Source organism: Paramisgurnus dabryanus, chromosome 3 (genome assembly GCF_030506205.2).
Source record: "Paramisgurnus dabryanus chromosome 3, PD_genome_1.1, whole genome shotgun sequence".
In the NCBI taxonomy this organism is placed as follows: domain Eukaryota; kingdom Metazoa; phylum Chordata; class Actinopteri; order Cypriniformes; family Cobitidae; genus Paramisgurnus; species Paramisgurnus dabryanus.
In genome coordinates, this window is record NC_133339.1 from 35,638,507 (window position 1) to 35,710,595 (window position 72,089).

The 72,089-nt window shown below is 37.7% G+C and overlaps 3 protein-coding genes across 5 annotated transcripts in view; all 3 read left to right on the forward strand.

The window, feature by feature from the left end:
- The first annotated feature begins 3,005 nt into the window (after window positions 1-3,005).
- Window positions 3,006-39,656, forward strand: ints1 (integrator complex subunit 1). Of its 2 annotated transcripts, none has more exons than XM_065260322.2 (48): window positions 3,006-3,084; window positions 3,480-3,567; window positions 3,665-3,952; window positions 5,256-5,452; window positions 5,601-5,738; window positions 5,820-5,979; window positions 6,052-6,157; window positions 6,244-6,430; window positions 7,418-7,563; window positions 7,674-7,815; window positions 7,933-8,109; window positions 9,061-9,169; window positions 9,256-9,376; window positions 10,994-11,071; window positions 11,475-11,632; window positions 12,226-12,322; window positions 12,540-12,631; window positions 12,714-12,774; window positions 12,846-13,043; window positions 13,137-13,266; window positions 13,350-13,529; window positions 13,647-13,796; window positions 14,224-14,403; window positions 14,486-14,590; window positions 14,711-14,878; window positions 14,959-15,070; window positions 15,151-15,309; window positions 15,442-15,588; window positions 15,990-16,088; window positions 16,206-16,330; window positions 16,423-16,677; window positions 16,758-16,917; window positions 17,065-17,196; window positions 18,085-18,265; window positions 25,823-25,946; window positions 26,322-26,452; window positions 26,538-26,625; window positions 27,732-27,979; window positions 31,651-31,780; window positions 31,870-32,003; window positions 35,503-35,695; window positions 35,985-36,106; window positions 36,207-36,316; window positions 36,568-36,681; window positions 37,622-37,692; window positions 37,769-37,860; window positions 37,961-38,070; window positions 39,284-39,656. In XM_065260322.2, exons 2-48 carry the CDS (start codon window positions 3,513-3,515, stop codon window positions 39,397-39,399), a joined length of 6,576 nt encoding a protein of 2,191 aa, XP_065116394.1. In that variant the 5' UTR covers window positions 3,006-3,084; window positions 3,480-3,512; the 3' UTR covers window positions 39,400-39,656. The 2 variants fall into 2 exon arrangements, with proteins under 2 accessions (XP_065116394.1, XP_065116312.1); XM_065260240.2 differs by having other exon boundaries at window positions 3,007-3,084; window positions 36,565-36,681.
- A 137-nt stretch (window positions 39,657-39,793) lies between these two features.
- LOC135741673 (uncharacterized) lies at window positions 39,794-53,215 on the forward strand. Its single transcript, XM_065260441.2, has 3 exons — window positions 39,794-49,181; window positions 49,979-50,136; window positions 51,894-53,215. Exons 1-3 carry the CDS (start codon window positions 48,956-48,958, stop codon window positions 52,317-52,319), a joined length of 810 nt encoding a protein of 269 aa, XP_065116513.1. The 5' UTR covers window positions 39,794-48,955; the 3' UTR covers window positions 52,320-53,215.
- A 1,771-nt stretch (window positions 53,216-54,986) lies between these two features.
- Window positions 54,987-72,089, forward strand: part of micall2a (mical-like 2a) — a 19,290-nt gene continuing 2,187 nt past the window's right edge. The window contains exons 1-14 of one of the 2 annotated variants that reach the window (XM_065260087.2): window positions 54,987-55,313; window positions 56,235-56,283; window positions 58,457-58,598; window positions 59,612-59,940; window positions 62,139-62,269; window positions 62,781-63,272; window positions 64,066-64,271; window positions 66,241-66,316; window positions 66,844-67,022; window positions 67,099-67,203; window positions 67,283-67,390; window positions 70,724-70,785; window positions 70,882-71,005; window positions 71,914-72,016. In XM_065260087.2, the coding sequence (XP_065116159.1) occupies window positions 55,171-55,313; window positions 56,235-56,283; window positions 58,457-58,598; window positions 59,612-59,940; window positions 62,139-62,269; window positions 62,781-63,272; window positions 64,066-64,271; window positions 66,241-66,316; window positions 66,844-67,022; window positions 67,099-67,203; window positions 67,283-67,390; window positions 70,724-70,785; window positions 70,882-71,005; window positions 71,914-72,016 (2,249 nt within the window). In that variant the 5' untranslated portion in view covers window positions 54,987-55,170. The remainder of the gene's footprint in view (window positions 55,314-56,234; window positions 56,284-58,456; window positions 58,599-59,611; window positions 59,941-62,138; window positions 62,270-62,780; window positions 63,273-64,065; window positions 64,272-66,240; window positions 66,317-66,843; window positions 67,023-67,098; window positions 67,204-67,282; window positions 67,391-70,723; window positions 70,786-70,881; window positions 71,006-71,913; window positions 72,017-72,089) is intronic. The other variant, XM_065260157.2, reaches the window with a different exon arrangement.

The window sequence follows — 72,089 nt, forward strand, 5'->3', positions numbered from 1 at the left end:
ATGCCAAGTTTTGGGTGGCTTTTTATTAAATTTCCAGATCTGTATCACCGAGTGAGTGCAACCGAGAGCAGGCTATTATATGACATCTGAAAACATCATGCTTTTTGTTTATATGGAATCTTTATAGACACTTGCATGTGTGTATGCATTTTGAAGTTTTTATAAAAGTTGAACAATATCATATTACTAAAAACCACACCTGATCTTTGGACCTTTCTTAAAGCATGCTAAGCATCACAACCATTCACACACACCTAAACACACACACACACACACACACACAAAAATCAAGCTCAAATGACACATAAAGGTGGCATTCTGCTTTTCATGGGATCCCGTGGGACTTGTGGGAAACAACCGTGTGGAAGTATAAAAAGAAAAATCTTTATAAGTGGAAACACATCCCCATTTTCTCAAGATCAGCTTGTCAGCTAAAACAAAACTTTAGACAGACCTGCTCTATTCTTTCTGACACCTTTAAATACTTTAATCCCAGTTTTTCATGTATAATTTTTATCATTAAAATATATCTAGTTTTTGCTGAATAAAATTCCACAATGGCAGAATTTAATATCAGGGTTTTGGGAAAGATTCTTTCTAATTTGAACATCACTTTAATTAACCGCATCTGCAAAATGAATAAGCATAAATGTAAAATACTTCTGCAGGTTTCAAATCCTCTGTGACAATACATTTATATTTGGAGCAGTGACTATAAGCATACGACTGACATCATCAAAATATGTTTAATATGAAAAACACTTTAGGGCGGTTTCCTGGACAGGGATAAGACTAGTCCTAGACTAAAATAAATGTAAGAGCTCTCCAAACTGATAACAACTTGCACTGACATATCTTAAAATACATCAGTGCTCTTTGTATTGCCTCAAAATGCACGCCAGTGATGTTTTCAGAAAAGGCATGTTTGTTAGTTATATTTCCATTTATACTAAGGCCAATCCTTGCTTAAGCTAATTCCTGTCTGGGAAACCACCCCAAAATGTAACAAGTGGGTAGTTTTGTGTGGCGAACAAATAGTAAATCCTGCTTGCTGGCTTGGGTAAAATTGATGAGCTAAGGATAGCTATGGATAAAATCTACTAAAATACCTACTAAAGACCAACTAAAATATTTAGTAAATCTGTATTGCACACACACTAAGTTGGTGGTGACATATTTTGTTCCATTTACAGCATTTTAGGAGAGGCATTCATTTTTTATAGAAAAACTGGATGGCTTTCAGAAGTAGCTAGTTCACTGTCAGAGGAATACATTTTTAACAATATACAGCAACTGTAACCAGGCACATATGCGTATTTTCTCTGAAGAGGTTAGATTACAAGCACATGTTGTTTTTGCTGAGTACCATACAGTGTGTGCTCTGTGGTTTTCTTTTCTGGGTGAAAGTTGTGTTTTCTTTTGGCTGACTGACTGGCAGAGTAATGTCTGTCTCCGTGTCTGACATCATTCACAAAGTGAGGATTCTTGGAAACTTTGATTCTTCTGCTCCCCATAGGCTGCAAAGAAACAGTGCCACCCATGGACATCTAATAACCGTGAGTATGTGTTTGTAAGCCAAAGGAGATTTTCAGACAATTGGGAGATTGTTTACATGCCAAGGTGTAATCTTAAAATTGTATGGGTCAGTATGGCTTAAACATGAAAAAGATTTATAAATAGCTTGGGTATCAAGATGGCCATGATAAAAAACAATAAATAAATAAAAAATGCATGTTAATTCCAATATTTCCTAATACATATATCACCTGAAGTAGTTGTCCATATTATTAAATGTACAACTAACATGAATGACCAATAAACAATACGTTTTTAACTAAATTAAACAAATGTTAATAAATAGTACAAAATATACGTTGTTCGTGTTGGCTGCATTAGCTAATAATAAATTGTAAAGTGTTGCCATGATGATAGTTCACCCAAAAATAAAAAATCTGTCATCATTCACCAACTCTCATGTTGTTCCAAACCTGTATAAATTTCTTTGTTCTGATGACCACAAAGGAAGATATTTTAAGAAATGTTTTATTTGTGGTTTTATTCAAATTATTCGTGGACCCCATTTACTTCTATTGTTTTTTCTACTATGGAAATGAATGGGGTCCCCGAATGGTTTAATTACAAACATTTCTGAAAATATCTTCTTTCGTGTTTATCAGAACAAAGAAATTTATGTAGGTTTGTAATAATGTAAGAGTGAATAAATGATGACAGATTTTTTTTGGGGGGGGGGGGTGAACTATCCCTTTAAAGAAATCATGGCAACACTTTATACTGTTCAATTTATTATTAGCTAATGCAGCCAACACGGACAACGTATATTTTGCAGCATTTCTTTACATTTGTTTTAATACGGACAACTACTTCAGCTGATATATGTATTAGGAAATATTGGAATTAACATGCACTAAGATTATTAAATAGGCTAGGGTAGTGGTTCCCAAACTGGGGGCCCTATGATGGTGCCAGGGTAGCCCAGTTTAATGACTTTTTATAAAATACAATTATAACCTAATTAAACCTCAGAAAAATAAGGCTACTAACCAACAACACTACATTGTATAATATTATATGTTTTATTTAATAAAAAAGTTTTGGAAATGCTTATGTTTCTTTGTGGGGGGGGGGGGGCACGAAGGGATGCACGGTACACAGGGTTTGAGAACCACTGGGCTAGGCTACCATAAAAGTATTGTTGATTTTGTGTAAAAAAAAATTAAGTTATCAAATTCTGAAAAAACAGTCAACATAACTTATTTCTTAAATATTACCACGAATTCCCAATAACATACAATTTATGCTTAAATGAAAATTAATCGGATGCACTTTTGAAAGTAAAAAGTTCCAGGTCCATTTGTTATCCTAAAACTTTTGTTACCCTGTTATCCTAACCCCGTGTAAGTTAACCTTTTCTTGTGTGTTTGTGTGTGTGCGTGCGTGCGTGCGTGCGTGCGTGGGAGAGAGAGAGAGAGTCCAATGCTGCAGGGGGCGCAGTGGAGCGCAGGAAGTCTCAATGCAGCTGAAGAAGAAACACAGTACACGGCTAATCATGTAGCAGAGACTGAGGTAAAAAAATTTATTTTTAAAAATTGTCTGTATATTTCACGGGTATAGCGTTGTTTTGTGTGTATTATAGTGATATTCTCCGCATCAGAAGGGGTTTTTAAAGATAAAAAGTTATTTCATTAATGTTTTATTGTTGTCTCGATAAAACATTAGCTGCTAAGATGGTTTAAAGACCATCTATTTACACATGCGCTTAAATATCTAGATAATTAAATTTAAGTAAGTACGTTAGACGGCCATAAATCCGTTAACATTTAGTTTTATGATCATTAATTGATAAAGTCATTGCTGTGGAATCCAAATCTCAGTATGAACACAAGATGTAGCTTTGATCGTGTACTTGAATACATTGCATTTTAATGCAATAATTATATCACTGTGTTTTTGTCTTACAGTTTCACTAAACTAGAACTTAAAATTGTGTCACAATGAATAGACCGAAACCAACAAGCATCAGGCGCCCCAGTAGTGCCAAAACATCAGGTAAGTGTTTGAACTCTGATTGTGTAAAAGGCATAGTAAGTAAAATAACCTTGCACACCGTTCTGATATGCCGTCATTGCCTTGTGATGTTCCTCAGGCCACCCACCACCTGGCGATTTTATTGCCCTTGGGGCGAAGAGTCAAGGTGGTGAGCCTAAAGCAAACCCAGCTCTCCTAAAACCAGCATCTACAGGTTTGCCTCCGGACCGCAAGAGAGAGGCACCCTCATCTCTGCCTTCATCCTCTGGTCTATCCAGCCTATCCAAACGACCAAAGCACTCTACAACTCCACCCAGTGCCCTCTCTCGCCTTGCTGAGGTGGCTGCTGTTGACAAAAGATCAATATCACCTTCTATCAAAGAGCCATCTGTAGTTCCCATTGAGGGTGAGAATAATGCAGAACTGTGTTTTTACTTTTTTTTCACCCATCTAGTTCACTATACAAAATATTTAGAAGTGAAACTTTTCAATTCTTGTTCTAGTTTAACAAGAACAAGCCTATTCTTGTCCAAATATCACATCACAAGTCTGTTATTAAAAAAGTAAAATATATATTTTATTATAATAGCACTAACCTTTATTAATTTCCCAAATAAATAATAAATTAGTTGTTTATTAAAGATTTAGATAAACAATAGAATCATACAATAGAATACATGGTATTATATAGTCCATTATATATTTTTGATATAATTTTTTTTATTCTATATATATTCTAGCTTATATATTTTATTCACATTTTTCCAATCAGAGTTACAAAACAAGAGACAACCTATTGTTTCAGCATATTAAACAATAAATAAATAAAATCAAAATGAGGTTAAATAAAAATACTTCTTTCTCTCTTATTCAGTTATAAAAACAATAATTAAATAAAAGAAACAAAAAGGAGAAGAAAAAAGGGTGATAAGTACGCCACAGAATTCACAAGTCAGATATAATGCAATATATTCTTGCTTCATATATAAAAACCAATATAACATCCTATATAAACAATAATTGTCACTTGGGGAAAATAATAACTAATAATTTTTTTCCTATTTTGCGCTTTATTTCTTGATCAGGAATAACAGGGAACTGCAAATAGTGAATACAGAGAGGGAGGGGTTACCTATAAATTTAAGCTGAAAAAAGGTTATAATTAATCAAGAAAGGTTGCAAAATTGTGTTAAATATTTTCTGTTCTACCAAACTTTGTAAATCTATTTTTTTCTATTTGAATAAACTGTAACAGGTCATGCATCCAATGATAATAATTAGGTGGCGAGGGATTTTTCCAGTTTGTTGGTATAACTCTCTTAGCAATTATAACAAAAAGCATATGCATTCAACTGTAATAATTTCAAGGATACATTTATGGGATTAAGACCAAATAGTGCTACTAGGGGACTTGGTTCAATATCTAAAATAAAAACATCAGAAATTGACTTAAAAATTAACGTCCAGAAAGAAATCAATGCTGGGCACAGCCAAAAAGTATGATAAAGAGCAACCGGTGCTTGTCGACATCTGTCACAAGAAGGATCATTATTTGGACAATTTTGCTTTGGTTCAGTAAATTCTGTAAAGTATTTAAATTGTATTAGTAAATTATGAAAGTATGTACACGATTTTATTCTACATATTTAATAAATTATAAAAGAAAAAAACACGTACGTTTTATTCAGACATGTCTGCTTGTGTTGCAGTATCCCCTGCTGTACTCCTGGATGAGATTGAGGCAGCAGAGGCTGAGGGTAACGATGACCGCATTGAGGGCGTGCTGTGTGGGGCGGTCAAACAACTTAAAATGAACCGGGCCAAACCTGACATGACGCTCTACCTCAGCCTTATGTTCCTGGCCAAAATCAAGCCCAATGTTTTTGCCACTGAGGGTGTCATAGAGGTATAAAGCATTTCATCTCCTCTTAAATTACTGTTCTGATGAACTAACCTTTTGTGTCCCTGTGTAATTTGACTAGGGTGCTATTTAAATTGCCTTGGATTAAATCATCTGTCAGTTCCATAACTGAATTTTTTATGTTTCTATTCAGGCTCTCTGCAGTTTGCTCCGCCGTGATGCCTCCATTAACTTCAAGGCTAAGGGAAACAACCTGGTGTCCGTTCTGGCCTGCAACCTGTTAATGGCCGCTTACGAGGAGGATGAAAACTGGCCCGAGATATTTGTCAAGGTGAGGGTCAATGCTTGGTTTGAGATACATTGATAAACAATAATCATGAAATATATTTACTTTCAATGTGTTGTTTTCCAGGTCTACATTGAGGACTCTCTCGGCGAGCGTATCTGGGTGGACAGTTCACACTGTAAAACCTTTGTTGACAACATCCAGACCGCCTTCACAACCAAGATGCCTCCTAAGAGTATGCTACTCCAGACAGAAACGGGGAGATCTGGCGGAGACCTCAGTGCAGGTTGGTGACTTGGGACCTGTGTCTTTGTCCAAGAAAGAAAAATGTTTTACTAACATACGTTCTGGATTTTAGGAAACAGCCCTCATCCTTCCACACCAGATGAAGATGAAGGTCAAACTGAGCTTTTGATTGCGGAGGAAAAACTCAGCCCAGAGGATGATGGACAGGTCATGCCCAGGTATATTTAAGTTACTAAGAGTAAAGTAACATTTTTTTGGATCCAGAGCTGGTGTTTGAGGATTGTTGTTTTTTTTTTTGCTGCAGGTACGATGAGCTGGCTGAAAGTGTGGAGGAGTATGTGTTGGAAGTTTTGAGGGACCAGCTGAACCGCCGACAGCCTATGGACAACGTGTCCAGGAATCTCTTGCGCCTTTTGACCGCCACCTGTGGCTATAAAGAGGTTCGACTGATGGCCGTGCAGAGACTTGAAATGTGGCTGCAAAATCCAAAGGTACAATAACATGCTAAACTTCTCTTTTCTAATGTTATTTATAATAAGAGATATCTGTCCATTTTGAGCATATTGACATCACTTGATTTTTATTCATGCTTGGTCAAGTTTTGAAATCTATCTGTAGATTTGATTGGTTTAAGTATCATCATTGGCTAGTTTATTTGTGCTGGGTACACGCCATAAGATTTTTGACATCTTATAAGATTTTACAAATATGATAGACCACAAACATGAGGATAAAAAATCTTGGATTTTACAGTTTTGCTCATATAGTGTGTGGTGTGCCATGATGTGTCAAAGACAGCAAACTGCACATGAACAGATTTCCTGTGTCTCGACTGTGAACACAGAAAATCTAGCAAAATCTCGCGAGACTTCAGAATAAGCATGGCGGACGATATGAAGGAAGAAATTTCAATGATAGTGTTTGGAATGATTTTCACCGAAAATTCAAGGGAAAAAGAAAAGAGTTTTAAGTGAAGTCGTGGAGACAGCGGGAACATGGTCCATCTCTGCTGTCCACATCAACTTCACTTTGTGCTGCGCAATTACTGCTTCCATCTTCCATCATCTCGCTTTCTGATTAGATATTGTTTAGTTTCACGTGATAATCTCAAGAGCATGCGCGCGTTTGACCTTGATGACAATGACAATTTATTTATATTGCACAATTTAAAACAACAGCTGTTGACCAATGTGCTTTCCACATCAGGATTTCTGATCTTAAATATTTACGATTTGCGATCAGGGCAGCTCTGTCGTTCTTCCGATAAGGTTTGAACTCTCTTAACAGACCTCACACACCAAGGGAAAATTTGATAAGATAATCTATAAAACCATCAAGATAATCTGGACATAGCTAGATTTGTTGGAACAGGGGATATCGGCCCAAAATCAGCCCGATTATCTTTTGGTGTGTCCCAGCATTAGTCTAATTTGCATACCACAGATCTCATGGTTTTGTTTGATGTTGTGTTTGTTCAGCTGACTCGGCCAGCACAGGATCTTCTCATGTCTCTGTGTATGAACTGTAACACACATGGCTCAGATGATATGGAGGTCATCTCAAACCTCATCAAGATCCGCCTTAAACCCAAAGTTCTCCTTAACCACTACATGCTGTGTGTCAGGTAAATACATAACTTTCTCACTTCTGTGTCACTAAGAAGCTTTTAGACCACAAAAGTGTACTTTTTATTTTTTTATTTAAATCGTATTTACTATTTCTTTCACTCTACAGGGATCTTCTGAATGCTCATAGAGATAATCTGGGCACCATGGTGAAGTTTGTGATCTTTAATGAGCTGTCAAATGCCAGAAACCCTAATAATATGCAAGTGCTTCATACAGTTCTGCAGCACAGCCCGGAGCAGGCACCCAAGGTACCTTAATGTCTTTCTGCAAATAGATTTTTTAAAATAGTTTGACAGTTTGACTTACAGCTTCTTCCCATATTGACTTATTATGCATTATAACATTGCTTCGTTTTTGCCTTCTAGTTTCTGGCCATGGTATTTCAGGACCTGTTGACCAATAAAGACGATTACCTGCGGGCATCTCGGGCCCTGCTCAGGGAAATCATTAAGCAAACCAAACACGAGATCAACTTCCAGTCTTTCTGTCTGGGCCTCATGCAGGAGAGGAAGGAGGCCACTTACACGGACATGGAGTTTAAAGTGAGGACTCTTCTTCTGCGCTTTATCAGTGTTTCCCATATATTCATTTATCTGTGGCGGGCCGTTAATTCCCATTAACATTTTAATTTTACTATTTAGAAAGGCTTAATTCATTGCAGCGAGCGCTCAGCGCGCTTCCATCCTCCCTCTCTCGTTGTGCAGCGCCAACAGCGCGCGCCTCTGGCCCCCTCCCCTCTCTTTGCTACGCGCCTGCGCCTCGATCACATAACAGTGAAAGTATTTAACTCCGTGTTCCTCCGTGTTCTTTCTCTTTTTCGATTAAACGTCAACAGTCACGGATGTTACGGCTGATCAAGTTCATCATGAGAGTAACTTAACAAAAGGTTAGCAGTAGTGTTTCCCACACATACCCGTTCTGATGTGAGTCTGTGTCCGAGCTCTCTCCCTAACGCGGCATGTCCATGCACATGTTCTGTAGTAACAGCAACCGTGTATTCTCTCATATTTCTGAATTTGCAACAAATTGTTTGCGCTATACGCGATATACAATAAAACTACCACTCGTATTTCAAATAAAAAAGCGCTCATAACACAACAACACTGATGAGAAGAGCAACATCGGTACAGCCTCAATGTAAATGTATGATGATTTTTTTCAGACAATGTCGCGTTTTTAGCAGCAGTTAAAGAAAGAGCTGATTGGATTCAACAAAGAGTTACTGAGTCGTGGGTCGTTACTGGGTCCTGTTTAGTCACTATTTTATAGACAACAGAATAGAAACTATGTAAAAATAGCATTCAGTTGTGCTAAAATGCAATATAATGTGACGGATCAAAGAGTAAAACACGACGCAATGACGTCACCTATATGCTAATCAGCGTGTGACGTCATCACCGCCACAATATCTCAAAATCATGTGGGAAACACTGCGCTTTATGATAATATTATTTATTCAGACAATGACGTTCACTGTTTATTTGTTTTCATAGGAGCGCTTTGTTATCCAAGTGACAGATCTTTTGACGGTTTCCATGATGTTGGGGATCACAGCTCAGGTGAAAGAGGCTGGCATCGCATGGGACAAAGGAGAGAAGAAGAGTATGATCTCTTATCCTCATCACTTCATGTTCTGATCTATTTAATGTGTTGATGGTAACAAGGATCCATATGTGTCTGTGTTTTAGACCTGGAGTCTCTGAGGGCCTTTCAGAACCAGATTGCTGCCATCCAGAGAGATGCTGTGTGGTGGCTGCACTCTGTGGTTCCTACCATCAGTAAAGTAGGACCTAAAGACTATGTGCACTGGTATGTGCCAATTGTATTGGCTGGTAGTAGGTGTGCACTAGTGTTGGGCGATATGCCCCATTTTGAGATCGTCCTATCGTCAGCCTGTGAGATCGGCGATACACGATAGTATCGGGGGGCGGGGCAGTAGTTTACTCATTTATTTATTTGTTCATTTATGACAAGACTTGATTGGTGGAAAAAAGAACAAGAGCAACACCGTCATGAATGCATCTTTCTTAAAACTAATGCCATTAATCTGAGTGCGTCATTAAAGCCCAGACGCTCTTTGCGTGCCAGAGAGCGAGAACAGGACACGCGCTGGTTTTAACCCTCTGCGCGCTAACAACCTCTCTAGTGCAAGGAAATGTCAGAGATAGGGCTGCTCAATTATGGGAAAAATCATAATCCTGATTTTTAACACGATTACTTAATGACTGTAAAAACATGCACCTGCGCAGACACACGCAGCGCACATAAAAATAATTAAATGCATTTGTTTAGTGCTGTTGCAGAAGGTTACACGTGTCAAGCAGTGGTGCTCTCAGAGGTGCCTTTTTAAACACACTGGTCCAGCGGAACACAATCATATTTTAAACACGAGGGATGTATTGCTAAAACTCCTTGAAAAGCATATCATAAACAGGATTACTATCTGACTTCAAGTTCAGACAGAGCGCAGCTCTGTGCAGCGGGTTATATTTTAAACAAAAGGAATAGTTTGCCTCAGCTCGCATGAAACGCATTAAACCGCACAAATACATAAGGATTACTACTTCAGTTTATGTTTAGACTTCGGACAGATGCGAGAGCGCGTGCATGTGAGACAGAGGGAAGCGTAGCTGCTCATCCACGCGCTGGATTTAGGTGCTAGAACGAGTCCGAGACGCGCGCATTAAGTGCATCTGCGTGCAAGAAGGAACTCTCTCTCTACAAGCTCTCCGCGTAAAGTGAAGCACAAACCCTCATGCGAGGAAAAGCATGCAAAACTATGATGATGATGATAATAACAACCATTCGCCAACTATCGTCATGACTATCGCCATGAAAGCCTGCCATTGGCGATATGTCGGACGATCGTCGATACACGATACTATCGTCTATCGGCACAACACTAGTGTGCACCGATAAATGCCGATATACACTAATAATACGTGGCCAATAACTATTCTGAATCGCTCATGCGATATTATTCACAGCTGTTTCATGTACTATTATTGATCTGAAATCACTGTTAGTTTGACTCATTTATAACAAGCATTTGAAAAAGCAACACTCGTCCAACATAATCATTATACATATTCTTTATTATCCTGAAAATACCTGAAAAGGGTTGAAGAACAACAGTATAAATATATCCTTTAGCTGCGTGTCAAAGCTACGTGTGTATGGTTCTTCGTCTACAGCACGTATTGAGTTTCTGCACGAGAGCGCCCCCTGGCTTTTGGATGTAGCGGCATTTCACCGTAATTCTTTGAGAAGCATAGCAAGCATCATCGGCCGATATATCGGTGCACGGTAGCATTGCACATTACCCAACAACATTATGGGTGTAGATTTTTACTGTCTGAGCTGGTAATAGAAACGTTGTAGGTTGGAACCTAGCACAGCATTGCATTCATTTTTTTGTCTTAACAGCCTCCACAAGGTGCTTTTCACGGAGCAGCCTGAGACGTATTACAAGTGGGATAACTGGCCACCTGAGAGTGACAGAAAGTAAGACATCATCTTCTGCTTTACTGTACTTAGGAAAGAGTAATATTTAGTAAATAGTAAAATGTATACACACGTGGCTGTTGAATGCTTTATTTTGATTGGTTGAGAAAAGTTCCACTGGTATGAATGATTTTTCAATAAATACACACATGACCTGCCAAATGTCTTAAAATAAGCACCCGAGCAACATCTGTGGTAACCGTGGTATAAGCAGAATAATTGACTCCAGTCCTTTGAATTATTAGAAAATTATGCACACCAGCGGTGTAACAGCACCAACAGTGCTGCATTACCCACTTGGGTATGCATTATTTTTTAAATAATTTAACAGCCTGTTGTCAGTTATTCCTTATGTATACAGTATGTCTAAGATCTAAGCTCAGATGTTTTCTTTCTTTGTTAGTTTTTTTCTCCGGCTGTGCTCCGAGGTTCCTCTGTTGGAGGACACACTGATGCGTATCTTGGTGATTGGTCTGTCACGAGATTTGCCTCTGGGCCCTGCTGATGCCATGGAGCTGGCTGATCACCTGGTAAAGAGGGCTGCTGGAGTTCAGTCTGATGGTGAGATAACACTCCTGAGTATGGGACACATATAACAGAATCCAACAGAACAGCATATTGCTAATAGGGGAGAGCATGGATTAAAGTTCTCCGTCGCTAGACGGATTTCCGTCAATTGCAAAATTATTAAATACACTTTTCATAAAAACGACATGTATTCAGCTTTTAAAGTGGGATGTGATCAAAGCCTGGAGTGGAGCCAAATCACGTTCCTCTCTCCACTGTAAAAGCATTCTGTAATCACTACGAACCAGATCCACTTCCGGTTTTCTGGCTGTAGCGTGTAAGATGAGTTAAAACTTTATTTCAGCTAGCCTGAAGTAAGAGAAAAAGACCAAAAGCCCAGATTGCTCAGCCCTGTAAAAATATGTAAAGTAGCTGCGTTACAATTAACCCCGCGTTAGTTGTGCCCCACTTGATTGTTCAGTTGCTTTTGCAGTGTGTCAAATGCCATACTTTTTTAGAAATGCAATGCCCATGGTGCAAAACGCTTAGTAACATAAGTCTGTATTAATAGCTGCTTTGTTTGTACATAAGAATTTGAAAAAAAAAACAACAAGGTGTCGCTTGGTAATTTTTATCTTCAAATGCAGACCTACAGGTTTTGCGGGTGGAGAGGATCCAACTCATCGACGCTGTTCTGAACCTCTGTACGTACCATCACCCAGAGAACATCCAGCTGCCAGCAGGGTATGACCTTTACCTTTCACCCACTTTATGCTTCTGTTTCTCATTTGTGTTTCATTGTGCAGTGATTCAACAGCTTTATATTGCCAAATAATTACTGGGTGTCATGGATGGTTAGCATTGACAGTTATGGTTGGACTGATCTTGGCGCCCCTTACTCTGTTTGGCTGGGCTATCTTCATCTCAGGGGTGGTGTAATAACTTTCATGTTTAATGTTAGGTATCAACCTCCAAATCTGGCCATATCGACACTTTACTGGAAGGCCTGGCTCCTGCTACTTGTAGTGGCAGCCTTCAACCCACAGAAAATCGGTAAGGTCGGATATAATGTCATTTTTGCATTTTATAATAGCACTGCAAAGCAGCAATATTGATGTTATCACGGATTGTTCAGGTTTGGCCGCCTGGGATGGTTACCCCACCCTGAAAATGCTCATGGAAATGGTTATGACAAAGTAAGTGTTCACCACATTATCCGCTAGACATGTGTTTTTTTTTTGAGTAACCTGGCTTTTTTGTTTTTTAGTAACTACTCATTCCCTCCATGCACGGTGGCTGACGAGGAGACCAAAACGGAGATGATCAACCGGGAGCTGCAGATCTCTCAGAAGGAGAGGCAGGAGATCCTGGCGTTTGAAAGCCACTTGGCTGCCGCCTCCACCAAGCAGACCATTACAGAGAGCAACAGTCTACTGCTGTCTCAGCTCACCAGCCTCGATCCAAAGTATGACTTCCTGTTTTCTCTTAAAGCGATTCACACTGACGTGTGTTTATACAGAGCCTGACCCAATCTGGTTTGGTTGTCTTTAATGTTCAGGGGACCTCCACGTAGACCACCTCCTCTCATACTGGAGCAGGTGAAGACCCTAAACCAGTCTTTAAGACTGGGCCATCTGTTGTGTCGTAGCCGCAGCCCAGACTTCCTGCTCAATATCATCCAGAGACAAGTAAAGAGACACATACTAAGACACTCACTTGCAGGGTTACTCTTTATGTACAGCTGTGACTAACTGGTTAACACTTATTTTAGGCGTCATCTCAGTCTATGCCATGGCTTGCTGATCTCGTCCAGTCCAGTGAGGGGTCTTTGGATGTGTTGCCCGTTCAGTGCCTGTGTGAATTTCTCCTCCATGACGCGGCTGATGATGCTGCTTCTGCTGATGATGAGGAGGAAGGAGAAAGCAAAGAGCAGAGAGTGAAGAAAAGACAAGTAAAGCTTAACCTGAGTTTCTGAAGGACCCGTTTCACAAATTGTCACTGGGAAGGAAGATCATCTTTATACAGTATGTTGCTTAGAAAATTAATATTGGGGTTTTCTGTTTTACAGAGACAGCAGAAGCAGAGGCAGCTGCTCGGGCGTCTGCAGGACCTGCTGCTAGGTCCTAAAGCTGATGAACAGACCACATGTGAGGTTCTGGACTATTTCCTGCGCCGTCTCAGTTCTACTCAGGTGGCCTCCAGAGTACTGGCCATGAAGGTATTTAAAAAGTCGAACTAATTTAGCATTCACCACTGTTTAGTTTAGGGGTGCGAATAAACGATTAATCGCGATTAATCTATAGCAGAATAATAACTTTGTATAGATAAATGCACACACATGCATGTATATATTTAAGAAATGTTTACATGTGTATATACATTTGTATATTTATGTATAATTTTGATTATATATATAAATATAAACACTTAATATATAAATATATATTTTTTCTTAAAATTGTACATGCATGTGTGCATATTTTAATATACATAATTATTATACACATTCACAAACATATATGATGTAAGCAAAAACTTTTATTCTGCTATAGATTAATCGCGATTAATCGTTATGCATCCCTAGTTTAGTTCATTTACATTTGTAAGGTGCGTGATAAGTAACAAGTCCGTAATGTTTGTATCAGGGTTTGTCTCTGGTGCTGACGGAGGGAGGGTTGAAGGATGGAGATGACAGAGATCAGCCCATGGAGGAAGACTCTAGAGATGCTGAGTTACTGCCCGCCTACCAATGGCTCCTTCAGGACCTCCCCAGACTACCCCTGTTTGACAGCGTAAGAGGCTTCACCGCTAATGCCTTGCAACAGGTCAGTCTACCTACCGCCAATACGTGTCAGAGTAAAAAGCAGTGGGTGTTCATTTGCAGATCTCATACTTGGTTTTTTACAGGCCATACATGTGGAAACAGATCCTCAAACCATCAGTGCATATCTGATATACCTTTCCCAGCATGCACCTGTGGAGGAGCAGTCACACCACAATGACCTCGCCTTGGTGAGCGCGTTTGGTTTTGACACTGCAAGAATGGCCAGTGTGTTTGTAACACTGGTCCTGATATAAAATGGCTTCTTGTCTGACCTCATGTTTTCTGTCGTCCCCCCGCATGTCTCACAGGATGTTGCCCGTTTGATAGTAGAGCGCTCCACCATAATGAACAGCCTGTTTTCCAAGCACTCCTGCAGGCCTGAGGCCGACGCTGTTCTCTCTGCTCTGATCTCCATCTTCTCTACCTACATCCGACGTATGAGGAAGACCAAAGATGGAGAGGACCTCTACAGCTGGGTAGGGAAAATATACATAAGTGAGATGGACTGATTCCTTTTTTTGTATTTAAAAGATGTGATTTTTTTGAAACCCAACAGTCAGAGTCTCAAGACCAAGTGTTCTTGCGATGGACTTCAGGAGAAACGGCCACTATGCACATTCTGGTGGTCCATGCCATGGTCATCCTGCTCACATTGGGCCCCCCGAAAGGTCGGTATTATACCTCTGTACTGGTAGAGTGATGGATTATTAGATGTGTAGTGAAAGTTGTGCCGTTTTTTTTTTTTTAGGAGAGAGTGAGTTTTACACTCTGTTGGATATCTGGTTTCCTGATAAAAAGCCCCTTCCTACCGCTTTCCTGGTTGACACATCCGAGGAGGCTCTTCTATTGCCTGATTGGCTCAAATTGAGAATGATTCGATCTGAAGTGTCCCGATTAGTTGATGCAGGTATGGAGGATGATAATGTTTGGGTACCAAGCTGGTTAGAGCTGTGCAATTTCATTTATCTGTGTCGTTTTGGTATTGATTTGGTATTCGTAACACGTGTAACTCCATTGGTTTTTCTGACTCTCTCTGCAGCCCTGCAGGATCTTGAGCCTCAACAATTGCTGTTGTTCGTCCAGTCTTTCGGTATCCCCGTCTCCAGCATGAGCAAACTGTTGCAGTATCTTGACCAGGCAGTGTCCCATGATCCTCAGTCACTGGAGCAGAACATTATGGACAAAAGTGAGGACTTCTTTTTATACTTTGTGCCTCCACTATCCCATCATTAAATGTATAGTATAGTTCCTAGCCATATCGGTCTAAAAAATTGCAACTTTAAATTTTCCATCGGTCTTAGTACACAATGTAACTACAGAAGAGTCAAGTTTTAAATAAGAAAAATATCGAAACTCTTTGGTTATTTTTGAGCGTGATGCTAATGGTCTAATCAGATTTAATGGATTATGCTAAGCTATGCTAAAAGTGGTACCGCCAGACCCAGAGATCGGCTGAATGGATTCCAAAACTGTAAAAATCAAATGTTTAACTCTAGGGGAGCTGGAAAATGAGCATATTTTCAAAAAAAGTGTAGTGTCCCTTTAATGCGTCATGAATGTGTTTACATATCTGTGCCTCTTCTGTAGACTACATGGCTCATCTGGTGGAGGTTCAGCATGAGAGAGGAGCAACAGGAGGTCACACTTTTCATAGTTTACTCAGTGCTTCAATTCCTCAACGCAGAGGTCAGTATCTAACCCCTTTAGATTCAGTATTAATCTGTTTTACTTTGCTTATACCACACAGGGAGATCAGTTTACGTACTAATGATGTCTTTGATCATCTATTTTTATTTGTTACAGACAGTTCAGAGTTAAACAAGGCTAAGGTAACTGTTGAAACACCCCATGGCTCCGTAAAGATGAGAGTGGTGAGCCAGGTCCCCGTCATTGGCCCAGATGATGATCTCGCTGGGATCCTGTTACAGGTATGGCATTTTGCACTTGTCTGCTTATTCCTCATCCTTTTCCATGATGTGTAGGTGTGTAGGTTTAAATTGCTGCAATCTCTCTCTTTAAGCTTTTTCCGCTGAAAGTGGATCCACGTTGGCCCCCACCTCCGGTCCGGCCGCTGGCATTGGCTCTGCAGCAAGCTCTGGCCCAAGAGGTGCTGCGTGCACGAAAGGGTCACATCCAGCAGGGCGGTGCTGCTGGACGACTCCTACAAGCTGTAGCAGCCCTTCTGAGTTCTGCCCACGCCGGTGCTCTGGTCCTGGCAATGCATCACAGCCACACGATCTCGTGCCCTCTACTGCGCCAGCTACATCTCTACCAGGTACGACACCTACATATTCACTACATATTACAGATTCTTTCATTTTCTCTCTGGCTCACTCTCACACATCTCTACTGTAGAGGTTGGTTTCTCAAGACGTCGGCTTCTGCACGCTGTTCTTTAACGCTGTCGTGCAGATGTTGACCTGGCTGGAGAACTCGTCAGTCGAAACAGGGCCACTCCACAGTCTGCTGAAATCTCTGGCCGCCCAGTACTCTCACAAACATCGCATCACAGATGGTGAGTAGATCCTGATTTCTAAACAGTCAGGTTGGTCTTTATTGCCTTTATTATTAGATTAACCAAAGTAATCTGCATTATAACATCTTAATCTAGCAGCAAAGAACTAACAGATTTAAGTTGACTCTGACCTTTGTGTGTCTTAAGTTCGTACAGGGTTTCGGCATTTGGCTGAAGCTTTGGCATACAGACGTGACTCTGAGGTAGCGGTCAGGGGCATCATTGCATCACTGAAAGCTGGAGAGAGATGCAACGCTGAACCTGAACTCATAACAAAAGGTATTTGCCCTAGTTTTCATTTAAAGGCTCTGTGCAGCCTATGGTTAAGTCTTTCTAAAGATAAGACTTAACCATAAGAAATTTAGGTGAAGTCCACCAAAGGTGTTCCTGGATGTGCTTGTGGCACGTGAACCTAAATATGTTATACAAGCGGATCCTAGCATTGGAAATGAGTAGTTGAAGTTAACAAAGCGTAGAATCATTTTCTCACATGAGCTGTATGAAACAGCCCTGAGATGGTGGAAAATGCTCATAAAAAGCAACATTTATGACTGTTTTGGCACAAGACAAATGGACTTTATGGAAAAAAGAATAATAGCTAATACATATTCTGCCCCATAAAATGCATTATGTAGCAATAGTGGCGTTATTAACTTTAATAATAGCTCCTCTTAGAACCACACGGTGCAGATTCATCGATAACCTGTGCCAAGAAAATTTTGGGGTTTGTTGGTGAAATATCTATCTGACAGGCGAGAAGAGAATTGGTAAGATACCCAGAGGTAGTTAAACTTTGCATGTCAGTGCCGGAGCGGTTGCCAGGATTAGTCAGTCTCTCCGGAAGCATGCGTGTTTGACTCATGGCCGGCATCGTCGGTGCTGAATGTGTTTCTCTTTATATTCCGCCCTTAAATCTTACTCAAAACAAAAACAACCACACGCAGCAGGTCCACTCATCCCCTCCAGAGCTCGTTTACATCTAGTAATGGCTCTAATGACCACAGTGATATTGAAAGATATAGTACACCCTTCAGAACGTAACTGTGGTGGAGCTGGGGGCCTAGAAGATGATTTATCAGGAACAAGGCATGGGGTGTTTCACTTTTCACAATGTGGGATTGGCTGCAACAGGTCGTTTTTTTATTCTTGGATGTGTGTGTGTGTTAGTGTTACAGGGGCTGATGGAGATAAAGTCCCCTTATCTAGAAGAGCTGTTGTCCCTGCTTATGACCGTTGGTACGGAGAGCGGAGCCCCAGGAAGCGCAGCTGGCCCCGTCGCCATGGTGATCTCCCTGCTGCTGCAGGAAACAGAGGAGCGAGGGGTGAAAATAGAGGTGGATTCCAAAATGTGAGTGTGATGAGTCACTGTTCTCTGTGTGCACTCTCATCACGGTACCACTTTATGGACTTCCTTACTGTGTGCCGATGATACTGTTTCTAGGTGGGGAAGGAACATAGTTAAAATCAGTTAATGTTTATTCGCTCACACGTCCAATAGCACAAGTTACCATAGTAAGGCCATGTATACACAAATATACACGTTAGTGTTCCAATGTAAAATATTGTTACTGAAGCAGGGGAACTCCATGTCCACCCCACAGCTCCTAATAATTGGTCTTAACTACACTTTGACAACAAAAAATATCTGAACATTTAGTTACACTTTATATTATATAAGTAATGAGTAATAATTATTACATGGCTCGTTGGAATGCTTGAGTCTTATTTGCCAGTCGCAACATTTGCAGATTTGTTATTGCCAGATAAAAAACGCTCAAAACTAAGAACACACGGTAACCTGGATGCTGCAAATCATTTTGATGGGTACAGTTTAATTTTACACAAAAAATGTATCTAAATATGTCTTTTTAATAACATATATGAAATTACATTTACCAATGATTAAACCAAATGATTAGTGTGTACGTGACATTTGAACGCCTCATTTTAAAACCAAAAGTAAACAGGTAATGTACAGGCCACTTATTTCTGCTATAACAACCGGCTGCCTAAACATTATCACTTACTTAAAGGAATAGTCTACTCATTTTCAATATTAAACTATGTTATTACCTTAACTAAGAAGAGTTGATACATCCCTCTATCATCTGTGTGCGTGCACGTAAGCGCAGGAGGGCGCTGCGACACTTCGATAGCATTTAGCTTAGCCCCATTCATTCAATTGTAAAACAGAGATAAAGTTAGAAGTGACCAAACACATCAACGTTTTTCTTATTTAAGACGAGTAGTTATACAAGCAAGTTTTGTGGTACAAAATAAAACGTAGCGCTTTTCTAAGCGGATTTAAAAGAGGAACTATATTGTATGGCGTAATAGCGCTTATGGGAGTACTTCGACTCGGCGCAGTAACACCCTCCCTCTCCCATTATGAGAGGGAGAAGGGGAACGGACTTTTCAGGCGAGTCGAAGTACTCCCAAAAGTGCTATTACGCCATAAAATGTAGTTCCTCTTTTAAATCTTTTAATAAAGATTTGGCTCTTTGGATAGAATCGTCTGCCAAATGTGTAAATGTAATGTTACTGTTAGATGCTGTTTTAAAGGAATTAAAAAGTTGTCATTATTTCTCGTGTAACAAATTTGCACATTAATAATGTTACATTTATTTGGTTTTATCCTTTTTATAATGCCCCGTCCACATTACAAGTGACACACAGTGACAAAGCAATACGATTCTGTTAATTTTAATGGAGAGCAGGTGGTTTCCAGCAAAACAAGCAACGTGACAGTTTGCAACTGAATTGGGAGAGTCCAGTGAAGCAGCAAAGTTGAAAAACGTTAAACTTTATGCAAATGATGAGTGACTTTTAGGAGCGACTACCAATGGGAGTGAAGCATGGAACAAACGTCATCTGTCTCTCATCAGTTACTGCGGTGGATAATTACTAGTTTGATTATAATTGTTATTAGCACAACAATAATTAGGAACTGCCCTTAACTCGATGGTAGTGTGCATGCAGCGTAACTAGTTGTCACATGTGCGTTTTGTCACACAAGAATCAATGAGATTGAAAGTTATCGACATGCCATAATTTTTGACATCAGAGCATTGATCGCTGTTGTTATGAATATGGGACATACTTTTGCTAAAAAGCTCAAAATATTCATAGTTTTTCTCAAAAACAATTCAGAAAACTTTTATAACTGATTGGAGTCTTTTGGGTTACTTTAGTGATGGACGTATGAGCTTCCTGGAGCCTTGCCTTGTTTGAATGCGGATGCAATTGGAGACCATTTTTACTCAGTGCAAGCATTATTACAACTCGTTGCATTTGTGCAAGATGCAAATTTAAATTTCTCTTTCAGCCTTTACAGATATGTGTATTTTTTTGTGAGGGCTTGCTTCGGTTCGCGCAAAGCGTCTTCACATCTCCATCAAACAGCGTATACAACACATATCAATCGCGGACATTGCACCTTCATGTCGAAAGTTAATTATTTGCATGCGCTTTAAAGTTTTTACTGTTTAAACTTTTTATTTTACCCGACGCGTGCTCAAACAGATAGCCTGTCATTAGCACATGTTTACAGAGCGATCTTTCTCATGTCTTAAAGCTACAGTAACCTAATTCATCTCTCAATAAAATCACTCTCTGCTCTTCACTGAATAACTGTTGTACTTTATACAAATATGTGTATATTTAATTCATACACTTATTTTTTTTAGTACTTTTAACAGATATAATCTTTTTTAAAGGCATATTAAATTGCTATTTTTAGAAGGAATATTTGTTGTGCTCACGCCCGCCGACAGGGGGGGACAAACGGGTCTGTTGTCCCGGGCCCAGGGTGGGGTGGGGCCCAGAGGGGGGCCCAGAACTGGAACCTATGGAATAATTGATAAAAAATAAAGAAAATATTTGATTCATTTGATTTGAAGTTCAGTACGCTCAAAATGTCCTGTCAGACTCAGCACAAGTCCGGTGCTCAGAAAAGAAAAGAAAAGAAGAAAATATAGGCCTTATAGAGGAAAATAGAATTCCTATATCCCCATTAGGAATCTGTGACCGCAGATATAGTCACTGAATCGCGTGTGTTTAGAAGTCTGTGCTGTTTGCTGTGAGGTTTTTATGAGAGAAAGCACAAACTATTTAATATTTAATGTGTAAAACTTGAATTTGAAATAAAACTTACCGCGGAGAAGATAATGAATTCGCTATCGTCTCTATTGCTAAGTGATGCGAAAATTATTGATTATTTCAAATCCGTTTACAAGATAAATATACATTGTGTTGTTAAACAGATGAAATTATCTTGATATAGCTACATTAATTATGAGAAGCCTTTTCTTTTTAATGTTACACTGTAGACAGTAATATATGTAATTTATATTAAACTCTATGGTCGTGACAGCACATTGTCCATTATCTGTTGGTTCATGTTGGTCCAGTTTAATTCAGGGTAATCCTTTAATAAAATGTAATTATAAAATATTTTATTGTTTTGTAATATTCACAGCGCACATTCTCTCAGATCGTTTTAAAACCTTTTTAATTATTCTGCAAAATTCCGCATAGATTTTGCAAAAGAAATCCGCAGAAATAGAAAAAATAACTCCTTACACAGATTCCTTACACAGCTCTTGCAGCAATTAAAGCAGTTCAGATTTGTTTTAAATGGCAAAATAGTTATATTTCTTTTTTTATTTACATTTTAGAGTATTTTTGTTTGTTCCAACAAGCGGTTCGCAGCCGACAGCAAGTTGACAAAATGTTTGCTGAATTGAACTCTCAGATCAACACTTCACTTGCCTATAATAACAACTATATAAAATATATATTTTCAGCATATCACAGTGTTAGTTTAAACGTTTATTATCAACACACACTATTTTTAAAAAGCGGAGGCAGGTTGCTCTGCTGCTCGCAGCTGCAACGGGTGCAGAAATAAATAAATGAAAAGGGCTATAGCTACAAAACGAAACGAAATAAACATGAAACGAATAAACATGCAACCTGCCTTATCTTACAACTTCGCTATGCATATATATGTATTATAGATTATGTCTTGGATGCTGTTTGCATAGATTATGCGCAGTATCCAAGGTTTTAATCTAGTCCTCCATTAATATTTTTCCCGGTGCGCTGAAGGTCCTGCTGTTAAATAAGCAAAAGCTGCATTGTAAATGTGTGTCTGGCTGTGCTTATAGCGGACTCGTGCTATAGGTTAAAAGTCTTACTACGTTTGTTTTGCAATCATCGTCTGTCAAAATGTTATTTTAATTAAATTGAAAAATATAAAAAGATGGAGAAGCCTAAATAAGCCCTGGTCCGCCCGCGTATCAGCTGTGACGTTAAAATTGGCCGAAACCCGACCTGAGGGGTGTAAAAAGGTCGGGTCGGGCTTGGGCTGAAATGCAGGGCTCTACCCTCAGTCGCATTCATTGAGAAAAATCTAATGCATGCTCATCATGAAAGCTCTTTACAAAATAATATCCCTCTGGACTTTTGGTTCAAAGGCGTGCATGTTTGGAGAAATATTGATTGAGTTTATATGTTTACTTCAAATTTCTGAAGAGAGGAGTAATATTTATTCAATATTTAGTCCAAACACAGCATAATATTAGCTGAAGTTGTTTTACTGATATTTCCAATAGTCTGTTCATAATTCATACGTGATTATGATATTTTGTTTCAGTATACAGCGTCAGTACACTGAAACAAAATGATTAATTGAATTTAATCCGTTTTTTTTTTTAAGGTAAGTGGTTGCAATCAATTTATTTAAGCTACATTTAAACAAAAGTTTTATATTTTATTTTACTTTACTAATCTTTTTGTTTAAATGTAGCTTAAATAAATTGATTGCAACCACTTACCTTAAAAAATGTATTAAATTCAATGAATATTTTTTTCAGTGTACTACATTTAAAGGTGCAGTGTGTAAATTTTAGAAGCATCTAGGCTCAATCCACTGCTCCCCCCTCGCTTTTGAAACGCATAGATAAGCTACAGTAAAACATGTCATCGTCAGAGACAACTTAGTAAAAAAAGTTTGTCCGTTAAACGTTTCTGTAGAAACATGGCAGCACAAAATGGCGACCTCCACGTAAGGGGACCCTCTGTGTATGTAGATAAAAACGTCTCATTCTAATGTAATAAAAACATAACGGTTCATTATAAAAAGGTCTTTATACACCCCTGATAATATAGTTTAGTATATTATTTTGCATTTCTGTCAAGAGATCCTTCTAAAAATTACGAAAAGCACCTTTAACTAAATGTTTTATACAATGTATAATATGCAATATTCGTGGGTCCTGAATCTGATAATGCCATATGTCTTGTTACCAGTAAAAAGTAAGGGGTGGGGGGCCCTCTAAGATTATCTTGTCCCGGGCCCAGGCAAGACTGTCAGCTGGCCTGGTTGTGCTTATTTATTTAATTCTCCATTTAAAACAATTATATAGGCTACCAAATTACTGTGAGTAATATAACAAAGGCAACATCTCTAGTATTACTTTATCTAGAAAAATTACAGGCATTAAAAAGATTGCATATTAGCTTGAACAATCAGTATCAGGGATTGGAATCGGCAGTTCATGAAGACAACAAATCGGTACTCGGTATCGGCTGCAAAAATCCTGATCGGAGCATCCCTACACTGTAAAAAATAAATTGTTGGCTCAATGAATTATTTTTTAGTAACTAGTTCCACAGAAATTTTACGTTCACTCAATTTCTGACTCCAAAGTGTTACCTGGATTGATGTTTTTTAGTTGGCCAAACTTGACTCAAATATAAAAAAGTATGTTTGCTCAACTAGCTTTATAGTTCATTCAACTAAAATGTTTTAATCAGTTGAATCTTTAAAAACTTACAGCAAAGACTCTGTCAATTAAAATTTAAGTATTTACTCAATGTTTTATGTGTTACATCAATTAATATTTATTATTTGGAAATGTTTAATAAACTTTTTAAAATTATTTATCAAATAATTTATGCTGGTGTTGTTAACAAATAATTAACTTCAGTCACATAAAAACAAAAGCTTTATTCACTATCATACAGACTGAACATACAGAATTAAGTCTTCTCAAAATAGAGGGCATAAAACAGTCCAAAAGCACTCCAAAGTCAGTCAGAACATCTGCAGGGCCATTTAGGAGAACTTCTTTCACCATGTATCCTTCTGGTCTGCCTCTCTCCACATCATCACCGCTCTGGTTTGATAAACAGAGGAATATAAATACATACATAAAAACATGTTTAATATAGTAAAGCTTGACGGTGAAAGACTTTATACCCTAAAATTGCCAAATTTCCCTCAGACATCACACGTAATTGAATTAAACACTATTGGGCGGTTTTCTCGAACAGGGCTTATCACTGACTAAAATACTGACATCTCTTAACATATGAGTGCTATTCTTTTGTCTCAAAATGCACGCCAGTGTTGTATTTTATAAGGTTTGTTTGTAAAAATGTCCCAATTATAATTAAGATGGAGTTATAAACCCTGTCCGGTAATCTTAACTAAAATAGCTCCACTTTAACTTGGACACATAATATAACACACCTTTATATAACTTATATCTTTACAAAAACGTTGAGTATTTGCGCCTTTGCCAATTTAATATAGTCTAAAATTAACATTTATTTACAAACACTTACCTGACGTGAACATGAGGAAACGGCTGATGACTTGTGTCCTTGTGTAAAACAGTGAGTGATTCCAGCTGTTAGGTGCGGATTGATCTCAGATGAAATGACCTGTGTTCCAGATCCTTCCGAGTTAAGACATTTTAAATTAAAAACTCATGCACATACTGTACATACACACACGCGCACGCGCGCGCACACGGGTACGCACACGGGTATATTTAGCAGTTTTATTTAAGATTGATATTGGGACTATTTCTCCACCCGCTCCTTCAGCTCTGAAGTTCAAATTCGCATGCAGTCCGGTTATAACAAATGTAAAAGATATGAAACATCACTCAACAGCGATATCAATTAAGTGCAATCCTAAAATATGTTTTAAAACCTAGCCCTTTCATTGTTAAGTATGAGAAATTTAAATGAATTAAATCACGTTTAAACGCCACAGAGATATCAGAGCCAGCAGTCGATTTCTGATGCGCTTGCCGAGGCGAGGCTGCGCGGGGCGGGGTGTGAGCGCTTAAGCGCCGGTGATTTTCTGGAGCTCATATGGAGCTCATCTCCGTCCGAAAGTGTCCGAGCAAACTTTTAAATAGACGCTATCTTTATTAACCGTCCGCATATTTAAACTAAAAGCACATACATTCACGCCTGAACAACTCTTACAACTACATTTTGTGACCAAATAACAGTAATATTAGGAGCATTTTGTTGTCAGGAAACAAAGCTGTCATAACTCCACATATTTACCTGATTTGTCTTAATTAGTTCAGTCAACACTAGCGATTCTGAATGTTGACTGGATTTGAAAATAACCATTCATTTAATGTTTTAAACACAGATTTATCTAGACTTAAAATAATATGTCTTCTCAACTAGCTCAAACAAAAAAATTGGTTTAACTTAAATATTTTTGCCCATCCAACATTTCATTAATTGGATTTTTTACAGTGTACCTTTTTGTAATTGTGTACTATATTTTGCTGACATTTGTGACCCTGTCTGTGAAAGTCTTATAGTCTAATTTGGATATTAACAACAAAGTTTGATTGCAGTCATTGATTTCACATTTATTTCAATCTTTGACAAATATATCAAGGTAATATTTTCAAAGAAGAATGTACAATGTGAAGAATGTATATCCTATACAATGTGAAGAATGCTCTTCACATTGTATAGGATAATTTTTTGTAGTAAATCACGAAAGCTGGACTTTCACAGACTGAGTCACATTAAATAAGAATGTAGTGTGTTATATGAGCTGAGTGTGTGTCGTCTCTAACAGCTCTGAGTCAAAGAAGCCTGGCTCGTGTTCAGGACTCTTGGTGGATTGGCTGGAACTGCTCGACCCTGAAGTGACATCTGTGTGCTCAGATCTTCAGCACAAACTGCTTTTTGCTCAAAACAAGGTACATAATGACATTCCTAAATTGTGAGAATGCAAGTGGGTGCGGGCGAAGTAGTGTGTTTTACCATAGGACCACACACTGACAGTTTGCTGACCCCCTGATGCATGTTGAGCATGAAAATCGCTCCAAGCTCCAAACTGAGTCATGTTTTCAGAGCACAGAGAATGAATCGGTTGTTGGCTTTGCCAAAGTTTGCTATATTTGTGCCATTTAATCTTGTTTCTCGAACCAGTACAAACTTGTATAGTACTTTGCTTTTTATAAGGGGGACATGCACTCACTCTTAAACATCATCGACTGTCAGATCTTGTTTCTTCTTTTCTCCTTTCTTGACCAGACATTATATTAAATACTAACTTTTTTATTCTCTCTCAGGTTAAAAGCGGTGGTGTGAACATGGCTCCGTCCTACAGGCCGTATCTGTTAGCCCTGCTCACACATCAATCTAACTGGAGCACTCTTCATCAGTGCATCAGCTCTCTGCTTAATAAACGCAAAGAACAGAAGTGAGTGAATCCCACCCATCATCCGCACTCCTTTCACTGTCATCTTACCTACATAGTACTTAACTTAGTTTCATGTTATCTTCAGGCTGGATCCAACTTCAGCTCTGGATTTTCTTTGGGCCTGCAGTCACATTCCTCGGATCTGGCAGGGGCGAGATCAGAAAACTCCACAGGTTTGGCAAGAGTATTGTCTTCCTTGCTAATAAAATGGATTGATGTTTTGTATAGAAATGCTCTGTTCAATTCATTTTTTTTTCACAGTTTCACAGTTGCTGTGGCAAATCTTGGGACATAAAATGTTACAACAACAAGGTTAATGAGTCAAAAGAGCCTACCCCTAAGTTCTGATGCAGAGATATAGCTCTTGCAAAATGGTTGCTAGGGTATTCTCATTGGTTGCTAGAGAGTGAATTGTCATCCACCAATGATTATACTCCAAACCATGAAAGGAATAATCCATGATGATTCATGATTTTAGTTTGCAAGTTTGCAGTAGTTTGAAGCAAAAAACAAAAACAAATTTCCTATCTCAAGACCACTAGGTGACGCCACCAATAATGAAATCATGCATGCAACCGCAGGTCATGACTATGATTACATCTAGCTAGTTTTAGGACTATACACTTTGGTTTAGCAAAGAAACAGTTATATGAGCATAGGGCTTGCTTGATGTCAAAGGTTTTGTTCAATTATAAGGCCAACTTTTCGTTTTTTTGCAATTTTAGCCATTTCTGATGTGATGTCATGCGAGTTTTTTGTTTGGAAGCTATTTTATTCTTCTTCCTACTGTGGTTTCAAGCTGATTGTAATAACACTCGCGGAGATATTCGCGCATGTTTTTTAAGCACTCTGGACTAACCGTAAGTCAAAACCTGGCATGTTTGGACTCGGCAACGATTCAGGAATCCAAGAAAAGAAGTCCCACATATATATGTCAACAGCAGACAAATATTGACCCCTAATAATAATTTTTTTTTGTGATGCTAACTGTAAAAATAATTGTTTGATTGTAATTCAAACATTTTATTACAAGTGTTATTTAGAAAATAAATAGGCATTACATTTTTATTTCCGTAATATGTAAATTAGCAATAATAATTCTAAATAAAACATTTGTAAGGTTGTAATCCCTATCATCATAAATAAAGCTACTCGTAACATCCTCTTCAGTCCACCCGGACAATTTATGAAATATTTCCAGTTTATTATCATGGTATTGAAGTTATAATTGTAATCACATTAACATCAGTTATTGTTGTGGTCATGTGTGTATCTGCAGAAACGTACAGAGAAGTTTGTATTAAAGCTGAGCCCTGAAGAGCTAATAAGTCTTGTGGACCTCATCCTGTCTGAGTCAGAACTGAATTGTCGTGACTCACCAGCCTCCAAGAGCAATCTGGATCAGGTCTCCTGTTCACTTCTTCAGTCCCGTCTGCCTTTGCTGCACAGCTGTCTGCACTCAGACCTGGACAATGTCAAGAAAGTGTCAGAGTATCTCATCAGCTGTGTCAAGAAGTGGGGAGACAGGTATGTTCTCCTAGGAAATACATCTTTTGTACAACATGATATGTTATCATAACATGGTCCGTGAGCAGTCTTTTTCTTTAAAGTCATTTGAACTACTGTGGTATAGAGTGTCCAAGGATGACATATCTTTGTAGCCAAATCTCCTTAAATAAGATTTTGGGTTAAGACAAGCCCAAGATATTTTATTCTCCAACATAAAACACACCAATAATACCCCCACTCGTGAATTTTAAATGCTTTAAAGGGCGGTTAATAACAAGTTGCTATATGGGACTACAGACATTGTCGGGGACTTTTAAAGTCATCATGCATAAGGATCTCAAATAATGCAACATGGGCACAATTCCCAACAAAGATTCATCCACAGAGTATTTCATTATCAGGGGCCATTTTTTTAAAATGTGTTTAATAAAGTTTGCACAGGGTTCCCGCGGGGTCTTAAAAAGTCTTAAAAAGTCTGAAATTTAGAAAGTTAAATTTAAGGCCATAAAAAGTCTTAAAAATGGCCAGATTTTCACCCTAGGTCTTAAATTTAATTAACCCAAGTCTTAAATTTCTTACCTCCATTTATTCCCGAAAAGGTTGTCCGAAAAAAAATAAAATGGTAAATTAAAATGCTGTAGAACTAATCAGTGACGGAGGAAGAATGTATTTGATGGGTGGGCCTCTAAAAAGAAAAGTTCTGCATTTTGAATGTCACTGAATGTCTCTTCAATCCAGTTTTTAATCATTATTTTTTAAAGAGAATACAAATGTAGGCTATTATAATCCACGCAATTCATGCCATAAGCTATATTTCAGATGTTGTGATCCGATTGTATACTGTAGGTCTGGCGAGAAAAATCTTTTCTGTGTTAATTTAACCAACTAGCCCGTGGCTTACCAGAGCATTTGCAAGGTTCTGAAACAGAGGACCCAGAAGCGAAAAAATCAACACTGCTTTATTAAAAATCAACTTAAACAGTCAGGCCGTCAAGTCCCGCGCCATCAACAATGAGTCAACTTTAGTGTTACACAGTTTTCATATGCAGCCTACAAATGCGACCTTTGGAGGCTACAGCCTTCGGATTTAGAAACGGCCTTGATTGCAACACACAACAAACCACGAACAGCCTTTTAATAGTAAATTTCCTTTTCATTTCATTATTGTGTAATTAGAGAGGGGAATAAATGCGATGGCGGTGTAGTGCATATTTATGCACATAACGTATGGGTGGAGAAAGTGTAAAACATGTTAACAAGCCACATATCAGCAGCTGACCATACTGATCTTCCCATATTAGTGGATTTTATTTGTCAAAAAAAAAAAAAAAAATAAACAAGATATAATAAAAATATAATGTTTTGAGAATTTCTGAGATCATTGTGCCGCTTTGGTCTTAAATTTCACTCATAATGGTCTTAAAAAGGTCTTAAAAAGTCTTAAATTTGACTTGGTGAAACCTGCAGGAACCCTGTTGCAGGGTACCCGCGGAGTCTTAAAAGTCTTGAAAAAGTATTGAATTTCATTTTCCCATATTAAGGCCTTAAAAGGTATTGAATTTCACCTCAAAGTCTTGAAATTTTCACGGAGGTCTTAATTTTTCAAATGATAAATAGATTTATATGCTGTTAATTTAGACACAAAACTCGCATGCACAAAAACCTCTCGGGTGCGATAGATACGAGCGCAGAACACTATCCATCTTCGGAAAAGCATCTTAGCGAGCGCGCAGAACACTATTCGCGCACGGTAAAGCATTCTCGCGTGTTCACAGAACACTAATTGCGCGCTGAAAAACTTCCTCCCGAGAGCGCACCTCTGTTCAAAGCGCACAAGTGCAGTCACGCGAGCAAAGTAAAAAGTTAAGTAAAAAGGCAGGGATGATAAAGTAAAGGCTGGGATGAAAAAGTAAAGGCTAATAATTAGATAATATCATCTTGCAATATATAATATAGGCTACATATTTACACTAAGTTAGCATTAGAAAACTTTAGTATGGTCCTGTATAAAGATTAACAGAAAAGATTGACAGAAATATATCTATATATGAGCTTGTGTCCAGTTTTTTGTTTGGTGCAGTGAACAGGGTCAAAATAGCATTACATTTTAATTTGTTGTTGTGTTTGATTGGTTTTTGTTTCATTTGCCATAATATGGTTAATTTTGTTTGTCAGTATTGTTCTGGTTCAGAGCATTACTGATGAGTGGTATTAGATGTTGTTATTATCTTAACTATAATAAACAGCAAAAAAAATTTAATACCTTAAAATTGGTGTAATTGTTTGGTTTGCAGCTTATTTCATGGTTCAAACAAGGCTATTGTTTTAACATAAATTACCTTCTCCAACATAATGATCATATTAAACTGTGGCGGGCTGCACAAGATAAAGAGGAGGGCTGCATGTGGCCCCTGGCCCTCCAGTTGTCCATCCCTGATTGAGAGATTTTCAAATTTACAATAAATGTACATTTAAATCTTATTTGATTGTTGGTTTTAATTGTTGGGTGAAGATAAGGGTTAGACCGTTTGGGCCTTGGACTCAGCCTTTCAGAGGCATGTTGTCATGAATGTTCAAACACTTGTAAACAGTAATTATTTGAGGTATATTACGTTATTTAAAATGATTTATTCTACCCGAATGGGTGCGATGTAGGTATTAAATTTCATTTGAAGTGGTATTAAAAAGGTCTTAAAAAGCCTTGAATTTAGGTTTGACAATCCTGGGGGTACCCTGGTTTGAAAGTGCTGTCAGAAGCTTGGTAGTGATGACGTTGATGTCGATAGACTGTGGTGTTCACAGATAGCATGCAACCATTGAAACAATGTTAAAAATCGTTGTTTTATCAATGTTAATGCCATTGAATCAATATCACCTTTGCACCCTCCATTAATATTGAAGAAATATTGAAATTTCAACAAATCACCATTACCGTGATCAGTGTTTGCTTTAGTTGGGCCCTTTACTCTTGTGTTTAATCTTAAGTTTTCTTTGCCTGTTGAAGCAGTGTTTTAAAATACATCTGTTATTGCAAAGAAAACAAAGATCTAATGTTATCAAGTAGTTTAATTATTGTAGATACACCTAAATAATATTAGTTAAATACATTTAAAGATGTGTAAGAACTGGACATTACAGTACTAGTTGGAGACAGTGTCAGGTCTGTTATTTTGAGGATTATAAAAACACATTTAGAAAGTTAAACTACTGAATCTATCTCTGACATCATGAATTGGTCTATGAATCTCATCAATGGTGACGTTCAACAAAAGAAAGCTTCATGCTGCAATGCATGCTGGGTATCATCGTAGTACTAAACTAACTCCCAGCATGCATTGCAGTTGATCATTTTATCTGAATTTGTTTGATGATTGTCACTATTGTTGAGATTTGTAGGATGAGTAATGATGTCTAAATGTGTCAGCATTTTTTCTGCGTATCTTGACACAGCGGATTTACGGCTTGTGAACACAACAGCGGATTAGCAGGCATAAACCACAATTAGTTAAAGTGTTGTTAAGTAGCAGACCTCCGCTTGACTGGACAAGCAGTTTTAAGTGACCTTGAGTGTTTCTAATAACAACATTTAATACGACTTTATAACAAATCATTCTTTTAACAAAATAAATATAACAATGTTTCTATTTACTTAGCAATATCTTATTTTAAACGTGATGCTTTGTTTGCAGTATAATGAGTAAAAGGTGTCAGACGCTGCTACTGCAGATCTACCTGCACTTTCCAGAGGTCATCCAACACGTCCGCCTACCCGAGGCGTCGCTGAGCGGAGAGGCCACAGCCGATGGTAGCACCTGCAAGGTACCCGCTGTAACATCTGACACCTGAGAGCATCATGCTCAATGCTTGAGAAGATGATTATATTGTGTATGTGTGTTGTTTGTGCTTAGCTGGACGTTCTGGTGCATCGTCTCATCACCCTGCTAGCTGACACAGGAGACACGAAATCAGCCGAAAACCGCGCGTCCGATGCGAATCTGGCCTGCAGGAAACTGGCCGTGTCCCACCCGGTGCTACTGCTGAGGTTTGCCACACAACTCCTATTCAGTTACAAATAAGAAAAGCTGTTGCACAGCTTTACTGTAGCTATTAAATAGCAGGGTTCCCACAAGTCATGGAATTTCTGGAATATCATGTGATTTTCCAGACATTGAAAGTCAGGAAATTGTGTATACAGGGTTCCCGCGGGGTCTTAAAAAGCCTTAAAAGCATTGAATTTATGAATTTGGAAATAATACCTTAAAAAGACTTAAAAAAGTCTTAAATTTTGATGTCTGGGTCTTAAAAATTGTGCTGTATGTAACTTCTCCATATTGTATTTTTCCTTAAAAGTTTCTTTGTCAACCACATTTTGATTAAATCAGGGATGCAAACACATCGCTTTTCAGCGCCTGCGCCTTTTTATTATTAATGGCATTTTGGTTGCGAGCACATCGTGTCTCTACCGATGAGTCTGCTGTACGTTCACATGCTCTCTGTTTCTCGATGAATTGGGTGCGACATGAAGCGAGTTCAGCGTAACATGTTTCTGAACTTGAGCAGAGTTGTATGCATAGAGGTTTTCACGGAGGACCGGGTCCGATTAACATTATGTGTAAAACCCGAGTCGATAGGAAAACGGCCGTGATCAGAGTCAGTCAGCGCTAATGTTCACGTGCAGTTTCAAGCTGCGTGCCTCCGTTTCTATTGCGATAACAACTGGCTTGGTTTGAAAGTCACGACCACGTGCTGCACTTTCTTTCTCCGTCCCTTTGTTTAATAATGTTATTATTAATGAACCATCTTTTTATATCTAAAAAGTTTGCTCAAAGATCACAGAGATAGTAGCAAAAAATAAATGTGAATGTCAAGCCCATTGCACGAGCAAAGCTCAAGCTGACTCTAGATATAAAAAACGCAAAACTCTAATATAAAGTCACCAGTCACTGGGACAGCAAGTAGACTTTTGAATCTAAAATAATAAGTGGATTAAGCTCTTTTAATCTGCAAGAGAGGAATTAAAAGAGGCACTTTTACTGCTTCTGCTTTATCTAAAAAAGGAAAGAAAACTACATAAACCATAACACACCGATTACATTTATAATCTCTAGACCTGCACTTTCTATCATTAATATACTATACATATTATTGTATTCAAAAGAGTTTGATAAAAGGGGTCATCTACACAAGTATTGCTTCATATGTCAGTGCAAAAACAGTAAAGTGTTTTGTGCATTTTTTGACGAACTGGGGACTTCAATACTATTACGTCCGTTGCATTCTCTTTCCTATTTTCTTACCATTTTCGCGTCGGTTTAGGGTTAGATTTACATAATGACATCCCTACCCAAACCTAACTCTAACCCCAACGCCAGGTGACAACTGTGTCTAACCCCAACGCCAGGTGACAACTGTTTAAACTGTTTAATTTCGCGTACACTGTTTAATATGCGTAATCTAACCCTAAACCGACGCGAAAATGGTAAGAAAATAGGAAAGAGAATGCAACGGACGTAATAGTATTGAAGTCCCCAGTTCGTCAAAAAATGACGCGAAAGGTATACCCTCCGCGTAACATATTGACGCATGGTCAAGTGCGTCAAATATTGACGCCATGGGCATGAGGATGTGTAGGTTTTGTGATGCTTTGACAAACATTGTCAGCTTTGTTCATTTATGGTTGGATTTATGAAATATAATGTGAAATTAATATAAATGAATGCAGCCAGATGGAAGGCCCTGGATACGTTGCAGGAGGTGGCCAGGAAGAAGAGGAAGAAGGAGTAAAGCAAGAAGAAGTGCTAGATAGTTCAATAAGAGTTTTGGTTTAACATAAAAAATGAAATTGAATATTCCAAATTAATGTCGGCGTCTTTTGATTTTCGAATTTCATTTTTCTCTACAGTATATACCTAGGTTGGTAGGGATGGCAGGGGTCTGTGGCAATGTAGCCTAAGTATCTGGATATTTGCCTGGGTGTGAGGGCTTAGATTACCTTTCTCTTTTTTGAACATACATGTGTTTGCATCTCTGTTTGTTTAATAAAGTAGTATAAATAAAGAGTGGCGGATCCAATAATTGAGAACGCAACACAGTCCCGGGTCACAGTACAAAATACTGCGAACGCGTGATACCTTCAGTAAATGAAGATCACCACAACCATAGACTGCAACACAACACAGCAACAGGCAAAGGAGAAGCGGGAAAAATCAAAGAAAATCTCAGAAATTCCTTAACAACTTAACATTGTTTGGCAAACTTTCTTGTGGCCTACTGAAAAATTTTTTTCACACTTGCTTGGCTTATCATCTTTTTACCTATTTCACATCGGAAAAATAAATGAACACAAGTTTAAGTATTTTAGTTTTTCTTTGCTGGTAGGGACGTGAAATGGGTATTAATTTTTTATATAAATGGTCTTAAAAAGGTCTTAAAAAGACTTGAATTTTACTTGAAGAAACCTGTAGGAACCCTGTGTATATATTTTTTCCAAGTCATGAAATATCAGGGTTTTTTGCTTTACATTTTAGTTTCCATTTATTAAAATTTAATCCGCTTGTTAACTTGTGACCAAGCCTCCGCTCACTACAATTTAAACAGCTGTTTACTGGCACTGTTTATTCATTTCACGCATTTTAGAAACATTCAGGCTCATGGCATCCCAGACATAGGTCATGGAAATTCAGCTTTTTTGGTCTGTGAAAGTCAGGCAAAATCAGGGAATTTGACATTTTAATTCGAGTGGGAATCCTATGACATGAAACTAGATTCCCTGTGCATGTATCTTCCCCCATATAACAATTTGAAATAAATATTCTGCAAGAGATTATGGTAGATTTGATCAATTGATGGATTTGGTTTGAATTATAAATAGTATTACTATTTGGTCAATTTTATCTTTCCTGCCCCTAGAGAATGTTATCTTGGAGATGAAGAAAGTTGCTAAATTGTTATTAACTCTTTCCCCGCCATTGACGAGTTATCTCGTCAATCCGCAATACCGCTATTATCCACCAGCTGAATGTCCGTCTAAGTTTTGAGGATCGCTCTGCATCTGATCTCTATCAAAAGTCCTTTACAAAAATATAATTATTCATTATATTTAATTAATAATATATAATTAATTAATTAATTAATTTAATTAATTATATATAATTAATTAAAAATATAATTATCCAAGCTTTTTGCTCAAAATTTGGTTATCCAATATTTTGGCGCAAAAGATATATATATATATATATATATATATATATATATATATATATATATATATATATATTTTTTTTTTTTTTAAAGCAGAGGGTCTGTTCTTTCATTTGATATATTGTATGTTTATATATTTAAAGAAGAGCATTTTCTGGGAGGTATTCAACTTTTGTGAAAATCATGAAAAATGCTGGCTGGCGGGGAAAGAGTTAAACATAAACACTGATCAATTGTGTACAATAAGACTACAATAAGGAATATTTGTCAAAATTAATTTTTTATTCCATGTTACCTGAAATACAAGCATGTTGTGTAATCAAAATGATTTGTGTTTTCAGACACTTGTCCATGATCGCTGCTCTCCTTCATGGCCGCATCCATCTGAACATGCAGGAGATCAGGCAACAGAACCACGTCAATTTCTTCAGTGATGTTTTGGCAATCCTGGAGCTGCTGCAGCCGCTGATATTTCACTCTGACCACCAGAGGGCACTGCAGGATAGTCTGCTGTCTTTTATCAAAGTTTTACAGGTACAGCAAGGCATTGTAACTATGTGTTTTTATCATAATTGTTATCTTGATGTATGTTTTAAAGACATGCTATGATGAAATGTATTGTTGATATTAGTTTGCTGATATTCTCTATCTTCCTAATTATTACTATGACTGAACATTATGAATTATTACTTTGAACTTGGCACTTAATTGCTCGACTGTGAGTAGCTTTGGATAAAAGTGTCTGGTGAATAAATAAATGTAATGTACTTTACTATTTTTTTATTAATTTGCTTTAAACAAAAATGAGTTATGTATTTTGCAGAACTTCAGAAGATCGTCCCGTTTGCCGATCATAAATAAATTTGTGCAGTTCATTCAGAAATACATCACCTATGATGCAGCATCTGCTGTGCCCTTCCTTCAGAAACACTCTGATGTTCTCCAGTAAGATTTCTTTTTTTTTTGTCAATTTATAATTTAATTCACTCTGTAAATCTGTAGATTTTGAATAATAAACCGGTTTCTGGGGATTTCACTCTTACAGGGGTCTGTCCACTGAGAATCCTGACCTGGTTCAGCTGAAGTCTTTACTTGCTGGACTGACTCTGCCTGTGAAGTCTTGTTCCTCTGAGAGTGCTGCAGAAGACAGAGATGGTAAGGAGAGGGGCGCCACTAGCAATTTTGGGCCCTGTGAAAGAATATGAGATTGGGCTGCTTTACCACATTCATGTTACAACTAATAAAAATGATCTTTGGGGGCACAATAGTGCGTGGGCCCTTAGAATTGTCCTATCTCCCCCCCAGTGACGCCCATGGGTAAAGACTCCCACACCTCACATTACAGGTAAACATTGGAGTTGTTCTTTATCAAAACCTGTCTCTCTCTTTCCTCCCAATTTCAGCAGATGATTCGTCATCAGGTTCCCTCCCGCTGGTCAACATCTCGGCCTCTGTGCCTCTGACTGCAGCCGACATGACCAAATGCCTAAAGAAGATCTCTAAAGGAGAAGCTATTGAGGGTGAGGTTTTGAAAACTCTTTGCATAACAGTCTTCATAAGTCAGCAGAATTTGTAATTAACGCTGGCATTTGTTAAATTATATTTTATGGACTAATAGTGGGGGAAATCTGCAAATTAATTAAATGAAAAGTGTTGATGTTACTGAGATGAAAGATTCAACACTCTTCTTGCTAACATAAAGACATAGTCAAAACTATTTTAAAAAGTACAATTCATTCTATGATTTTTTTTTTATTATTACTTTTAAAGGGGTCACAGCGTGAAAATCTGACTTTTTCATGTTTAAGTGCTATAATTGTGTCCGCTGTGTTTCTATCAAACTAGAAAATGTGAAAATGAGAGCGAAAGAGAGAAAAAATAATAATTAAAAGCAAAATTTTCAATTTCAACAAACCACCATTATGGCGATCAGTGTTTGCTTTTTTCAGCTTATTTGCATTTTGCATGCACATACAAAGTGGCAGTTTTAACATGCTATAAAAATTATCTGTGGTGCACTGCAAAAAAAGATTTTCAAGAAAAAAATTGTTCTTGTTTTCAGTAAAAATATCTAAAAATTCTTAAATTAAGATGCTTTTTCTTGATGAGCAAAACGACCCAAGTGATTTTGTGCATAAAACAAGCAAAAAAATCTGCCAATGGGGTAAGCAAAAATCTTAAACACTAAATTCAAGAAAAGATTTTTTGATTTTCTTGAAAATAATTTTTTGCAGTGTGTATTTTGAGTTAAAACTTCACATACACACTGTGTGACCTATTGTACATCTTAAAAGTCTCATAATATTTAACAATGATTTTTATATAAAATGTTAACTGTAATTTTGTATAAAATGCTTAACATTTGAAAGTAAAAGTTATATTTATTAATATACAATAATTTAAATGGTTAAAAATAAAAGTATTAAATGAATTATCTAATGTTGGTGTCTTTTGTTGTAGATGTGTTTGAAGGTTTGACTGAAGTGGACGAGAAATCCAAAAGGAATCCAGAAATTATTCAGTATTTTGTTGTAAGTACATGGCAGCTTTGTACACTTAAAAACAGCAAGATTAAACAGGTATATGTAACTTGTCATGTGTTGTCAGAACGATCTTCAAAGACTGATGAGTTCACCTGAGGAGGTGTGCCGCAACATGGCATTTAGTCTTGCTCTGCGGTGTATCCAAAATATCCCCAGGTGAGTTAATTCTCCCTCAAGTTTATAGATGATGTAGTGTAAATCTACTCCAAATGCTGTTACAAATGTATTCTGTCTTTATTATCTTTGGTGACATTAGCATGGCTGCTGAATTCCTGCCAACCTTCATGTACTGTCTGGGTAGTGGGAACTTTGATGTGGTGCAGACAGCCCTGAGGAACCTGCCGGAATATGTGCTGTTGTGTCAAGGTATTCTACTTAGTAAAACTACTGTTTCTGGTGGATGTACTTTTGGTTATGCTTTACGGATGTAAAGACCATTGTCTGGATGGATTCTTCTCTGATATCATGAATAGATATATGAAGGGTTTAGATGCAAAAGCCGCTAAACACCACCTCCATCAAAAATGAGATAATGATTGTAACTGAATGCTCTCTAAATGTGCCTTCTTAAAATGTATGTATTTTAAGATTAACCCCCGTACAATGCATTACCTCTGAATTTCGAGTCAGTTACTGTAACTACATTTTGCTTGATTTTATGAAGTAAGCATGCGGCAGGTGTTCTTGAAACCAGATTTTTTTAAAGGGACAGTTTGGCCAAAATTGATATTAAACCCATGATTTACTCACCCCCAAGCTGTCCGAGATGCATATGTCCATAATTTTTCAGACAAACACATTTTCTGTTATTTTAGAAAATGTTTTAGATCTTTCAGTTGATTAAATGTAATGTTACAGGGTCCACGTCCTTCAAGCCCCAAAAAATTGCATCCATCCTTCACAAAATTAATCCGAATGGCTCCACGATGATAAAGAAAGGCCTTCTTGGGGTAATCCGCGCCGTTTTGTTGTAGAAATATCCATATTTAAAACTTTATAAACGAAAATAACTAGCTTCCAGTATTGCCGCCATCTTAGACTCCTCTGTATTCAGGAGAGAGTATTAGCGTAGTGTACGCACTTTTCTTAGTGACGTATGACAAATACAGAGGGCGGGGGCACAGAGCAGCAGCAGAGAAACCTCCGTAAACTGCGTACGCTCTGCTCTCATCTTGAATGCGGATGCGACCAAGATGGCGTCGTACCGGAAGCGAGTTATTTTTGTTAATAAAGTTTTAAATATGGATATTTCTACAACAACATGCGGATTACCCTCAGAAGGCCTTAGTTTATTACAGTGGAGCCGTTTGGATTTATTTTGTGAAGGATGGATGCACATTTTTTGGACTTGAAGGACGTGGACCCCTTAACTTTACATTTGAACTGAAAGATCTAAAACATTTTCTAAAATAACTGAAAATGTGTTCGTTTAAAAAAATTTGGACACATGCATTCTGGACAGCTTGGGGGTGAGTAAATCAAAGGTTTAATATCATTTTTGGCCGAACTATCCCTTTAAGGTGTGGGTTGCTTTTGGCCTCTATCAAAAAATAAATTTTTTATGCTTTTCTTTTTTCAGAGCATGCTGATATTCTGCTCCACAAAGCGTTTTTAGTGGGCATCTACGGTCAGATCGACACCAGTTCCATGATCGCAGAATCCATGAAGATCTTGCGCATGGAAGCGACAACATAAACTTCCGTTTTAAACATACTGATACAAAGTTTCGTTTTAACTCAGATGTGTCATGCACGCTCGACTCCATTCTTATCGTCATTGATAAAAATCTTACAATCTGTATTTAGGCATAGCATTGGACGTCAGTTTTTTTGGAACGCATCAAATTAAAAAGATGATGAAACGTTAGTCATATTCATCTGCTGGGAGTAATGTCTGTCATAAGTCTTTTTGTGCACCGCTTTGAATAATAAAACAATACGTCTATAAATGCACCTTATCTACTTTATATTGTTTGTTTTTACTTTGTGTCATACTTTATTACATTTCTAACTTTTTTAACGCTTAAACACTGCTGCCGTTTCTAAAAATAACTTTACATAGGAGAATGCGGGAAGGCTGTAATCTTTTCCCTGCTTGATTGAAAATGAGTGAGGCTGAGACTTTCTGCCCCCCTTTCTTCACTTTTTATCCTTAACAGATCAAAGCTATGCCACAACTGCTATGATTGAAGTCTATTTACCATGAAAGTGCAAGTTGTTCATGTCCAGTGTCAGTGATTTCATCTAAAAACCTCTGTATAGAAAGAGATTGAAGAACAGCGCGCCGGCATGCCGGTAAGCATTGCTCTCAGCCTCGGCTAAATTAACCGTGGCGGTAATTGTTCAATCACACAGACCAAAGCTTTATGTCTGAAGGGTGCATCGGGGCAGGCTGTTTAGAGCAGGGCTAAGAGTGAGCGTATGGGTGTCTGGTTACATTGGGGTCTGTCAAAGCGGGTTTTCTGTGTATTGTACAAGGGAAACGGCGGACGTGCCTGCACTGGTGGGTGAGGAACGCTGTCCTCCACTGCGACTGACAGCTCTCAGCGAGCGCAGCAAAGTCCACCTGATGAAAGCAGTTTCTTCCACAGTTTCTGCGTTTTCCTTTTAACATGTCATAAGTGGAATTTAGGGATCTCATTTCTTATGTTTTAAACAGTGTCTCCTTTGATTTGTTGCTCCTAATTTCTATCTTGAAGAAAATAGCATCCATGGGAAAAACACCACGGTGCTGTCAGTTAATTGTCAGCTCAAGTTTCTATCAAATTTGTACTTCTTTGATGTATGGGTTAAGCAGTGATCTGTGTTAACACGTAAACGGTAGACGTCTTAATTGTCGTTTCGAGTGTTGTGACTACCTAATGCTTAGCTAATTTCCTCCGAGAGGCAGAAGTCAATTTTCACCATCATTTGTCTTGTGTTGGATGCGCTTGATCAGTCTTAATTGCACCTGTAAGGTGTCGCATAACAGGGATTTCTTTCAAAAGCACAGTTAGTGGAGTTTCATCGGCTTGCCCCAGATGCTTTAACCGCCTGTGCTTTTGGTCAGATTCCCAGGAAAGTTTTCATAGGCTGGCTCGCACTGGGGCGGAACGGAGATGAGTGACAGCATGGGTTGGGCAGACTTGGTGGGGTGCGAGTGAGAAGTGATTGTGATGAGTTACTGACACATCGATAAGCGCAATTATTTTCATGAGGCATGCTACATAAGACAGCTGCATGTGTTGTTTAACATTTTTATTTCTTTTTTGGTGAGGTTTGTGGTTCTCTGCTACTGTTGCTAACTGGTAGGCTTTTGATGTTTCCTCGGTGTTGCTTTGGAATGAAGCGTCTGCTAAATGGTTTAATAAATAAATCAATTGGTGGATCAGTATGCTAACAAGGTCATGGGTTTTGAAAAGGGATTTACTGATACAAGATTTCTGTGCTGATTTCGATATATGATTACTTAAAATGACATTTACAGATACCAGTAGTTTTGCTTTTTACTTCTTGTTTCAAATTATTATGTCATGAAATCCTAGAAGTGCAGAGCGTACAAACTGGAATTTTGCCATTGTCACCCAATTCAAAATAATCACACAGTATGAGTATTGATTGCTAGACAGGGCTCCAGACTAACTGTTTTCACTAGGAGCACAGTGGCCCCCAACTGAACATTTTAGGGGCGCAACCATAAAATTTAGGGGCACATACCGTAAATCAACATGCTAACCAAATATTCATATTTCTACTAAGTTATACACTGTATTACTAATAAATACTTTGATGATAGATGCAGAAAGTACAATGTGCTGTTTTAAATTCAGTGTCACATCACAAAAAAAGGTCAAATTTACTGGTCGCAGATGTGCGACTGGATGTAAAATTCAGTGGCACACTCTCAATATTTGGTGGCAGTATGGAGCCCTTTAGGATAGCCTATAATCTGCCCGATTATCAATTGTTTTTTAACAATAGTGTAAAAAATTATCTGATATATCGGCCAAAATATCGGTGCATCCGTAGTTTTGAATACTTGAAATACACTGAATGTAAAATGTAAATCTAGAATGCATTGTGCATTGCATCGGATAAATGCATATGCAAACACCCATAAATGTTAATATGGCGCGGGTCAAACTTTTACCAAGTTTATACATATATATATACTATACTGTGTTATGCTAACTTACAATGTTTTTTACTTGTATATGTCATGTAATAAAAAACATATAAAACAAAAATGAATATATCCGGTATTTTGCAGTGGCGGCTTGTAACTGCTCATCCGAGGGGCGCAGATTCAAAATAAGTGTTCGGAGTGTCATTTGTTGCTTGCGCTTTCAAAATATGTGTTTGTTGCATCATGTGTTTTGTCAAAATAAGTGCCTGCTGTACACGTGTCTAAACCGTTTATTATAAAAGAGACGCTCATGTTCACAAAATACACGCAAGGCACTCCCTTAACAGTCAACTCTGATTACACATGAGATTATAAGAGTATCTGACAAACACGCGCATCTCTTTTATCATAAACATTTTTGACATGTCTGCAGAAGGGACCTTTTTTAAGAAGACACGTGATGCACATAGGATCACTCAACACGCAGAACACATATTTTGAAAAAAGGAACCACACACATGACAGGACACATACATGATGTGACGGACTTTGCATCGAGCGCCCTCGAAAAAGAAGTTACCGGTCGCCACTGGTATTTTGTCTCTTAATTACTGAAGTCTCATATTTTCTTTTTTTTTATATTTTAAAAACAAATGCAGCTTAAAATCACAAGAGCCAAATGTTAATAGTTCAACTATGAACAAAAAGTGCAATTGTAAATAATCAGCACATTTATTTTTGTATATATAAGTGTAATGCAGAGCTCTACAACTTAATTTGTTTATTACAGTTTAACTTTCATTATTGTTACATTTCAAGTAAACATATGCATGCAATCACAACATTTATACCACGGGTCTGTTGAATGCTGTATTCTGATTGGCTGAAAAATGTGTTCTGTGGGTATGTGTTAATTTCTAAAAACCGCACATCTAACTTGTCAAATGTCTTAAAAATAGGCACCAGAGCAATGTTTATGCTAACTGTGGTATAAGAGGAATAATTGAATCCGGTCCTTTGAATTATTTGAAAATAATGCACACCCGCGGTGTAACGACACTCCGCGTCGTGCCGCATTGTACCTTGGGTGTGCATTATTTTCTTATAATTCAATGGCCCGTCGTCAATTATTCCTTACATAACCTAGTCTTCTAATGACTAAAATTGCACTGCATGTTTTCTTTTATAATATTTAAAAAATGTAGGATAATAACTTCCTTTCCAATGTACACGGCATTCGGACACGACTGTCAGGGTTCGCTCATTCCAGCAAAGGAACCTTCAATGTCCGAATATTCACCATAGTAAAATAAATAAATGAATGCAAATAAATATATAATAAACTATATACCAAGGGTTACTAATAAACTTAAACAAAAAAGGATTCATGATTAATAATTTTGACCCCGCACACACTTTTTTGATTGGAACACACTGATATACATCACATCCGGTCGGCGTGTCGCATGCGGTGGCTTGAGTATTTTTTTTGCATGCAAAGCTTAAATAAACCAAAGACTCTCCTTCCAGTTTATTGGCCGTCATTTGTCGTGTACAGTGAAAAGGCGGCTTTAAAGTAACCACGGTGATTTTAAACAAGTGCATAATAGGGTCCCTTGTTGGCAAACGCTAATTAACACTAGCTCCGCCTCCCAAAGTTATGTTAGAATACTAAAGTTTAAAAAAGCTGAACTCTTAAAAATGAAGGTGCTTAAAAGGTTCTTCACAGTAATGCCATAAATAACCTTTTTTTTGGTTCCTATACAAAAAAACATTTAGTCAAAGGTTTTTTAAAGAACCATTATACAGAAAATGTTCTTCTATGGCATCGTGAAGCATGCTTTATTTCTAACGGCTAAAGGACAATAAATCTTCGACTGTGACTTCATATGATTCAAAGTGCATGAAAAATAATAATGATACTAACAAGAGAAACATCAGATACAATTGGTTACTTGTTATAGTGCTAGATTTTAATGATATGATTTTTTTTTAACAGTGAAACAAACTTCTTATTCAAAAAAATGAAATCTCATTGGAATCTGCACTTTTTTTTATAATGTTTTATGCAACTCGTCTAAATGTTTACATTTACAGTGGCCATCCAGTTCTTTCAGTCAGAGCAACAAAATTATACTCAATCACATAAATTTTGGGCCCGTTCCACTAAGTTTGACAATTAAAAAGTGTTCAAGTACAGTTCGTCTTAATTTTGAACAGTAAACGTATTGTTGTAAAGTTTAAAACCGCTGCGGGAAGGGCGGAGATGTGCCAGTACCTGCCCGTGCACACCTGTCGACTCTGTGTTCCTCAACAGCACCTTCGCCTTAGATCATCTCCTCTTCCTCCACGCATGAGTTGTGCCTGGCTAGCGTGGAAAAAATGTGGACCGGCTCTCGCCTTCCTTTTCCCTGACGCTTTGAAGTGTAAAGTGTGATTGCTTTTGGATCGCGGCCGTTCTCCTTGAAGGTTTTGACATGAAAAGCTGCCTGGGCTCTCAGGTTTATCCCATTGCAAGTGATCCAGGACTAAACCAATCAGCTTAACGCCCGAGAGATACAATTACTAAAAGGGGGAAAGGGGCACTAATGATACTTATCTTTAAACTATATTTCCTTCTAATTGAGAATCACATTGTTATCCTATTTATATATGAATGCATGTTGTGGTTAGTTATCATAGATTCACGTGGAGGTCGGTCAGGAAGCCTGACTAGTATTTTTTTGTTAAAATGGGAGCTTGGTTTAGGTGAGTTGAAACATTAGTGATAATGGATCTTGCTCTTTGGACTTGTAAGTGTACAACAACTATTTTTGTCTGCAAATTAAAGCACTTTCCCATGACTCATGGACACTCATCCATCATGCTTTGCTGTTTCAGGTGTCGTGTATTCCTGAGTGTCACTCAGATGAGTATTAATGATATTATGGATTGTTCCCTGTCTCTGTCATCCGTGAGCCTGTGCTGGCCTATCCTCAGCAGAATTTGGCAATATCAGAGACTGCGTGGATTGACTTGAAATATTTAAACCTTTTTAATTTGTAAACAACTCTTGATTCACTGTTTAAACCTGCTCGCGTCTCATTGAAGTGTTTTTTCGTTGTAAATGCAAGAAGCATTTTCTATTGCTTCAGAAGTTATTAACCTTCTAAGTTATGAGTTAAGAAAACCCATGGCACACTATGAAAGTCACCTGCTCATTTAAATGCAGGGTAATGGCACCTCGAGTTAAGAAGCAAATCAAATAGCGTGTTATGTTTATTGTTTGCAGCCCAGTCTATTTCCAGTCTTGTTTTTCAGTGATTCGCTTTAATTATGATTCTGAATTGAAACAATTGAGATGAGTGACTTCACTCTCTGTGGTATTTTCACGTTCTTGTCTTATTGTCTACCTCTCTTAAACGCTTTGAGCACAGAATTGAAATCTCAGTTTGTCTAATATGCAACAGAGACCCATTTCTCTGCCAAACATTATAGTCCTCTGTTGATACTCTTGTTACAAATCCTTTTGTGTATTTAAATGACTGCACACTATCTCATATAACCGTCAGACTAAAAGATCAATATAAACCTGCAAGAACTGCTGGCGTTGTTCCATAGTGTCTCCTTCAATTGTATGGGAAAATTGTAAAATCAGCCTGCATGGTGCTTGCTAAGGAAAGCATTTCTAAAACAAGATACCTTAATTACATGCAACTAACCCTAAACCAAACCCTAATCCTTAAAACAATTGTGAGATACCTGGTTGCCTTTTATTTTCAGTTAATTTAACAAAATAAATATTAGTTAACATCTTGTTAACCATTATTACTCAGTATTAAATGTATAATTACACTGTAACATGGATACCGTAAACAATCCTGCCAGTTTGTTGGTGCAAAAAATGAATTCAGTATAAGCCAAGGCATTTGCAAATAATTATCATTCTAAAGGAATGAGGAAAGCAGGTTAGGTCTTAGATCCCTCAATGTTTTGACAGATGTCTGAGGGTTTTTTGTCCTGTTTTGTCCTTGTGGCCTATGAAGACAGTGACTCACCCAGGCCAGATCAGCCCAGCTGTGTGCCGTCAATGTTCGGATCTGATCAAAGTTAACGCAGGATTAACGGTTAGCTGATGCTGGTGACAGCTCCTGAATCTCTCTGTAGTCTGATCTTATTAACGAATAGAGCAGGTGAAGATGATGGTGAGGTGAAATGTTGCTGAGAATTAAGTAGCGTACTTATGTTTTCATCTCATTACGACAGGAATGCAGATGTTGGGATTCTCTAGATTAATTTATGCTAGTTTTAACCATATTAATCATTTACTCCCTCTAATTTTTTGTAAAACTGTATGAGTTTCTATATTATGTTAAATACAATAATATTAGGTTTTGATAAATAATTGTAAGCACACACTTGACACAGCACCCATTGATTTCAAAGTAGAAAAAAATACTATGGAAGTCAACTGTGCGGTTAACATAATATATTAAAATATCTTTTTTTGTGTTCAACAGAATAAAGAAACTCATACAAGTAGAACAACATGAGGAGAAGTAAATATTGACAACATTTTTGATAAAGCTTATATTTTTAAGCGTTACCAAATATTTATTTATTTATAGTTTTTTCACCTTAAATTTTTCGCTTAAAGTAAATAAAAAGTGTTACCAATTGTTGCAAAGTAATTTTTTAAGATTCAACTTTCACTTTGTACCTGGAAGCTGTATGCACAATAAAAACCAGACTGATCTTATGGAAAGTTGTGTTTTAGTCACGCAAAATTTGATCAATTTATTCGTGTCCATGCCGCGAAATTCTTGAGCACCAATGTTTTTTTCGTGACGAATTTCTAGTTTTTTGTGTCATTTTATGTATCGTTTTCTCCTATTTTCTTACCATTGTCGCTTGGGGTTGGGGTTAGAATCGCTTTGTTAAATTTTTAGACATCCAAACCCCAACCCCAACTCCAGGCGAGAATAGTTTTAAAAGCGAAAGAAAAACATTTAGAAACCAAGTACATCCTAACCCAAACCCCAAATCTAACCCCAAGCGACAATGATTCAAAAAAATGAGAAAACAATACATAAAAAGACACGAAAAAGAAAGTGGTGCCACGGACACGAAAAACTATTTATAGAAATTTGTGCGAGTGTCACGACAAAGACATTCGTGATCAAGGCACGGAAAAAGCTGAATTTCGCGCCATGGACACGAATACATTGATCAAATTTTGAGTGACTATAGACGGTTTCATCTGACGTACGTGCGGTGACGCAATACGCGTCTGGTCCGAACTTTACTTCCGTTTTCAGTTTTTTTTAATGGTTTTAACTAGGCTAAACTGAACTCTTAAACAAATACCTTGTCGAAAATAACAAATGTTTTGGTCTCCTAGGTAATTGTGTGGTTTATTTTGCTTGTTATATAAATTAACTTAGTTTAAAATACTTTCTTGTTAGTTATTCTTAGTGAAGTTTACCTGAAGTGTGGACCAAGAAAGCGGCTTGTTTATGTTGTTACTGCTGAAACTGTCTATAACACGACTTTCCATGAGATCATGTTTTTTAAATGTAACATTTTTTTTAAGGTAGCATTAGCCGTTAGCTTTTTACTGGAGAAGTTAAACTTTGTTAAAAAAACGCAATTCTGTTAAAGCATCTGTAGTTGTTACTGAAATGAATGATTATCAATCATCTGCTAACCTCCTCTTGAAACATCGTTGTGTTTTGACCTCAATGCTAATCAATTCTTTACAATGTCCTACCATCTGTTTTAAGTTTGTATAATTCATTGCCACAATATATGTTTATAAAACACAATTTCTCCAACCTGTTGAAGTTAATAGCTTGACATTCCTCTCAAAGCGCAGTTCGGTCTTAGTCGGGAAAGTGATCTGTTTTCAAAGGCCAGAGATCCGTGACCCAAATCTATTGTTGGTGAACTCTGTCCAGAGCTCACAACTAAACAATACAGCTTGTTTGGACAGGTGATCTTATTCCTGATGTGAAGAAGGCTTCGAGTGAGATAACAGGCTTAGGCATCTATTGGAACAAAGGTATCGGTTTTAATCCGACATGCAGCAGAATTCCCAGTCGGCACACATCCTCTATTTTAAACGCAAAGACGATGTTGATTATGAAAACTCATCAAAGGATTTTTCATTCAGTCGTGTTGTATCGCAAATGAATGTCATGCAAACATCCAAATGCCGCGAATGGGCTTGTAAATGAATGTCAATTATGTGGCCCAATTAGTGTGATGTGTTTACTGTGTAAACAGAGGCTGTTTGTTTGCGCTCTCCGCAGATTTTAGCCGAAGCTCTGTTTGTGTTGGGTGTTTCTTATTGAACGTTTCTCAGCTGCGAAACCTTTTGATTCTCCCTTAATGATTTAATATCCATCTGTTTTATCAGTGCGTTTTAATGACTTGCAGACGATTATAACAGCAGCAAAATGAAAGCGCACTAACAGGTCTCGCCGGTGTTCGTACGTGTCTCTGGAAGCGTCTCCGGCTTTCGCCATATCTTCTCGCCACACTCCAATTCCAAACGTCTGGTTTGTCATATTAATAAGCGAATGCTGAAGAGTGTCTGAACTTGCCTATGGAACATTTCAGTAAGACGGGCCTTTCTTTACCCCTCCCCAAATAGAAATGGGGGATGTTACTCATTTGCTCCTTCAGAGCGGCCGAGGTGTAGATTAGAAGGCATTAGGTGTCACTATGGACAACTGCTGAAGAGTGATGCTGTAAGAAGCCTCTCTCAAATGAACCGTGGAGTCTGTGGTCCATTATGATTGGGTGCTTTCTTCAAACCCGTCTCTGTTTTACTTGGATGAGGTGAGTCACGTGACTTGGTGAGAGGGTGGGACGCCCATGAAAGTGGAACTCACACCTGACTCAGGTGAGAAAAGCTGTCTGTACTGTGGAGCATCATACAGTAAGGTCTCATGCCCTGCACCTTTGGACAATTCTGGTATAGTAGGTTCTCCTAACAGGATCTCTTCCATTTTTTTAATAACTCATCACCTTAAGAAGGATCGGTTGGAAAAGCTTTGTACATGCAGAATTGAACATTCACGTTTCCTCTGTCAACTTTCGATATTGATCTACTGCTAAAGTTTATCCAGTATCTTCATTGAAGGACCTTTGCCGAACCTAGGCCATGTTTGGCACTGGGCATCTGGTGTCTCCTCTATCTCCGGCATTCCTCCACTCTTCGGCTGCACAATTCTTCCCAGCCTTTCCCGGCAGGTTAGGTTCACCGCAGATCCTCATCCCCGGACCTCTGATCAGCTATGAACTTCTGCGCAGCTACCTGCAGCCTGAACCCTGCAAGCAGGCTCTGCTAATGGCCTCTCAGTCCTCAGGGCACCATGCTGAAAATATTGGTAAGCACATTGTTACCATCTGATCTGTCTATCTATCAGTCCATCCATCCATCTATCTATCTATCTATCTATCTCGACCTATCTGTAATAATTATGGGATAATCTGTGTAATGGAAGTTATTTTGTGGTAATGATAACTTTTTATCTTAAATGGCTGCTTACCAATAAATAATAAATACATTATTTATTATTTATTGGTAAGCATCCATTTAAGATAAATTTATAATATAATTAAATTATTTAATATTTAAATATTTATTTAAAACTTTTAAATAATGTAAGAAATATAACATTTTTAATTATTTTATTATTTTATGCTGCATTTTAATAGTTTTATTATTTTAATATCTCTATCTATCTATCTATCTATCTATCTATCTATCTATCTATCTATCTATCTATCTATCTATCTATCTATCTATCTATCTATCTATCTATCTATCTATCTATCTATCTATCTATCTTGTAAGGGTATACTTGCGTAGCCAGGCAGCCAAGAAAGCCGTTGTGTATTTATTCAGGTATTGTGGTCTCTATAAAACAAACGTGTACCGTTCATTAAGAGAAGGCCGTTTATGAGTCATATGCGCTCATAATTATCCATACGCATTTAACAGTATTTAATAGGATTCTAAATGTTTACAGAGGATTGGCTAACAGCTCGTAACTAACAATCAATTATGGGGCTCTACTGAAGAGGGCTTAATGAACGCCGCTCTAATTATCCAATCTCGAGCCATTAGTTTCTTGTCAGCCTCTGGCAATTGTCTAATTGGTGACTGTGATGTGGCTTCCAGATGAACCCCGGCCAGTGAAGCAGCGGCGAGCTCGGGCCAACTACAGCAGCTGGCAGCTGGAGGAACTGGAGAAGGCCTTTGAGAGCACACACTACCCCGATGTCTTCATGAGAGAAGCACTGGCTCTTAGACTGGACCTGATTGAGGCCAGAGTGCAGGTTGTCATAGTTACTATATTATAGAACTTTATTATAAATATTGGATATTTTCTTTCAACTATAAGCTTAGTATTATGTTTATTGTTTTGGTTCTATTTTCTTTTTAAAAAATGCAACATGGTTGCCAGTTTTTACGGTGGCATTTCGTATGTGGCTTAGAGGAATTGTTTACCAAATTGGCAACACTTTACAATAAGGGTGTATTTGTTAACATTAGTAAATATATAAGCTAGCATGAATTAACAATGAGCAAATAGTTTTTCAGCATTTATTAATAATCTTTGTCAGTGTTTGTTAATGCCAATACAATTGTTCACGCTAGTTCACTGGGCATTTAACACTTTTAAAACAACTTTAAAACAAAGGTTTTGACTTAAAACAAGGCAAAATTAATTACAACTTAATTTTTAAGTTGTTATTTTAAAGTGACATATGATATAATAGTATAATACGTAAGATATGTTGCTGATATAATTTTTACAGTGCAGTTACAACTTTTGTTCCAAAAAATATATTACTAAATTCTGAAATTAACATGAACTAAGATTAATAAATAAATAATAAATTAGTATTGTTCATTCATGGAAACTAATGCATTAACTAATGCAGTGTACAGACAAATAAAAAATAAAATTGTAGTGTTACCACTAAAATGTTTAATTCTCGGTAACACTTAACAACAAGGTTATATTAATAAACATCAGTAAATGCATTAACTAACATAAACAAACAATGACCAATGTAGTTTTTCAGCATTTATTTTCAATGTATTTTAATCATATAGTAAATGCTATAATTAAAATGAACTAAGATTAATAAAGCTGTAGAAATTTTATTGATAGTTCATGTTAGCTAATTTTGAACAAATACTGCCTTATTGTAAAGTGTTACAAAAAATTGTTGTCAACATGGCAAAGCAATAAGCAAATATTGTATACCTAAGAATTTGAACATACCAAAGATCCGTATGTATTTTGCAGCTAATATCGATCGCTAAATAAGCTCAAATTTGAGAAATATATTATTTTGCTTCGGACGGCATATTTTAACCCATCGTAGTAATTTGGATTACTTGAATATTGGATGTACAGTACGTGCTTTTTGGAGCTTCACCATGTTGAGGCCCACAAAAGAAAGAATTTATGTTTATAAAATAAATATTAAATTGCAAAAGTCTTAAGCCACCATGCTACCAGATTTGTTGTTTTTGCAATGTTATAGTGATCATATATAATTATTTTTCAGTTTTTTTATTAGAATACAACCAGAAAATACAGGAAATGTGTATGTAGTATTAAGTATTTAGGGTAAACTCCCCTTTAACTTGAGCAATAGCGGGCAGCTGCAGGATCTCTTAAACCTAAATAAAATTAACTCCTAATTTCTAATTCTAATCGATTGACTTCAGGACTTCAGTCTCCTCAAAAAAGCTCAAGATGTGTTTCATGCCAGGAGAGGTCACACTAAATACTGATTTATGCCTAAAGAAGACATTTACTTCTGAAATGTACATATTTCCTGTATTTTCTGTTTGTATCTTAATAATAAGAGTGAAAAATAAATATGGATGGACATTAAACTTTGCTAAAACAACAAAGCTGGTGATGGTAGCCTAAGACTTTTGCACAGTACTGTATATGTATGTGCGTGCATGCGTGAAATACATTTATAAATAAAAATGCTAACACAAAAACTTGGCTTTAATATAAATTGTACATTAAAATAATATGACAATATAATTTTCCTTTGTCCATCAGGTGTGGTTCCAAAACCGCAGGGCTAAAATGCGCAGACAGATGAAACTCCAAAGCCAGCCAGGTGAGCAGTGTTGCAGGCGTGACGGTGACAACAGACAGGCTGATTCGTCCAGCAGAAATCCCAGAGCTCCAGATCTCCGCAGCAGCAGTCCATGCTGGGAAAGGAAACAGGACAGTGGAAGCCCCATTTGGCCCAAACCCACCTCATCAGGTATCCACAGCCCCGTGAGCAACATGCTTCAGGGTGCTGGAGATCAGGACGGGTCAGAGGTGTCTAGTCCTGAGGACTTCCGCTGCTGTAGCATTGCCAAGCTGAGGGCGAAGGCCAGGGATTATGAAGCAGAGATCCACAGCACTGTGGCCAAAGCAAGCAGAGAGAGGAAGCTGAAGACACAAGGATCTGCCAGAGTTCTGGACAAAGACTAAGCAGATGTGCCAGTGTCCAAACTCGTTCATTAATCCAGGATCACACGGGACAAGAGGACAAATCACATTAAATATATAATTTATGGTCACTTTGACATTATTTTACCCAAATATACTTTCAGGACTGAAAAAAGTAAAACGCTAATAGATTTGTATTGTAGTTTATACTCTTGATCTTCAAAATGTCATTTTTTATTTGTGAAGCCAATATGTCCTGTAAGTCTTTTAGTCCTATATTGTATTTGTTGGGTGCAAGTATGATGTAAATATTGTGATTACTTTATGCAGACATTTTGTAATGTTTTAAATAACATTTTAGTAATTTGTATGTAAAATCAAGTATCTGTATTATTTTTTATACTGTAAAAATATTATCGAATCACTTAATAATGGCCTTCATGTGGTAGCATCTAAAGCTGTTTTTACTGAAGTCAAAATATCATTTAATATAATAGCTATTTCATGTAACAACTGCACATTTTTACTTTTTACAGTGTTCATTATATTTCGTATGTTTATAGCATTTATATCTTAAAAAAATACTTGTGCAAAGCCATATATTTTTAAGTTTTCTGCCTCAATGTATATATACAAAGATAAAAATTTCTAAATGTTTGCTGAAAATGTTTTAAAGTAAAAGTCTATTGGCTAGTAAACACTCAAAGAGGAAACACTTGATGATGTCATTGATGGCCGTCTCTTCTCAGCTATCCTGTTACTCTCTGTGGAAACACAGGATGTCTGCAAGCTGCCACAAGTCCTCGATAAACAAAGGAAATGGCAGAAAAGTGCCTGCCCTTTTGACAAATGTGCTCTTTAAAGACTGCACAACACTAAATGTATATTTTAACAACAGTTGATTGTGCAAATGATAAATCGGATGAATTTGTATTATTGCATTCTTCTACAATCATTTTTTTGTGTGTTGTATGTATTTTCATATTTTCTTGCAGGCAATTATACACTTTTATAGAAAATTACATGCTTTTAAAACACTTAGGCATACTGTAAAATAATTTGTTACCAGATGAGAACAATAAGACTTTTGAATTGTATGGAGATATATAAACATATGGAGATGGCACCTGTGCACATCAAATTAATTTATGGGTCCACAATAAGGATATTTTGGGTAGTATCAGAAATATGTCAATGTGTTAGACTCTTTGGTTATCCACTAAAACTCATGTTGAAAATCCAGAAATTACAGGAGATTTGTTTTAGTAGAGTCAGAGTGCCCTCCTCTGGGCAACAACAGGTTTATCTGTTTTAGGAACCATTTATAATGGACCATTATAGAATTATATAGGCAGGTCTTGCATGTAAAATATATGATATTTTTATTTTTGATATGCAGCCCAGATTGTCAGGATGCCTCTTTTTGTTGATCAGGTTTCTGTCTTTATGAAATTTTATGTCAAGCTTTAAACAATCCCACCAACACTCCGCCCCTCCACAACTTGATATGCTTACCATACCTAAGTCAAATTTAAAACCATCAGAGACGGTGGGTCATCTAAAATTACACTGAAAACAATCTCTCTCTATTTTTCCCATAGGACAAATGGTCTGCATTTGGTAAGCATATGGTTTAATCAACACAATGACTTGTTGATGTAATAAAAAAAATTTAAATTTGAGAGATTATGTTAATTTGTTGATTTAGAGTTATATTTAAAAATATATATTTTGTTTCATAATTGTTAACTTTTTTATGTAGATCAGTGAAACATCATCTCTGTCTTGCAGGGCAATAATAGGCCCCTAATTTTCTTGATATGCAAATGAGATGAACAGTCTGACTCCATTTAGAGGCCTTTAAACATTCACATCCAATAACTTCAACTGATTTAGAGTAGTTAGCGAAATATTAAATTACTTCATATTTTACTCACCCTCATGCCATCTCTGATGTATTTAAATTCTTTCTTTAGTTAAACACTATTTAATAATTGAGTAACACTTTACAAATAAGGTTGTATTTTTAATAAATGGATTGGCTAACATTAACTATTTTTGCTGCATAATTTATTATTTTTTACTGTAATATATGTTTATTTCAGAATTTTGTTGTATTTGTTAACATTTGATAATTCACAATAAATTAACATAAACAACTGTGTTGACTTTAGTCAACATTAACAAATATTAACATTTTTTGAAAAATAACGCTCATTTTTCGTGTTAGCTAATGCATTTACTAATGTACAAATACAGCCTAGTCATGTTATCTTCTTAGTAATCTGACTACACTGTGAAGTAAAAACGATTGTAAGATAATATTTGGGATTTGGATCTCCATTTTGAGAAACATATTCCAGCAGTTTAATTTAAAATTATTTGTTTGTGTTGAAGAAAACAAGTCGTCTACGTATGCCATGAGGATGAGATTTTTTAATTACATTTAAATGTTATATTTTATATTATACCATTCCTTTAAAATGATGGATCTCTGCAGCCCCTTGTGGTCTCATTGTGAATTCATTTGAAGTCTCATATTTTTTTTCAAACTCTCATTTTTTTTCAAAGAACATATGCTTACCATAAACAAAAATGTAAACTAATCCAAAATATATAAATAAAGCAACCAAACAAATAAAGTAATTAGTGTTTAATAATGGATCATTTCAGGCTCCGCCTCCTCTATTCAACAGGTGCGGCCGCCGCTCGGCAGTGAGGACGCCAATGAAACGCCTCAGATCCGCTTAACTTTTTAATACTCCTCAAGACTTCAGACAACACGTCCAGCGTGATTTTTTATCACTGTGAGCCGTGTTATTTCTCAAAGTAAGCGTGTTTAATCCACTTTCTGTCGTGTTTGTGGCGGTATTTTTGAGTGCTCGTGCAGAGGATGGCGGCGATCAAGGCGCTCCAGCAGTGGTGTAAGATTCAATGTGATGGATACAGAGATGTGACCATTAACAACATGACCACATCATTCAGAGATGGACTGGCTTTCTGCGCTCTTATTCACAAATTCAGGCCAGATCTCATGTAAGAGTTTATAATTTTGTCTTTAATTAGGATGAAAAAATAAAATTGTTTTCAAGTAACTTCGGTAAGAATAATGTGGTGTTGCTCAAGCTGAGGGTCTAAATACTAAGGGGTTTTAAAAGCATTCAGAACATTCAGTGTGCCCTTACAATACAGTTAAGCCACAAATGTGTCTTGCATTGCATTACATAACAATATCAAAATGATTAATTAACAACAGTAACAAATTGGAATTTGTTTTAAAGTAACACAGGCGTATTTAAACCAAGTCTGTACAAGGGAATTTATTTCAAGAATATTGTAGGGTTAAGGCCTGCTAATTTACTTGAACAATATAACTAATTTATAACCATAAGTTCAATACTCTTTCTTGGAACATATCAATATTTAATGTGATGATGACCTACACCTGTAGCTACTTATTAAACCTTAGTGAACTTAAGGGGAAGTGACATCATACTGTATGTACTCTAAAATAACCTTGAAGCCATTTGATTAAGTAATGTCAAAATGGCTAAAGAGACGTGCAGTTATTTCTGAGAAAAGGTCTATTTGTTTGGTGCAATTACAGTATGAAGTTCATATATTGTGGATTAAGTGTCCTAATATATTCAGGAGCCACTGCTGAAATTGAGTTATATAACAGATACAGTCGTGGATGTGAACTGTCATATTAACGTTTGACAGACTTGAGACCCTTAAATTATTTTAAATATTTTTAATATTGTGTTTGCTTGTGACCTTTAAAGGTGGACTTGTGAAATCTTCGTTTTATTTGCACATGAACGTTTCTTATAAATGTAAAAACTATATAAGTGTGCTTTTATTGAACTTTAAGCTTAATGTGTACAGTTTGCATTGACACCTCTTTCAAGGCTTTTATCTGTTTGTACGTTGACTCATATCCTTCTATTCTTTCAGAAACTTTGAGTCTCTCTCCAAAGACAATGTGTATTACAACAACCATTTGGTAAGTTTTGCTGTTTAGCCTTGATTGTAGGAAACTCTGATGCGGTTTGACCCATAACTTGACTGCTCTGTGAATTAAACCATATCCAGTATAAATATGTTTGTTATAGTTTCATGAAATTGCACTCCTAGCTGTCCGCAAACTTGTTTTCACTTTTATTGTTTTTGAGATGTGCTTTGTTTTTGCTCTGCTGTAGTCACAATTATTTACGGTCAGCACATTCTTGAACAATTACTGTTTATATTTCATGTGACATTTCCATTTTTTTAAAGGTTGTGTTTAGGGAATGTCTAAATATACATGCATTGTTTTCCTGGCATGAATAAGAGAGCTTGTGAGAGCTTTTCCCACAGAGAAACTCATGTGATTTAATTTAGACCTATTAAATGAAACTTGTTGCTCAGCAAAACAGTCCGTCTGTGGGTCATGGTTAGAGATGTCTTTAGTTTTCTTGCAATGCACACTCCCAGCAATCCCAATTTAATATTGGTATTTTCAAAAAAAGAAAAACCAGAAGGAAAATATCCATAGTTGGCCCAACCATGGATTGAAACAAACCAGCATGTTTTAACCCTTTACCTGGCACAGACCTTTATGGGTGGGTTGAAAAGGTTATACCCAAAACTTCAAATAAGTATAACTCTGGCTTTTTTTGAAGCCTAATTTTGGTCTTGTTTTACAGAAGATACTTAGATTTTTACAGAAGTGTCTGGAGGTGAAAATATTAAATAAATAAAAATGGTATAGCAATTTAAATTTATTGTAACAAATAAACATAATGCAATATAGTATTGGTTGGTGTTGGTTTGCTACACACTCTTGTCACAAATTAATAAATTAGTCACTGCGTTATTTTTATTATTACTACTGCTAATAGGTTTTGAAATATGAAAACATTCTTAGACCTTTACAACAATAAATAGTTTGTCTTAATAGATTAAAATTTACCTGAAAAATATTGAAGTAAACTTGGGTGTCCCGCTCATGGGACAGTGCCAGTTAACGTTTAAAGTGTAATGTAAATTATGTAATGCTTGCATACTGTTTTATTTCCCTATACAAGAATGACATCCAAAAAGTGCACATTTTAAAATTAAAGCTGCATTTCACTCAAGATTTTTTTTGTTATACTTACTAACTGTTCTGTGAAAGTAAGCTTAATTTTAAAGTTTTGCCATTGAGTTTCATATGATTGTGTGTGTGTGTGTGTGTGTGTGTCTGAGGACAATGCTTGACCAGGCCTGGTGACCTATATTTTCAGCCCACCTTCACATGGCTGTCAGGAAGTGCTTCTGATGAGAATGAGGTGGTGAGATGCGCCACAACCAGGACTTTTTTAAATGATGAGCTCTTGCTGCCCTAGAGACTTTATATTATAGGCAACACATTTAGAGATCTGTTACAGAACCTTACCGCTTCTGTAGACAGCACTCGGTTGTAGCTGGAACCTGAGTTATGTGGTGTCTTTCCGGTTTGTGCATTATTTAAAAGTGTGAGGGTCAGGCCATCTGATCTTCTTCATCAAGATTAACTTACTGCTGTTCTACTACTGTCTTTACAAATGTTAGTTCATTAGTGTGTTTGAAAGGCTATTGTAATCCTGTTGCCATTTCTCATCTAGCTTACTTTGTTTAAACCCAGTCAATTTTTTATTTATTTAATCTAATAGATGCTCAACTCTGAGCTGTGTATGTAAGACCAAAGGAAAAAGGAAGTTGCAGCTGTGTCTGCATCATAGAGGATATGCACCCCCCCCCCCCCCTCGGCTGTCCTGTAAAGTTTAATGAGTGTTTTCAGGTCAATCCTAAACAATGCTCTGGTATCCCCCTATCTGTCCTCTTTCCCAGGCCACAGTATGCACAGGAAATGTGCTATTCATTATGCACACCCTGTCCAGATCTACTTGATGTAGTGCCAGATCTTGCTGTGTACTGGCCTTTTCTATTTTTGACGACTCCTTTCTTTGTGCCTGGCCTGTGTTTACAGTTAATTGGCCAAGTGCCGTTCCCCTAGAAAACCATTGCAACAGTGTGATATTGGTGCCCTGAAAGAATCGTGTGAGAGCTTGTTGAGCTCTCTATCAATTTTGCACATCACAGGGTTTCTTCTAACTTATGCTGTGTTGCTGGAGAGGTAAACTTGACGTCGATCTTTATTTTGTTGTGTTCTTCAGGCTTTCCATGTGGCTGAGGAACATCTGGGAATTCCAGCTCTTCTGGATGCGGAGGACATGGTGGCTTTGCCTGTCCCGGACAGACTCAGCATCCTCACATATGTGTCACAATACTATAACTACTTCCATGGTCGCTCGCCAAGTAAGATGGCATCAACATATTTGCATATTGATTTCTTCCCTCTACTCTCAAAAAATGAAGTTGTCACTGGGGCGGTACCCTTTCAAAAAGGACACCTGTGTAGCCAAGGTGTTATAATAAAGACCTCAAGGTGCATATTGGTACCAAATGTAAACATTGTTTACATAAAGGGTACATATTAGGACCTTTTTTAAAGGGTCCATTCCAGTGACAGCTTTTGTAGCTTTATTTCTGCGTACGTATGTTTCTAAAGATGAGTATATGAGCTTATAGATGAAACTACAAATCTACAGTATTTCTTGTGAATTTGCGTTTGCGATTGAGTATTAGTGAACTGCATACTTTTCTACATACTGTGTTTTGTCAGTTGAGTATGTGAACCTGGACCCAAAACCTTAAAGGGACAAAGTAATTTTTTGAGTTAAACATTTGATTTTCACCGTTTTTGGATTCCATTCAGCTGATCTCCGGGTCTGGCGGTACCACTTTTAGCATAGCTTAGCATAATCCATTGAATCTGATTAGACCATTAGCATAGTGCTCAAAAATGACCAAAGAGTTTTTTTTTTCTATTTAAAACTTGACTCTTCTGTAGTTACATTGTGTACTAAGACTGACAGAAAATTAAAAGTTGTGATTTTCTAGGCAGATGTGGTTAGGACTATACTCTCAAACTGGTGTAATAATCCAGGACTTTGCTGCCGTAACATGGCCGCAGCAGGTGCAATGATATTACGCAGTGCCTGAAAATTGTCCCCTTGCTAACTTTCAATAGCTGGGGACTATTTTTGGGCACTGCATAATATCAACAGTATACATTTCCAAAAGCTGACCCTTAAAACTGTTTTTGTGGTCCAGGGTCACACATGTGGATTTACAGGATGCACTTTTTGTAATTTTTCACACATGAAATGTGTATGTTCTGTGTATGCTTACATATATTTTTTTTTATTATTTTTTGGCTGCAATTTTGTACGTTTGAGTGTAGTCATAACTCAGACTTTTTTCCTCAGTAGGGGGAGTAGGAGGTATCAAGCGTCATGCGGAGGACTCCAAGGAGATGCCATCAGAGAAGAAGAACCTGCCTGTGGTTGCCAAAAATCTGAATCTCAAAACAAATACAGAGAATCGTCCTCCACAAACTGAAATGCCAAAAAATATCAAAGACAACCATCGTCCATCTCTTAACATCCAGAAAACTGCTCCAGAGAAGCACGTTTTAGCCACTCCAGCACGGCAGACTGGCACTGAATGGCACAAATCTTCAGGGACAAAATGTGTACAGACACCAGCCACATCACTCAGAGCAGAATCTCAAAAGCCATATCCAGATGCTGAGAAGGTATGTTTACGGCTGCGTAAGGTTTAGTAAAAATCATTTAAATATATTCGAGCATGGTGCTCACAAGGTTTACATTTTTGGATATGCCTTTAATCTTATTATGAGATTAGGAGCATCAAAGTTTGATTTTAATCACTGATTTCAGATTAATTTTGACCTTATTCAGTCAGTATTTAAGATATCAAGGTTATACAGTATGTGACCAGTCACGGAAAGTAGTGACACAAGTCGGATCTGGGCCATTTTGAGTTATTCACTGATTCTAAAAGTGCAGTTTCTCTGATAAGATTTGGAGAAGTTGTGGCCATTTGAATATAGGAACTCAGAAATACTCAAACCGAGAAAATCGAGACGAAAGGGACTCTTCTTTCCAACTGGTGGAGACAATAGTGCTCATTTACATCTCATTTATCTAAGCCATACCCCCTTCAAAGCCGTTTTGAGATAAAGATGTTCTAGCATCATGTAGTATTTTATGACAGAAGTCCACATGACAACATGCAAAAATAAACAGCACTTTTTTACCTTTGTGGGGATCACAAGTCGAATCGAGTCTGTTTCAGATTATCCATTGACCATTTTTGTCCACAAATGCGTATAATACGTAAAATATAGATCTATAGTCTATTGTTTACATCAGATTTCGCATGAACATCTGGTAATACAATACAATATAATATACAATCTGAGGACTATTTACATCGTAACATGTAAGGGTATATCAGATTACACTCCGTTAAACACATGAACCCGCCTTCAAAGTTTGTATTTAAAATAGGGAGGTAGTATAATAGATAATCCAAACAGCGCCATCGAAAACGTGACGTCCTTTAGAGATGTTACCAATCGCTCGCTCGTTCCTCCATCAGCCAATGACTTCATGGAAAATATTGATAGACAAAACATGTAGCCAATTATGTAAAGAATACAACGATCTCTGTGTGTTTGGACTCATGCTGTGCTGCAAGAACTGACAAAGAGATGACGACAAAGTACTTTGACGTCATCCGACTGCGGCGCCGCATAAAGTCAGTGACGCGGCTGACGTACGATGCGGCTGACTGTTATTTGTTCCGCCCCAGCTTCTTTTATCTTTTGTTTTGTGCGCCCGAGCTTTAAAGTCTGGGGAGACGCACGCTATAAGTTTGAAAAAAAAAACTTAGCAAACATGTCTGAGGAACAGGGCAGCCGCATCACTACAGTCACGTGATTTCACGCTCGAGCCGGAAGAGAAAACAATAGGTGTGTTCGACTTCATGCGGCGCTGCGCAGACCGATCGGCGGCTGACTTGAAGCAGTGCATTCCGGTTAGTAACTTTGTCCGACTTAAGCTGGCGCTGCAGGCACGTGACTGTGTCGTAATTCTTGCAATTTTTGGACCAAACTGTATTTTCGATGCTTCAACACATTCTTACTGACCCACTGATGTCACATGGACTACTTTGATGTTTTTATTACCTTTCTGGACATGGAAACCGTACATAGATTTTCAATGAATGGGACAGAAAGCTCTCGGACTAAATCTACGTTAAAATATCTTAAACTGTGTTCCGAAGATGAACGGAGGTCTTCTGAGTTTAGAACGACATAAGGGTGAGTCATTAATGAAATTATTTTCATTTTTGGGTGAACTATCCTTATTCAGTAGTCATGCTGTTCCCTTTGGGGGCGGAGGCCAAAACACAAGCTTATACAGTATGTAAATATACACACAGACAATGACGCCCCCGCTGCACGCTAGAATCTCCGGAAAAACAAGCCTATTTTGACCGCAAACTGTACGCTTTTAAATATACAAAATAAGCTATCTCAAACATGGAGAGGCTTCTTCGTGATCTCAACTAACAGATTCTGCAATAAAACGAAAATCACAAATTTTGAAAAAACATTGTTTCTCATTCTCTTGAAACTTGTGCTGCCGACTTGTGTCACTAGTTTCTGTGACGGGTCACATATTTTCAAACAATGTTCTTTACATTATGTAGAATGATTTTATGTAGAAAACAGTATATCACAAAAATTACTTGAGCTGGGTTTTCACAGACGGGTTCTTAAATGAATAGTTTGAATGCAGTGTTAGATAACTCGAAGTATCTGCTAGAAACAGAAATGTGTTTTATCCAAGGATAAAATTGATTACAGTTATGATTTGGAAATGGTTATGATTTTCTCATTTTTGTTTATCTGGCCATTCACAGAAAACAGTTTTGGTGGAGACGTCAAATAAAAGCGGCACATTGAAAAGTGACTGTACAGTATGTGGGAATCATGTACATCTGGTCCAGAGACACCTGGTGGATGGAAAACTTTACCATCGAAACTGCTTTAAGTGAGTTTCATTATGTTGCATGCAGAGACTGGCAGTAATTATTGCTGCTTGTATTTTTTGGGCAAGTATTAAGCTTTAGTGAATAACTTCGGTTTCATCGGACACACGATTGTTGATCATGGATCACCACTATGTGAAGGGAGGTGGGCAGCCAATCTGTTAACATTGTATATATAAATTTTACACCGTAACGTTAGCACAGTGTAGTTGTTGATATGCTTTAGCTATGATTTAAACTAATCTATTTTTTATATATTTTGGGAATATGTTTGTTGTTAAGGGTGATGCATAGAATCGTTGGATGCAGCAGTCATAACTATGATTTATCATAAATTAAACCCAGATACTGAACAATTCGAATCAAGGACTGGAATTATAAGTTTTATAAATGTTAATGATTAACACAAACATTTATATACTTTACCATATATTATCAGTGCCCAGTTGAAATAATATGGTGGTTTGTTGCTGAATGTTTAGGACTTAATGGTCTATTGTTCTTTCTGAATAGATGCAGTGTGTGCTATGGCACATTGAAGTCTGGGGCATTTAAATTGGGAGCGGACCCTGGATCACTGGTCTGCAGTGTTCACCAACATGCACAAAATGCCTTCAAGCCCACCGTGAGGCCTTTTAAGAGCAGCGGCTTTACGCTTACTGAGCTGCGACCCAAATCTGAGACTGTAGGTCAGCCAACACCTCAGCGTTTCACCTCCGTATTATCAACACCTATCAACGCAGTACCCAGACCAGCCAACCCCAGTCCAGCACCGCAGTCATGGACCACCTCAGCTCAGAAGACTCAGGTGGCCCGACAGAAGTTCTTCCAGTCCGGCGCCCCATCAGCAGCCATAAAACCGCCTTCAGATCTCTCCACGAAACAGAACAGCAGTCACAAGGTGGAGGACAAAGACAAAACAAACGCACTGATCAGCAGGAAACTGCCTGAAGGAAACTGCAATAATAACAATGCACTTAAATCTGACCCAGGAACGCAGAGGCAGTGAGTCTACAAGTTGTTTGTTATGTGCAGTATTTACATCCTCTTTTGTATTTTGTTATTAGGCCCACTTTTTTATCTCTGGGTTTATGAAATCCTAGAATATTTTTTGCTATTTCACACAAAAAAATTTAAGCCAGGAATGTCACGTTTCAGGATTTCGCCCAATAATTTTCAACCCTTGGCTTTAGTTCTATGTAAAAATTGTACTTCTGCTATTTTTACGGTGCTCACCCACTATGAAGACATTAAAGTCTCTGAAAAGTCAGATTTTAAATGTGTTATGATTTTGTCACACAACAGAAAAATGTGTTATTTGCCACCCAATCAAATTTGAATGCTGGAAAAATGGCAAGTAAACAAATTAAGCTATCAAAATCTTGGAAAAATAGGTGGCATTTTCTGGTCTCAAGAGGTGGGGGCGTGTCCACTGTCTGTGCTGAAACCACGCCCACTCCCCGTGATTGTGTTTTTAGCCCCGCCCAAATAATCCTGATCAGAGAAATGGTGAAAAACTGTTTAACGACCTATCTCTGTCTTTTTGGTTTTTCAGCAATACATTTCTAACATTTATAATGTGTTTAGAAACTATTCTCAAGATCGACTTTGCGGAGACTTTAATATGTTATGGAAATGTTAAAAGCGTTCACAAATTATTGGATAAAGCAAGCTCACATGTGAATTGAATAATTAAATTCCTACTTAAGCAACTCATTGTTGATACAGTGGATTAAGCTTATGTGAATGCTGAATGTAAAATGTATCCTCTCTCTCTCTCTCTCTCTCTCTCTCTCAGGCTAAACATCAGATGCCCTCTTGCTGAGTCCTCCAGCTGGAGGCAGGAGTTACACAGCAGAGATTCGGGAGAAAAGTTGTTAAATCAGGCCACCCCATCCTCCTCTGCTATCAGCAGAAGCTTCAGCACCAAGGAATCCGTCTACCGTAGTGCCATCAGCAGAGAGTGCAAAAGACCTCAATCCCTGCTGCTTTCCACCGCCAAAGGTGCCTTTCGCTTCCTGATGACCTTTGCTTGTGCTTTTTAAAATGGTTTCTAAAGGTCACATGGGAAATATTCTCATAAACATACGCAATGTGTAGGAGATGAGAATAGAGGCAGGAAATGGTCAAATTAAAGCATGGTGCTACATCCATTTTCACAACTTGAGCCATACAATAGTTTTAGTTGGTTAACTATAATGTGATGAACTCTTATATGAATAGTTCACCCAAATAGGATAATTCTCAAGTAAATTAAGCATAAACTCAAAATATTGTTTTTTTCTCATGAATGTATGAACATAAATGAACCCAACTGTGGTAATTGGATTACTTTGATGATGTTTGAGCTTTTTGGAGCTTCAGCATGTTATTATACAATTATTTACGCTCAATTGAAGAAAAGAAGTCATTCACAATTGGGTTGGCGTATTAGGAGAATTTTCATATTTGGATGAACTATCCCTACTTAAAAGACTAGGGATAAACTTCTAGGCTGGTTTTAGCTGGTCTCCCAGCCTGGTTGGTTAAGCTGTTATAGCAGGCTGGTTTTATAAGGTTTTTTGACACTTTTTAGCTGATGAGGCTGCTCCACACTCAACCAGGATGGAAGCATGGCCAGCTTGGCTAAGCTTGTTGGCTGGTCTTAGATGGTTTAAGATAAAGGCATGGCCAGCTAAAACCAGCGACTATTCCAACCTGACAAGCTAAAAAGTGTCCCAAACCTTCTAAAACCGTGTGCTACATCACTTAAAGAAACAGTATGTCCAATTATTGCAATTATGTAGGATTGTGGCCAAAACTGGTACTGCAATCACACAACTGGTGGCCAATACACAAAATGACAACATAAGCATCAGTTGAGGGCTGCAACTCCAATTTTTAAATGACAATATCCTGGCCAGACCACTGTTGTGAGTGATATAAGTATTTGAAATGAAAATGATTTCTTAATGTCTAGTGACATAACAGGGCCATTTTATGATTAATTGATATAAATTTCTTACATACTGTTCCTTTAACCAGCTAAACCAGGCTGGGAGACCTGCTAAAACCTGCTTGGGTTGGTCTTTTCAGTAGGGATTCCTTTATAGGCACATTCCACTTTTTTTGAAAATATGGTCATTTTCCAGCTCCCCTAGAGTGAAACATTTGATTTTGTTTTGGAATCCATTCAGCTGATTTCCGGGGCTGGAGCTAGCACTTTTAGCATAGCTTAACACAATCCATTGAATCTGATTAGACCATTAGCATTGCGCTAAAAAATAACCAAAGAGTTTCAATATTTTTCCTTTTTAAAACTTGACTCTTCTGTAGTTTTCTTTAGTCCCCTTGGTTGTCCGTCGGTCTTAGTACACGATGTGACTTCAGAAGAGTCAAGTCTTAAATAGGAAAAATATCGAACTCTGGTTATTTTTTAGCGCGATGCTAATGGTCTAATCAGATTCAATGGATTGTGCTAAGCTATGCTAAAAGTGCTAGCGCCAGACCCAGAGATCAGCTGAATGGATTCTAAAATTGTAAAACTCAAATGTTTAACTCTAGGGGAGCTGGAAATGTAGCATATTTTCAAAAAAGTGTACTGTCCCTTTAAGTAGTTTTTCTGTCAACCTTGTTTAAAGCAACACTGTAGTTTCCATGTAAAAATGACTTACAGCTCCCCCATGTGGTTTAAAAGCGCAACAGTGCCTGGTATCAGACACTCTTCTGCAGGCAGGGGGAGGGGTGGGGCTGTGTGCTCTACCCTCCACCGCCACTTCCAGATAGTGCTTGTAGCAGCTAGGAGGCTGCTCAGGTTGCAGCAACAGTACAATTTGTCCAGCTAAAAGTTGTTCTATCACTGAAATAATTTTAGAGACATTATTTAAAGTAAAAAAAAAAACTACATAGTGTTGCTTTAATTGGATGGTTTCAATTGGCACCATGTGATACCGTGACATTTTACAGTAATTTTCCCCTCTCGTTTCGACTTTAGCTGAAGACGTTCAGAGCAGTGAAGTCTTGGTCGACCTGAGATCAAAGCTTAAGGCACCAAATGGCCGAGGACTGAGGTAAGTTTGAGCAGTATAGTTATCCCTATATTCCGTCTAATCCACACAAGGGGAGCAGGCTAAGTCACTCGGGTGTGTGTTGCAATGCCACTTGAGTACTGACAGTGGGGCCTTTCATGTATTCATCCTTTAGCCTGCTGATGTCTCCGGTCTCACCCATAGTGTTTGACTGCCTCAGACTGCATTCACTTACTCTCTCCCCAATGCTTACCAGTCCCAAGGAGTGCTGCGCTTAAACAAAGCCCCACTAAGATTTGCTCTTAGTTAAAGTTCCTCTGATCATACTTTGTTTGCTTGCATCTGCTTTACCATTAAAAGGTGAGGCTCTGTGTTTATATCTTGATAGTTAAGCATTGTGTCTTTTTAGGTGGTGATTTTAGGTGTTTCCAAGTATTTTTTTTAACCATTGCTGCTTGGTCTCGTCTGTATTATGAAGAGATTTGTTATTTTAAATTTTAGCGGGTTAAGTCAAACATATTAAAAAACACCAAAGAATTTCAGTTTAAACTTCAATTTTTTTCTTTAAGTGTTCAAGAGTCTGTCAAAGATGTCCAGCTGACTCCTGGGAAAAATGAAAGCGACTTCTCCAACCAAAATAAAAATATTTCATGTGCTCCAACCTCTTCATCAAACAACATGAATTCCTCCAGCGATGTTGCCCAGAAATCTGTAGTTGAAACGGAAAAACAACTGGGTACCTATGGCGGTAAGGGTTCTTTTAATTTATAATGCTGATATTGTAAACTTCAAACGCAAGCAATATTTGGTATTTTGTTTTACAGAAAGTGCTCAAAATCTGGCTTGTTCAACACCAGGTTGGGCTGTGAACTCTACCCCAGTCCAGACATTCAGTCCTGAGGTTTCATGTTTGGGACAGACATGTGGTGGTGAGTCTGTAAAGTCCATCTTCATCAGTTTAGCATCTTGACATTGGTTGAAGATCATTAATGTTGTTTTTCCCCACAGCTTTTAAAAGTGATTGTTCTGTGTCTTCGTGTGTCTCATCATCATCATCATCTCAGTCCTCTAACAGACCTTCTCCAAAACAACCTCGCCGCTGGTCGGCAAGCTCAGGTTAGCAAGTTTTTCAAAAAGCACTGCTTGACAGCAGAGAATGCTGCCTATTTTTCCAAGATTTTGATAACTTATTTTATTTACTTGGTGTTTCCTGCATTCAAATTTGATTGGGTGATTAACTCTTTCCCCACCAGCATTTTACAAGAAAGTTGCCAGCCAGCACCGGCAGTTGATTTTTACAAAAGTTTAATGCCTTCCAGGATGAGTTCTACTTAAAATATATAAACATACAGTATATCAAATGAAAGAACAGACCTTCTGCTTTCAGGCAAACAAAAAAACAGACTTTTGATAGAGATCAGATTCAGAGTGATTATCAAAACATACATCAAGTTTGAACTGTTTGCTCTTAGGGAATACTCACGGGTTTTATAAGTTGGGTAAGCTTGGCGCCTGGTGGATAATGGCAGAAATACAGATTGGCGGAAAAATTTGTCACTGGCAGGGAAGCATTTTCTCTTAATTGATGAATTAATGGCGCGGAAAGAGTTAATAACACTATTCTGTGGTGCTTGGAACACATTTAATAGAAATGACTTTATAGGGACTTTAAGCATTTCATTCATATGCATTGAGGCGTAAGAAAAACATCGGACGCAAGTATCACAATATATAATTGGGCAATGCTGTATTGAATTTAAAAATTGAAAACGATAGTTTTAAAATAAAAATCATACAAGATTCATGCCCAACCACTAGATGGCATTATATTCTTTTCTCAACTTAAACAGTGACAGGAATGCTAACATAGGTGCGTGCCACAATTTCTTTTTGCTAAGGTTTGCATGCACAGTAGTGGTGTGTCCTCTGACAGCTTTCCTAAAATTATATATCCTATTATATTCCTAAAATAGGAAAAGGCCCAATACATCACAAAATTCTTGCCAATTCATAGCCCTAATACACATAAGGGTCGACCGATATGGCTTTTTCTCTGGCCGATGCCGATTTTTGGAAATCAGGGCAGCCGATGCCCGATATGTTTGGCCGATTTTCTATAGGTACATAATAATCAAAATGTTCTCATAATTAGCAGATATTTTAAATGTAAAAATGTCTCTTTAAGTCAAAGTATTTAAATTTATAAAAATTATGACTGGTCTTTCTGAAGAGTTTTACAACCTCCTCTGCACCATGCATTTATCAGACACAGATATTACCTGACACTCTGCTGTCATCATCTTTGATCAGTTTTTTACCATGGCTTTTATTGCTTTGTAGGATAAAATACTTATTTGGTAGACCTGATAAATTATTTATTCATCATAAAGTTAACATAGTAAATGTCTATGTTTTTTAGTTGAGACTGTTATTTAGGGCAAATCTTTCTAAACACATTTACATTCTCATTTCTGAGACGCTATAAGTGACTGATTGTGCTGACAGTGACGTCTTGTGAGTTTAGTGTTGGGACAGATCTGTTGTTTCAACCGTTCATTCAAACGAATCCGTTCAAAGGAGTCAGTTCGCAAATCGGACGTGCTGTGTTCTAATCCAGGCTGAGCAGCGCAAAACTGTAAACAAAGTCTTACTGTAACAACACGAAAAACATTTCCTCGGTGGATATGATTTGATCTTCCGACCTTTCGCCATCGAGTCAGTTTTGTTTTGAGTAATAAAAGCAGGGAGACAGTTTATAGACAGAAAGCGTGCGCGCGCGGCTCTGCTCTCTCTGTCACTCAAACAAAACTCATCATCACTCATTAATCACATGAAATGAGCCTAATCTTTGCACGGACAGTGCAGCGCGAGACATAAGCCCGTCGCGCTGTTGTACTGGCTGCTTAATTCGCGCGATCCCGCCATCGTTTACTAAAGCTGTTTGTGAACAAGGCATGGCTGCACACACATGGGATGGGAGCGATCTGCTTGCAGCAAGAGGCAGCGTCACGAGTTCTACAACAACGCTTAGGTGCCCGCAGATGCGCCTGCCTATTAACTCTTTCCCCGCCATTGACGAGATATCTCGTCAATCAAGAGAAAACGCTTCCCCGCCAATGACGAGTTTTTCCGTCTTTTCGCAATACCGCTATTATCCACTATTATACCGCTATTATCCATTATTCCGCAACTTTTTAAAACCGGAAGTATTGCCCTATGGCAAGCTGCTGCATGTCCGTGTCTGTTTTAAAGATCGCTCTGAATGGGATCTCTATGAAAAGTCCGTCACAAAAATGGAATTATCTCTGCTTTTTGCTCAAAATGTGGTGTTTTTGCAGAAACCTACCCATATTCAAAAGCTGATTACAAAAGAACTACTAAAGGTAGGATGAAACGGTTTTTTTTGTTTGAAAGCAGAGGGTCTGTTCTTTAATTTGGTATATTGTATGTTTATATATTTGAAGAAGAACATTTTCTGGAAGACATGAAACTTTTGTGAAAATCATGAAAAACGCTGGCGCTGGCTGGCAACTTTTTTAAAAAACGCTGACGGTGAAAGAGTTAATCGGCCTAATTTTGCAGCAAAATCGGCCAAAGCCGATTTTTTTAAATATGCCAATTAATCGGCCGGCTGATAAATCGGTCGACCTCTACTTTGGACCTAGTGAATTATTGAGAAAACGGTCAAATAAACGGTACTGTGCAAAAGTCTTAGGCCACCATCACCAGCTTTGTTGTCTTAGCAAAGTTTTAATGTCCATCCGTAATAATTTTTACAAACAGAAAATACAGGAAATATGCACACAAAATTAAAAACAAAACAATTTTCAGAAGTAAATGTCTTCTTAAGGCATCAGTCAGTATTTAGTGTGACCTCTTTTAGCACAAAACGCATCTTGAGCTATTTTGAGGAGAATGAAGTCCTGAAGTCATTCGATTAGAATTAGAAATTAGGATTTAGTTTTATTTAGCTTTAAGAGATCCTGCAGCTGACTGCTATTGCACAAGTGGAAGAGGAGTTTCCCCTTAATAATTTTATAGTATGTATACAGTGGAGTTTATTTGCATTTTATTGTGAATTCTCAACAGGAAAATGTGGTTTTTTTTATAGATTTCTTCCATTTCCCTTCTATTTGGTACTTTTTCCTCATTTGTAAAATTCTTGTTGTCTAAACTGTGGAGAGAAGTCGCACCAAGCATTTCGCTGCATGGTGTCGTGTGTATGGCTATGTATGTCACTAGTAAAACTTATTACATATTTTGTATCTTTATTATAATGAATTAAGCACTGTGGATTGATGTCATATTAGACGTGTTAATATATTATTCTTTATAGAGTGAAGCCTATTTTGTTTGTTCTTTGAATATGAAAAAGTGTATAAAATATATATGCATGTGATCCATTTTAATATAATGGTTTTTAATACTGTATTTTTGATTTTTTTTAAGATTATGAAAACGAAACTTATTCCAGCAAAAATGGCTTGACATCTGAGACAAGTTCACCCACTGTACGTTAACAAAAAACAATAACAAAACTCACAGCTGTCAAAAGCTTTTTTAAACTCTGTAATTGTGTTAACTGCTTCATGTTTGTCTTTGCTCAGATCAAACCTCGCCACATCCCAGCTGATCAGATCACCAAAGAGCTGCAGGACATTGAGCACAACCTGAACGATTTGGAGAATGAGGGTGTAGAGTTGGAGTGGAGACTTCGGGTTTATGAGGAAGGTAAAGTACTCCTGTAGTGACACAAAATTCCTATGCATAGCTTTATTTGCAGAACATACGCAATGTTTTTTCAAACTATTCAGAAGAGCTGAATTCTTTCGAGGATGTTTGGGACAAAATAAGCCAGTTAGGACAAAGCTGTTCGTCTTGGTGTAATATAAAAGCAATCTTTCAGCTTTTAAACATCACACTATAGGTGACACGAAGTAGCGGCATGTGCGCGGTTCATGGAGTCGCGCACTCATTCCAAACCTGTTAGCCGAGTCTGCCCACCTGGGACTTGGATTTCCGATGTAGCCTTTAGGGGAAGGCTGTGGCCAATAAAGGGCTCTCGTTTCCAACAGCCGGGGCCAAATGAGGCAAGGCGCAGGGGAAGCTCCCTATCATCCTGTGGGATGCTGGGAAGGAAATGGAGAAGAGACTCGGGGCTGCTATCCGAACGGGGAAAGGGCACGTGATTGGCTGTTTTCAAGGTCACTGTCGTCTTGGCACAGTAATATCATCTCTCGACTCACTTCTTGAGTCACCTGTCTTGCTGTTAGCAGCCAGTGGGATTTGATAGATCCTAACTGCCTCTCGGTCCCACCAAAGCCGAGACCGCCACTTGATCAAATTACACAAGCTTGTGTGTGAATTGTATGATTGTACTTGTATGTTTTTGTACCACCTCAAGGCAATGTCAATGAAAAACATGTTTTTTACACAGTATTACAGCGCTCTATTAGGAAGATGTAGAATTTGTTCATAGCTCAAATAGAGGTTGAAAGTTAGTATTTTGAGATGCTGGTCTCTCTGGAGCACTTAAAAATGTTGCTCGAGGTGGAGCGGCTCACATATCCTGTATGGGTGTGAATCTTGAGAGTTGCAGTTACGACCTCTAGTGTCTTTGACATTGGCCTGTTTTACAGAGGGTCATGGAGACCTTCTGATGGATCCTCTGATGGTCGACTGGTTTAACTTGATTCGGAAAAAACAAAGCTACATACGGCGAGAGTCAGAGTTGATGTACATGTAAGTTTGCCTCTTGCCAAAAACATTTCTTTGATTTCTGGATTCATATTTTAATGTTTGGTTAGTCGGATAC

Excerpts from the sequence above, each read along its gene's own strand:
- ints1 (XM_065260240.2), top strand. The coding sequence starts at position 3,513 with ATGAATAGACCGAAACCAACAAGCATCAGGCGCCCCAGTAGTGCCAAA. Across the intron at positions 6,431-7,417 it reads TGTGGCTGCAAAATCCAAAG|CTGACTCGGCCAGCACAGGA; the intron begins GTACAATAACAT and ends GTGTTTGTTCAG. Across the intron at positions 32,004-35,502 it reads CACCCGGTGCTACTGCTGAG|ACACTTGTCCATGATCGCTG; the intron begins GTTTGCCACACA and ends TTGTGTTTTCAG.
- LOC135741673 (XM_065260441.2), top strand. The coding sequence starts at position 48,956 with ATGTTTGGCACTGGGCATCTGGTGTCTCCTCTATCTCCGGCATTCCTC. Across the intron at positions 49,182-49,978 it reads GCACCATGCTGAAAATATTG|ATGAACCCCGGCCAGTGAAG; the intron begins GTAAGCACATTG and ends TGTGGCTTCCAG. Across the intron at positions 50,137-51,893 it reads TGATTGAGGCCAGAGTGCAG|GTGTGGTTCCAAAACCGCAG; the intron begins GTTGTCATAGTT and ends TTTGTCCATCAG.